The sequence below is a fragment of the Aulostomus chinensis genome, chromosome 10 (genome assembly GCF_037954235.1).
Source record: "Aulostomus chinensis isolate RoL2024-O1b breed Wild chromosome 10, RoL_Achi_v1.0, whole genome shotgun sequence".
In the NCBI taxonomy this organism is placed as follows: domain Eukaryota; kingdom Metazoa; phylum Chordata; class Actinopteri; order Syngnathiformes; family Aulostomidae; genus Aulostomus; species Aulostomus chinensis.
The window spans coordinates 8021604-8093692 of record NC_141329.1 but is presented as its reverse complement, the minus strand read 5'-3'; the positions used below and the strand labels follow the sequence as shown (position 1 = coordinate 8093692).

General features: G+C 39.7%; 2 long non-coding RNA genes and 13 other non-coding genes across 15 annotated transcripts; 14 read left to right on the top strand and 1 right to left on the bottom strand.

The window, feature by feature from the left end:
- The first annotated feature begins 12857 nt into the window (after positions 1-12857).
- trnam-cau (transfer RNA methionine (anticodon CAU)) lies at positions 12858-12930 on the top strand. The gene has a single exon. It is a non-coding gene; the product is annotated as a tRNA-Met (tRNA).
- Positions 12931-19425: 6495 nt separating this feature from the next.
- Positions 19426-19498, top strand: trnam-cau (transfer RNA methionine (anticodon CAU)). Its single transcript has one exon. It is a non-coding gene; the product is annotated as a tRNA-Met (tRNA).
- Positions 19499-19867: 369 nt separating this feature from the next.
- On the top strand, positions 19868-19940 carry trnam-cau (transfer RNA methionine (anticodon CAU)). Its single transcript has one exon. It is a non-coding gene; the product is annotated as a tRNA-Met (tRNA).
- Positions 19941-20485: 545 nt separating this feature from the next.
- Positions 20486-20558, top strand: trnam-cau (transfer RNA methionine (anticodon CAU)). The gene has a single exon. It is a non-coding gene; the product is annotated as a tRNA-Met (tRNA).
- A 369-nt stretch (positions 20559-20927) lies between these two features.
- On the top strand, positions 20928-21000 carry trnam-cau (transfer RNA methionine (anticodon CAU)). Its single transcript has one exon. It is a non-coding gene; the product is annotated as a tRNA-Met (tRNA).
- Positions 21001-21371: 371 nt separating this feature from the next.
- trnam-cau (transfer RNA methionine (anticodon CAU)) lies at positions 21372-21444 on the top strand. Its single transcript has one exon. It is a non-coding gene; the product is annotated as a tRNA-Met (tRNA).
- A 370-nt stretch (positions 21445-21814) lies between these two features.
- trnam-cau (transfer RNA methionine (anticodon CAU)) lies at positions 21815-21887 on the top strand. Its single transcript has one exon. It is a non-coding gene; the product is annotated as a tRNA-Met (tRNA).
- Positions 21888-22258: 371 nt separating this feature from the next.
- On the top strand, positions 22259-22331 carry trnam-cau (transfer RNA methionine (anticodon CAU)). Its single transcript has one exon. It is a non-coding gene; the product is annotated as a tRNA-Met (tRNA).
- Positions 22332-22698: 367 nt separating this feature from the next.
- trnam-cau (transfer RNA methionine (anticodon CAU)) lies at positions 22699-22771 on the top strand. Its single transcript has one exon. It is a non-coding gene; the product is annotated as a tRNA-Met (tRNA).
- A 369-nt stretch (positions 22772-23140) lies between these two features.
- On the top strand, positions 23141-23213 carry trnam-cau (transfer RNA methionine (anticodon CAU)). Its single transcript has one exon. It is a non-coding gene; the product is annotated as a tRNA-Met (tRNA).
- Positions 23214-23589: 376 nt separating this feature from the next.
- Positions 23590-23662, top strand: trnam-cau (transfer RNA methionine (anticodon CAU)). Its single transcript has one exon. It is a non-coding gene; the product is annotated as a tRNA-Met (tRNA).
- Positions 23663-24040: 378 nt separating this feature from the next.
- On the top strand, positions 24041-24113 carry trnam-cau (transfer RNA methionine (anticodon CAU)). Its single transcript has one exon. It is a non-coding gene; the product is annotated as a tRNA-Met (tRNA).
- A 10925-nt stretch (positions 24114-35038) lies between these two features.
- On the top strand, positions 35039-37594 carry LOC147254268 (uncharacterized). The gene is made up of 3 exons (XR_015118033.1): positions 35039-35523; positions 36247-36721; positions 37467-37594. It is a non-coding gene; the product is annotated as an uncharacterized LOC147254268 (long non-coding RNA).
- A 23031-nt stretch (positions 37595-60625) lies between these two features.
- LOC147254266 (uncharacterized) lies at positions 60626-67713 on the top strand. The gene is made up of 3 exons (XR_015118032.1): positions 60626-60693; positions 61111-61156; positions 66218-67713. It is a non-coding gene; the product is annotated as an uncharacterized LOC147254266 (long non-coding RNA).
- trnam-cau (transfer RNA methionine (anticodon CAU)) lies at positions 66523-66595 on the bottom strand. The gene has a single exon. It is a non-coding gene; the product is annotated as a tRNA-Met (tRNA).
- Positions 67714-72089: the final 4376 nt, after the last annotated feature.

The following is a 72089-nucleotide window of genomic DNA, read 5'->3' as shown; positions in this document are numbered from 1 at the left end:
GCAGCCAAGTTGCATCACAGGTGATTTTGGGGACTGGGTCACACCTAACACACCAGAACCACCTTAGTTTACTACACCCACTCTCCCACTACAGCACCCATTCTTCTTTAAAACCATGTGTTTCTCTTTATTGCACTCATCCTTTAGCAGCCAGTCCTCCGGCGTAGTCCTGTGGGAGTCCTCCCAGACTGATTTATTCTTGATTGCTGCCTGCAAAATGTGCTTTGTCCTCAATAGAATCTTCAAATGACCAGTTGTGGGTGTAACTTTACTGACCAACATTTCTCTTGTTGCGTATCTGTACAATAGGATGGGATGAATAGCCTCATCAAGCAAACGCAAGTGATATAAAATAAGTGTAATTTGATACTGAGTCGATGCTGGACACTGAAAACATTCAGCTGGCTGACATGAATCTTCCCTCTCGTCATACGTTTTACGTCAGTTCATTGGAACCGTAAAGCCAGCCAACCTCAAAGGATGAATGGAGCCAATGTTTGATACAGTCAGTTATGTTTATATCAGTCCACAATGCATCTTTCTACTTAGTTTTTCATTCTGATGCTGTTGTGCCCTGAAGCAAGTCATTATCTACAATAAATAACAACTTTGTTGAAATTGCACAGCCTCGAGTTATGGCATACAGCAACAAAAAATATCAGGACATCTATATTGACAGTTCGGCAACAGTTCTAGATGTGTATAAACAAATTGTCTGCTAGCAAATTAAAGCCTTGCTGCCAGTAACAGAGGTTAAAAAGAGGTAAAAAAAAAAAAGAGGTAAAACCAGTCAATCAACTACTCTGATTTTGTGATGAACTGAAAGAAAGAGTTCTTAATTGAAGGGGAAATTTATTTTGCGGTTTCATGTTTCAGCCCCTGCGGTCATCACCAGGGAAATAAACTAGCCGTCTGATCACAGTGCAGCATCTCTCATCTTTGGTGTAAATATCAGTCTCTTTTTGATCTCCAGAGCAAAGATCCTTCTGGGATTAAGAGTTTGTGTTTGACTGCAGGTAACAAGAAACACCTTTCAGCAGACACTCGGATGTTGTTGCTTTTCTTTGCAGTTATGTGGAGAGGTTTTTCCACCCCAGACGGTTGACATTCAAAACTAAAAGTCACTGATAACATCAGGCACAAAGGTGGGTGCATATTTTATCCTTATGGCGGTGGAATATAGAGTGATCCTGTACTGGGAACATTATTTGATAGATTGAGAATTGAATTGGTCTGTCCAGATACGTTACACCAGAAATGTTAAATAAAATATATTTGAGTTTTAAAACATGTTCAATGTTCTTACAGTATAACAGGAGGCGGTAGTAAACCTTTTCCCTCTTTTCCTCACCCACTGGTTTTCACTGTTTGGCTGTTGCTGTCTGAAGTTGACTATTAAATAAAGTCCAACTCAGTGCAGTTTGATATCCTGCTGAACTCACAGCGGGAGCCGCAACTACAGAACCAATGTAACAGTGAAAAAAAACAACAACAACAGTTTAATCATTATGGAGATCAGTTCATTACCAAAGCAGGCAAACAGAGACAACATGAAACATGTTTTGAGACACAAACAAATGTGGTTTTAAACTTCAAATTTATGAATCCGTTTCATCTGTGCCTTCCCTTTTACGCCTTTTCTTTTTTTAATAACTAGCAGGGATAAAGTAGCTTTTGATGCTTGCTTTTACTCAAATAATTGCATGACAAAAAAAAAAAAAAGATTCTTGGCTCAGTTTATTCCCACATATGATAAGAATATGTTTGTTTTTTTTCCAACATAAAAAAATGAAGGGTCCAAACAAGCCAAGACTCCAGTCTGGGAACAACTGTGTGTTTAGAGTGTGTTTAGAGTGTGTCTCTAAATCAGCAGCAGACAAGGACTTGAACTCGTGCTCTCAGAGGACTGCACCTGTGCTCACCTGGAGGTTTGCGACTGCTACAGTAACAGTTGCGTACGTCTTCTAACAGCTCAGTAGAACGGACTATTCTTCCAATGCTTCAGACTGCTCTTCCGTCAGTACGTCCACAATAACATGAAATGAAAGCAGTTTCATTAGTGCCGTAATCACCATTGTGTTAGTCCCTCGGCGTTAGAGGGCAATTTTAAGAGACGATTATTTAAATGAAAAGATTCAGGATTAGAATTTAAAGAAGAGCTCTTCTTAATTTTCCCTAAAGACATTCTAAATGCTGTTCTGGATTTCGTATCTCTAAGATGTTCAGAAACTCAGCTCCCTGAAAGAAAAGGATGTGGGGATGCAAGCATCATGCTTCACATGGCTCATCCAGTGATGCAGCTCCATGTGTTCTCATCCCAGAGCCTTACATGTTGCTTCTCTGGAAGAAATATTGAACCATCACTGGTCAATGTCATCCTCATGACAACACATATTTAGTGAGCGTGGTTTGTTCAGTTATATTTTGAATATACATATATATATATATATATACACACACGTGTGTGTTCTGTTAGTACTCAGCATTTCCGACCATTTTCATTTTCCTTCCCTCGATTTTCATCCTGCAGTGGCAGATGGAATTAAAACCAAATGAAGCAAAGTTACATTGAGGAATGATCCACTTTAACCAGGGCCTCTTTAACAGCCTCTTAGTCCTATGCACACATTTATTACAAGAATCAGTGAAGCAGCACAAATCGCCTCTCCTCTTCATAACATGCCAGTCAAGACAGCTAGCAAGAGCAAAAGCAGTAAACCCAAACTTCACCACCAAACAATTAAAAGCAAGTGACCTCTGGATTTATACTCGGCGGGTTCCCCTGAGATGCTGCTCATCAGGAGGAGACACTGGTGTGTCTACTGAGAGGAACGGTGGGGGATTGTAAATACCGGCAGAGGGAAATTCACCGAGGGTTTGTGGGTTGTATGGTCCACTGAAGAAAATGGGAACTTTACAGTTTAATACACAGAAGACAAGTGCTGCTGCTCCCCTGCCAATGTACTTGTTACACCTAATGCAGTAATACAAGAGGCGTACAAATCGTCCCTTCAGGGGGATTATAATGTTCTATTTGCATTTATTATTACTGAGTACTTGTGCCATTGAACTGTACTGGGAGGTGTTCCTACTTTTGTATTTCTTTTAAACTCCAATTCATGTAACTGTAATGAACAGAACTGCATGATTACTGACATTTTCGCATAGTGCTGGCCTGTAACGCCGGGTTTTCAACTAGCTCTGTGTACAAACGCAAGTCCACCTGAGCTTCATTCCTATGAGAACCTCTGAGATATCCAAAAACTGCAAAACTCCTCTCACTATGACATTCAGATCCCCTTTCAGAGCCATAATCCAAGCATATGTGGAATTAGAGACGGATTTATGAACGTGGGAACAAGGTGCTCCTGATCCAGCTGACCAACAACACCGATATCGGTTTTTACTTTATTTTACAGGTCATTTGATTTAAAAGTTACTGTAAAAATACCTTTTATGTATTTCCTTACTGAAAACTATGTGGACTATTTGTAAATCAAATACAAGTAAATTCACGACTGTCACATTTGGTCAACAATCCTGATTATGATAAGTGACATATCACTCCAATCGTATGTGGCCTGCCTGCTGCTCAAAATGATGATGAATGAAAGTTTGCATGCTAGACTGATCTCACTGGCTGGTCTGCCTCTAGAAAGTCTTTCTGTGTGTGTGTACACACACGCACACGCACACACATGTTTTATTCATTAAATCCTGAATGGTTCTCATTTGGAACATTACTTATTTAATCACAAAGACAATAACTGGAACACATCTGTGAATTCAGGAAAAAAAAAAAAAACATTTTAGAGGAAGCAAATCTACCAGTCAAACAGAACTCCTCGTAACCCAGTATTATCACTGTGGGGTATAACAAGTCCTCCTCCTCCTCATTACGTTCCCTCATTAGAGAGACGAGTTCGCATTCATTTGAAAATTCAGTCCACTCGTGTCCTCCACTGAACGCTAAGTTGAAAGCTTCTGACCTCCAGGTGTCTAGATTTATAATTAATGTCCACATCTTTGTTTCTGTCCTCCAGCAAAACTTTGGATGTCAAGAGTGAAAACTTGCTTTTACGTTTCGCTGGAAAACTCTGGAACGACTTCACATTTCTACGTTTGGACTATGAGAGGTTCACGTTTGATGCCGTTGAAGTTTAAGGTTGAAACGTGTTTGATGATCGTGCAGGTTGGTGAGAGTGAGGGATGTTCGTTGGCCATTCTCCTTGTCCTATCCTGTTAAATATTGATTCTTTTCAATTACTGGTGAACCTCCTTTGTAGAACTGTACGTTTTTATGCCCAATAATTTTTAATGATATCATTTTTATTGAATCTTAAATTAGTATTTTGCTCGGTGTTATATTGTTTATTTTGCCTTCAAAATCTTTACATTCCACAGCCTCTCTTGGGACATCCTTCAGTCTTGTCACTATTATTTATCCAGGATCGCTGCCTCAGGGCGTGGCGCGCGGGGTAATCAGAACATTGATTCAGACGCTTCAGCAACTGAGTTCTGAGGCTTTGAAGGTGCTGGCTCAAGGTGGAGTGGCATCGGATCCACCGCAGAGATCATCCACCTCATAGGCTCTCTCAAACAGGGTCAGCGGGGCTGCGACGGCTAACAATCAGAAATTAGAGCGAACTGGCAAGTATATTTGCATAAATCAAACAGTATTTGAAATAAAGTCTTCCTGTTCAACTCGATGAAAAAAATAACTTAGGACTTCACATGGGTTGAAAGGAGGATATTTGCCTTGAGTGGAACAAGCTGAGTGCTCTTAACTCTTGTTTTTAGAGGAAACTAATGTTCGATTAATTCATACAGATTTCTGCAAATGTTCTGCTAACTTCAATGCTAAGCTTGAAGCCAGATGATGGGCTGTACATCCACATTCGATCTAGATAAAACACTTTTCTTCCTCTTAAGACTGTTGCTTCTATCTTCAGCTTCGCACGCTGAGCCCCCCCCCTCACACACACACACACACTTTAAGCCTCCAACTTTTGATGCCTCCAGGGAATTGTCACCATTTACCTTGATGAAAAACTAAGAGCAGGACACGAGGTGGGAAAACAACACTAGCTGGAGACTGAAGATCAAAAGATTTCATAAAGTTGAATCTCATGGGTCTTGTATTAGTGCAGACTTCAAAAGTGAAGATTAAGAAAAAAACCAAAAATTCAGGACAGTGTGTACAGCCTCAAATCAAACAAACAATCCTCCAGAACGGAGTAGCCTGTGTGAGTTGGAATACTGAATAGGAAGAATAACCTCTAATTGCTCATGAGAGTGGTACTGACAGTTTAACAGATATTTCTCTACAGAAGCACAAAGTGCTACGAATGGTATGATGAAAATCATTTACTGCTGTGATAAAACAAGCTCACGTCCCACCTGCGGGAGAAACTGGTCAGAGTCAGAATGATCTTGTGAATTTCTCGCTCAATCGCCAACATCAAATGTTCCTTCATCTAACGTTTGTCTTAACAGTGAGAGTCAGAAAGGCACTGCGCTTGATCTGTGTCCGTTTTTCACTGAAGTACTGTTTCTGGCATTCATGCTGATCCTTTTTTTTTATCCCTGTTTTTAATGATGTTGTACAGTTTGCTTGATTCTCGGTATAAGAAACGGCAACCTTCATTCCACTGTTGAGGTCAAGAACTCAAACTAAAATTTGAATTAAAAATAATTAAAAGATAATAGCTGCTGTGACTACAGTTTACCGTTTGAAAGAATAACTTTATTTATACAGACAGGAATGACATCTAATGTCTATTCATGGCCCAGACAAGGGCCCAAACTAGCATGTACTGTATGTACTGGTTTATAGACATGACCACCTGAATTATGGTGACAGACATGGAGATACTGTCCTCTCACATATTCACCTCCATGTCAACATAATGAATGTGAGGCTCTGGAATGGCGATGCACGATTGAGTGCAATAAATCATACGACTTTATGTGTGAGGAAAATCCTTTTATAGACATCCAACACGTCATTTTCAACCTTTTACACTCTCACAACATGCAGATAGAGCCTTTCTATAACTGCTTATAAAGGACAGCTGGGAATCACAATAAACAAGCAACTTAAAGAAACTTCGAAAAAAAAATTCAGCTCCAGTAACAATAGGGAAGAAAGAAGGACAAGGTGTGAAAGCCTCTGCCCAGGAGACTGGAAAAACAGAATTTTTTTTTTTTAATTATGAAAATCTGCTTATTTTTTGGCTGCACGGTGGTGCAGTGTCTGCACTGTCTGTGTCAGTGCACTTAGCACTGCCGCCTCACAGCAAGAAGGTTCCGGGTTCAAGTCCCGGCTCGGGCACGGGATCTTTCTGTGTGAGTCTCCATGTTCTCCCTGTTCCTGTGTGGGTTCTCTCTGGTACTCCAGCTTCCTCCCACAGTCCAAAGACATCAAGAGGGGACGAGGCTGATTGATACTCTAAATTGACCGTAGGTGTGAATGTGAGTGTGAATGGTTGTCTGTCTCTATGTGTTGGGCCTGTGATAGACTGGTGACCTGTCCAGGGTGAACTCTGCCTCTCGCCCAAAAGCCGCTGGGATAGACTCCAGCCCCCCGCGGCCCTTAATAGGAATAAGCAGAAGACAATGGATGGATGCTTATATTTTCCCTGACTGCCAATATTCTCTCTAATCAATGTAGATCACTACAACCAACTATGATCACAATTTTTCGAAAGGTATCTCTATATTTAAAAAAAAAACATTGTCTTGAGGATTACAGATCCAGATGTTCTCTTTTAACCGTTTCAAGTTGACTTTGATTTTTAGAAAAAATTAAATTGTCCACACTAAAAAGAAAAATCCTGACAAAATCCATGAAACATTCAGAAATGACAGTTTGATCCAGATGGCCTGCAAGCTCATCTTTTGCTTCTTTACCTATAAATAAGATTACCTGTACCTCCATCAAAAACATCCACCACTCACGTAGTTTTTGAGATGTGCAAACAGACACATGCCCCTGATCATATTTCCTGCTGAGATACAGACAAAAGAACTCTGTTGTGATACCAGTAAAACTGCACATGCAAAGATTTCCATAATACTGTCGTATGGGCAGTTAGTGATCCGAGTGTCAAGGTCAGGTGACCCACAGAATGATAAATGAGGCGGAGTAACATCGCGGTCAGCCGTCTCTCGCATGTCAGGAGAACAGATGAATGCTTCCATTTGAATCAATAGGACCATATTGACAGATGCAGGCCGTATTTGTAAATCTTGCATTTTGTTTCTGGATTATATCCGAAACGTGAGAATCAGAGTCTAAATTGTGTCCATTTTTCTTCCCATGTTTGTGCGAGCATGTAACCTGCAGAACTCCGTTGCGCTTCAATGAACTTTTTGTGGATGAGTGAGGCTGCTGCACTGCTTCTGTGTTATTCTTCCAATGTGGCACGTCTAGACACTGTGTAAAGGTACAAGCTGCGGCTGGATATTGTTTAAAGACAGATCACTGCTTAGGGGAAAATAATGTGCTCAGTCTAATGACTGGCTCTTAATTAGTTTGGGTTCACCACACAATGCTTAGACTGTATTTCTGTCTGGATCCGAACACGTGGCTTCTCTTTAAGTGCTCTAGGGTTTGCTGATAGTACAGACCTTGATGAGACTGAAGTCAATAGTGTCTGCAGTAATTTCATTTGGAGAGCATAGAGAGGCTGTAATGATTTCTCCTGCTAGTTCTTAATAAGATTGAAATAAAATGGATGAAAGTCATTTTTATTTACAAGCAGGTTGAACATTCCTTGACTCTATGAGGACATGCTGCTGATCCTGGAGATCTGTAACACACACACACACACACTTACCAAGCACTGTTTTAGAGGGACATGATGCGAGTGTCCGCCGAGTGTCTGCTGGTTTATCGTTGCATTGAGTCACTCAAGGTCAAAGTTAGAAAGAGAAACAGGGTGGGTGAGGGAGATGATGCCACTGGAGTGTTTCTGGTTGCGGACATGTTTAAAATTTGATATACATTTTGTGCGCATTTCCCACAAGTTTACTGACCACACAGAGCAGAGCCTCCACAAATCCTGGGTGAAGAGTCGAGGTAAGTTATTACTATTGGGATTAAGTGATTTGTTTTATCCCCATGTTGTGATGCATTTCGTTACACTGGTACATGATCAATATCTCCTCCCCGTGTTTGCTGTCATCAGAAACTTTGCACTCTGAACTGCCTTCTGATAGATATGTTGTGTGCCATCAATTTCTGAACGCTTTCAGTTATAAAGCGAAGTTAAATGGTTGAAAAGGAGTCTTGTATGTCGAGGGGGTATGATTGAGCCTTCAGCGGTGATCATCTCACGATGAGAATAACCAAGTCAAATATTTGCAAATTCAAAAGACAGCATGCAGATGGACACTGGGAATGAGCTTCGTAGCTTCGGTATACTTCGGCAGGTCGATTACAAGGGACACAGTCATACATTTTCTAGAGATGCTTCAAACGGCTCTCCAGCTTGCATTTGAGTGTGAAAGCATGCGTGGAAGTTGTCATGGCTTCTCCCTGTGGGTGGAGGTTTGCTGAGGGGACAGTCTTGGCCTTTAGCACGTTGGGATCAAGTTCTACTCAGTCAGGAAGAAACACTTTGCTGACTCCGGGAACTTTGAACTGTTTTTTCTGTCCATGTTTACCAGCTCATGAAAAATCACAGCATGAAGTTGCCTCTATGTGACCAGTCGTACAAGAAAGTGTTAGAAACCAAAGCTCAGAAGAGTTTACAGTCGAAAGGAGTGATAACTGCGGCGAAACGTACGAACCAACTTAACAAAGTTTTCTTACTTGAGGGTATTTGCTCAGCTTACAGTACTAAAACTATCACGTCACATTGTTATCATGCACATTTTCATCCTTTGTAGCATCATTCAAGCGCAGTATAACATAAGAATGGACTACGAGGACGCCAGCACGTGCCCTCCAAACTCAACTGAAACGCCCAGCAGTTACAACGCTACTAAGATGAACCTGGCTCAAATATGCTGCTTATCCAGGAGCACACTTAACAAGCAAATGGATAACAAAGAGAAACATACAGGAGCGCAGGGGCAAAGTTGCATTTTATGAAAGAGCAAAACACACATAGCATGACCCAATGTAACACCTCGCTGTAATGAAAAGAAGAAAACCCATGTTTTACCTGCATTTTAGGACCAAGAGATGAGAATTCACAACGATGGAGATCCAGAGACAGCAGGAGGGAGAAAAACATAAGAACACTGTGAAAAAGGTCAGACTCAAACAAACAGTATAATTATGAAAATGGACTGATGGAAAACGTTGTTCCTCAATTTTAAAATAAAGGTTGCAAAACCTTGATGTGTGGTTTAACCTAATAATTTTACAAAATGTGGTAATACGAATAACCACGTCCCTAAAATAGCAGTTAACGGCTAAGTCGTGTTACAGAGTATTTGCTGAAATCTAAATAACATCTTTCGAAAATGCAGGATTTATGTGATTGGTTTCAAAAACCAAGGAAGCAGGCAGGAGTTGAGGAACTGAGATGATACTTTTTACTAAATGGAAAAAAAGAACTAAAGAAATTAACAAAACTGACGGAGGGAAACCAAAGCTAATTCAACAAGGACAGAAACGGAAAACCAAACTAAAAAAGAAATACTAGAAACTAAGATGAACTGAATTAATCACATAAGAAACTAGTGGGAGATCAGGAGAGCAGGATGGAGCTGATTGGTTAACCACAACTGAGCGCAGGGCTGTGACTGAGGAGGATGATTAATAAACAGGGCGAAGGTGTATCACTCCAAGCAGATGGCGAACAGACGGACAGGAAGTAACATAAAATTACATGTACACTCAAAATAAAAAAATACAGTGTGTAGCATAAATAAATGATGTTGTGATGTAGTCACTTCTGAGCAATGTGGCTAATGTGGATCCTTTTTTTAGATAAATGTCAATTTCTCCACAGCAGTAAAAATATTCTCATTTCTTCTCGTATTGTAAATCTACTTTCAGAATATTGTGATATGTCAGGTTTTCCTTGCCACCATCTTTTAATATTATTCACACTCTTAAGTTGTGCGTCTGTGGCGTCATATTTGAATTTTCCGTGGTGCAACATGGCTCTGAACGCGTCATAGACAACACAGCGCGGGGAGTCAGAGAGGCGGTGCTCATCAGGGATGACAATCTTGTATTTTTCATTAAATGATCAGAACAGGTTGTGCTTATGGTACAGATAGGAGATGACACGGAGGTGATTGGAGATAGATACTGAGACGGCTGAAGAAAAAAATAAACCTCAACATGAAGCGACTACCTCGCTGGGGAGAGTTATCTGTAACATTTGAATTGAGCTCCAAATTAGACATCTGCAACATTTGCATTTTAAGTGTCTGTCTGCTTCAGTTCAGACAGTTAAGCTACTGGGAATTCTCTTACTGCACTGGACAAACCACGGGCCAAAACCAAATGGCGATGAAAGCACTTCTTTCTTTTTCTGCAGACTAGACAGACATTTTAGATTTTGCTTTGTTCAGAGATAACACACTTTATAGGTGTTTTAGGCCGTCAGTGTACGTGCATATGTTTGTGTGTATGTGTTAGTGTTCTACGACTTTTAATAATTCGCTGCTTTGTCAAATCCAAATCCAGTTTAAAATAAATGGTTATCTTCACAATTTTCACGAGGGTTATGTGCCTCACAGTGTCCTTCGTTCTCGCCGAATTAGTGGATTCCTCCTGTATGATCTGGCCCGTGCCAAGCTGACATAGTGAGAGTGTGTGTGTCTGTGTGTGATTGACATCTCTGCTGGCCTGTGGTCAGGTCAAGATGAGGCGAAGAGAGCTGGATCATATTAACGGGATGAAGAACGCAATACACAGATGAGGCCATTGAAGCAACGTAAATGGTTTTTGACCCAAACGATTGACGAATTTATTCAGTGGTGATTCATTTATATGAAGAATTATCTTTTTTATTGCAAAAAAGAAAACCTGTATTATTGTATGTTTACATGAGGAGAAAACCTCACTGAATAATAGCAATAGAAAGAAACGCCTGCAGAAAGTAAAAGAGAGAAGGAAGCTCTCCTCCACCCGATGACACCAGTGACACCAGTTCAATGGAGTGTGAAAGACTGTTGATGTTAAAAACCCACACATCACTCCTCACTTCATATGCTCATACACCCCAAGAAGTCAGGGATGTGCATTACTTCGGCAACATCACTCACTCACCAAAAATAGCAATATGAAAGAATGACAAGAATAACTTTGCTGCAAATACTCATTATCGTAACTTCCGTATATTATCGGGATTTGCTCATTTGGTAGTTGGAACACATGGATCAGAAGGACAAGAAGCCGGCCGCTGTAAAAGGCTGATGATTAACAACTGAGCAGAGGGACAAAGTTCCCTCAAAGCAAATATTCTTTAACATACTTGAGGGTCAAATAAACAGCAACTCACATTGAATCAATATGGTTTTGAAGATATGGTAAGATATATGAGGGCCACAGCATTGACAACATCTGACACGCCTTCAACATTGTACCCTAGGGTCAGATTTGCTTCATCATTCATCTCCACATGCGAGCCGCATCATCGTTGTTTATTCAGTCTAAGAGCAAATAGAAGAGTGCTACAGGCTGTTGATTGACTGCCGATTCTCTGAGGTATGCTGTAATTTTGCTGAGTTGGCTCTACAAACAAACTCACACACTCACGTTTTTTTGTTTCGTTTTGTTTTGTTTGTTTTTTTGGCAGTGACATAAAGGCGTCCTGCTGGATATCAACTCTGCTGAGCTGAGTCAGGGAAAGGAGTACAGCTGAATTTCACCAGAACTCTGAAGAAGAATGGCAAAACAATTTACGTACAAGAAAACCAGAACAAAACAAAAAAAATGTGAGTAAATCTTAAAGCCAAATTAGTGAGGGTAAATCCTTTGGAGCAATATTGGAGGATGGATCTTTCTTTTTCCTGTGGCTCTTTCTAAATATTCTCCTTGTTCGTGCAGAACAACATGCCCTCAGTCATGATGAGTAATAGGGGGAAGTATAACGGATTATATCCTTGAAAATGTAAGCGCACCTTTGGCGTGATTGCTAGTCTGCACCTTTTTTTTATTTTTCAGTCAGCTGTCTTGAGATAACATCTTCTACTGGATCATTAAACCGATTATGCAGTCTTGACAGCATCTTTCTCAGTTCAAATCACTTTTTTCTCAAAGTGCCTGTCTGGCTCTCAAACACCCTGTCAGTCATGTGTTCATGGAAAATCTTAAAGGGTACATACACACATCAGTTTTATACATTTATTTAGCACTGGAGTCACTCTGCATTAGTACAAGTTCAAAGACATCCATATTTATCTATGGCTCATTTGTGAAACAAGCCATTATAGTTTCTTTCTCCAGTTTGAGTTACCCAGGAGTCGAACAAACATCAGTCTTTGCAGTGAGCTACAGCTGTTCAATCCTGTTTGTCATGCTGGGATTTGAAATTTGAACTCATTCAACGATGTTTTCCAATCCATAACCAGCATAACTAGACATCACCAGTAACAATGCATCGAGACACATCACTTCCCCTTTAGGAATATCATTGTAAATTCCTATCTGTTGAGGACTCGTGTGATTTGGTCACCCAGTCTAATTCAGAAATTATCTCCTGACCTCTGCGGGTAATTAGGGTGCACTCACCCGGGATAATCCAAAGTGTGTATTTTTAATTTACTGACAGGTTTTCCCCCAGGTTTTACAGGGTTCTGAGTTACATCCATATTAGCTGGTGTTGTTCAAAGAAATGTTTTTTTTTGTTTTAGTTTTTTCAGTATTTTTAACAGCAATATTCAGAGCCTCGTTGGCGCAGTAGGCAGCACATCAGGCTCATAATCTGAAGGTCGTGAGTTCGAACCTCACATGAGGTTGGCGTTTTAATACCAGATGGCAAGAAAATGAAGTCAGGGAGAAAAAAATGTATGTGCTAATTGCTTTCAAATCATCCGTCAAAATTCAAATGTCGACTCCTTCTGAAGGAGTGTTCTTCTGAGATATGTGATTAAAGCAATACTACTCCCACACAAATTTCAGTTTTGTCTTGACCATTAAGGGAAAAAAATTACAAAATGCTGTCCAATCTGGGCCATCCTCTAGCCATCAAGACTCTTCCAACATTTTTAACATGCTAGCCCCAACAACCCACGTGAATACCCCTCCAGTTAGTTCGAACTAAGGAAGAATTATGCATACGAGTTGTCTTCAAATGACCAAAAAATAAATCCCAATGCCCAAGAAAAAGCACAGAAGAGTTACCACATCCTGGGTGATTTAAGAGAAACCTAAAAGGGAGCTGAAGAGTGTGGAACTCCCTCCGTTTAAGTGGTATTTCTCCTATTTTAGGTGTTTCTTCTTATTCTTTACATATTTCATATGGTGTATCGCTGTCCAAAGTCACATCCGCTACTGACCTGTGTAGACGTCCAAGCTGCTGTTTGATACTCTTATGATTTAGAAAACCTAATTTGAGTCCATTTCACTAAAAATGATTGTCCATCTTTGGTTATCAGGTGTTCAGGATAAGGGTAATCTTGATTGAACCATCACGCTTAAAAATTGTCGAGGCCTTGTCTCTTTGGTGGAGGACAATGATGAATCTCAGCAGTCGATACCAAACCAGATCAAAGTCGGCACCGTAGCCTGGCCCTGACTGACGGAAATGAACGGTTCTTCTTCTTCAAGAAGTGGTATTAAACAGCTGCCAAACTGTAGCTTCTAAAATAATTATGATACGCTCATAGAGGCACACAGCTTGAATCACTTCTATGGCAATAACAATAGTCTCCAGGGTCCTATATCCTGTGGGCTGTGTTGGGATTTATTTGAGAATGAGAAGTATTCAGGTTACTACCTGAGTTTACAGTAGCTACTCTGCAGAGTGTTGTAGTCTGTCACTGCTAACCCTTAAACTGCTAAACTGGACTCCTCATAACGTCACAATGCACAGTTTTCTTCATCTTTATTCCCCACAAATAAAATACACAGCTACACTTTATCACATATGTTTCGCTAAATGATTTTATATATATAGTTTTTCACTTAACAGCCTGCCATTTACAATTGGATCACTGAAGCTGGCATCAAACCATTAAACATTCCAAGCACCCACCTAGTATTTTAAAAGCAATATCCAGTTGGCTTGTAAATAGGAAGGGAGAAGAAAAACACATTTGAAGACTGTTTCCATTTTTATTCTTGTTTCACTGTGTGAACTACACATAAAGAAGAGAAAGAAGAATATACGTTATATACGAGAGAGCTCTGTCCAGCAGCAACAACTGTACAAAAGAAAATATTAGGTTTATATTTTTTCCTGAATGTGTGCATGTTCATTTTTAAAGCCTAGAGATTTCCCAGCAGTTACAGAGCAGCTGCCAGAGTGTTTTAGTGGTTCTTATCAGTCTTTTACCCTGCAGCAGGAACCACAACACATCTCTCAGATCTGATGGTGCTTGTCCACAGAAACTCAAGAAAGGAACATAATCTGACTTTCCTTCAAAGATTAATATCTGCCCGTCTGATATCTGGCTAGATGAGTTGACATCCAGTCCTTCAAATGACCGTAGTGTGTGGGACACATCAATGAGACATTATCTCATCTGGTGGGAGATTTGGTGGTGCTGACATTATGATAGAGCGTGAATGTGGGGCTGAAGGCTTCAGAAGACTAGGAACAGCAAGCAGTGCATGTACATCAGGGTGACATAGTTGGAAAAAGAACATCCTTCATGGAGATGATATTAAAGTCCATCCATCCATCCAACCATTTTCTATACCGCTTATCCGTTAAGGGTCACGGGGGGGTACACCCTTCGGTTACTAGATGGCCACTCTACTTCAGAGTCATGCCACCCCTACAATATTAAAGTAACACTTCATATTCTTATATGACAAGAATATTATTCCTCATAGGGAGGCCTGAAGTTCATTTCACGTAAACAGCGAAGTTTAAAGAGCAGCGGACACAACTCAGTCCTGTGTTCCGCTAAGATGAACCATCACAACGATAGTTCTCCCTCAAAATAATGACTTCGGATCAAATTAGGTAAAATTCTGTAACCAAGAGTCTCCAGTGTGATGAGGCTGAACTGTAGGTAATTCCCAATGATGAGTGCAATGACAACTTTCTGTCCCATAAAGCCAAATAATTACTACCGGATAACCTCTCTATGATTAGGTTGTTAGATAATCCAAGCAATCAAAGACACACGGACAACTGGAAATGAAGCCTCTTTCTCATCCTGACATGGCTGCCGGACCACCTTCAAGACTGCTCACAGCACTGGGAAGTAAATTTCTCTAAAATTATATTGGAAAGAGCAAATAAGAGATGAGAATCTGTGCGTCTTACTTTCTCTTAACCTTCATGATCAAATCAGAGGCATTTTGCACAAACGATCATTAAAGACAAAGAAAGTCCTGAGCTGTGTCACAGTGATGTTGACCTTTGACCTTTTGGATATAAAACGCATCTGCATCTCTGAGTCAGTTCTTACGTGGATGAAGTCTACAAGAAACAGAATTTAATTACGTTCTGTAACCCCACATTAGCAGTTGTCGTCGACTCAGGACGCCTTCTCTGCTGGCATGAGTGGAAGAAAAAAATGCTGTTCTGGGAGCAGAACTGAAGCCTTACAGAGGTGAGATACGGGCCTGAGGAGGAGCCTGCACAGCGGAAACAAGTGCGTCATAAGACACAATGCATAACAGTCTCAGCATTTCCGAAAGATTTTTCACTCTTCCAAAGATTTGTTAAGAGTTTAACAGAATTGATATAGATTCCATTATTTATTTATTTCTTTTTCCCCCCAACAGCTCTTTGGGGGTGATGTATGGTCTTGAGGAGGGTGGGTGAAGAGTGAGTGTCTCTCAGTTCAATGCAAGGTCATGAAGTGTTCAGCTGGAGCTGGAGAGATAACCCTGCGAGGATGATACCCCGCGGAAGAGGCGCAGCTTTACTCTCCTCCAGTTTTAAGGGATTACCAATTCAGCTTTGAATAGGATATCAAATCATCGGCGTTGAGAACACTCTTGACAGAAGCTGTGTTAAGATATTCCAACAAAAGTGAGGGGGTGAGAGTCAGACTACTCAGATTGAAGGAAATCTAAAACATAAACAACAGTGATGGATGCTTAACTGAAATGACATCTGCAAAACATTGTATTCATTTTTTTTTCTGTTGCTGCTTTGCCCTGCATTCTCTTTGTGTACATTATCATTTTTGTTAAAGTTCTGCCTCATGGGACTGGTTTGATTTTCTTGGTGTGTGAAACAGAGTCCTTTGCATGGATAAAAAATGCATTTGAAAAGCTAAACTGAGACGCTACAAGAGGGATTCGGTGGCTCCGAACACAACTAAGTCTGCTTGGGGAACCTGGGTGGGTTTCTATATTTTAAGAGACAAAGCTTTTAGGGAATGACAGAGGTTTGAAAGATGATGTCTGACAGTTGGCCTTAATAGCTCTGGCCGCTTTCCCAGATGTCATTTATGATCCAGACTCATCAGACTACTACACCGATTGAAGAAAAACATCCGCGCTATTTTGAATCGTCTTGGATGAGGGATGCAGCAGGACATGCATGATGTCACTCTCCTTTGGGATGTTTCTTTGTATTTTAGTACTTAAAATTATTGTTGTTGCACACCAGGGTAGGATTGTTCATGATAGACAGCAAAATGACCAACACTGTCAACCTTTTGACTCGGTCCAGGCCACCAACCCCCCCTTCTCCCTCCCCCAGGACAGATCCTGCCTTCGTCAGCAGTTTATTTATTCACCAGGTGTCTGCGGCTTTCATTCTCCTGCCCCAGTGTACAACCACACACAGAAGGGCACTCGCCACTGCTGACTGATAGAAAACAAGTTTTGTACACACACCCAAGGACCGCAGCTCCAGTTGGCTCTGACCCTTCTTGTAGTTCAGGTTAGCCTAGCAACACTGACACATACAGTATATGTTCCATTGAGATCAAACAGATTTTCAGCATTGGATTTTTTGCTAAAGGACTTTTGAGTGAACATTCATTTGAGAATGTCTTTTGGTACCTTCTGTAACCCCTGTTTCATAAGTTTTGATACTTTGTACGCCTTGCTTTTGCTTAGCAACTCTAGGTACAGCAATGTATGTTGCCCATATGCTTGTTGGAACATGTATTGTACTAGCTCCTGTTATATTTTAAAATCTCTCCCTGTATTTTTTACTGTTCATGCTAATTATGTCTGTTTTCCCTCTTTTTTCCAAAATCACCTGTCTTCTTTCTTATCCTTCTCTGTCCTTATGTCCTACCATCTGTTTCTTGTGTCACTACTGAAGCTTGTCTTAGAATTTGATGTCCTGTCTGCCCTTGTCGTATCCTGTGCTGTCTTCCCTCCCGATCCCTCCTTCCTGTTGTTAACCCACCTGTGTCTCATGCTCCAGTACTTTTTGGTAAATTTCATTTGGACATTTGTTCTCTGCTTTCTTTCTTGATGAAGTAATTAAAACCTTCAATCCCTTTATTTCATCTCCACAGTGTTGTAGTTCTTTTTCGCGGGACTTCTCTCTGAAACAATGACTAAAAAATTATTTTCTACGGGATTTACAATTCATATTTTATGTCATCAGTCTAAGATTTGAGAACTATTACTGATGCACCCACACTGACTTATCAGATTATGCAGATAAAACAGAACTCTGTTTCTGAAAGATGCAATACTGTGCAATAATTTTCCTCAATATCATGTGTAAGTAATTTGCTGTGGTTGATACACTCTTCTACATCAAATTAAATCACTTGCAATGTCATAAAACAGCCTTGGAACAAATTAGTAAGTGAGTCTATTTATGGAAGAAATGTGCTGCTGATTATTGATTCTACAATTTACAAGAGCTTCTAAGACTGTTCAGAATTCTCCATTATATAATAATACAAACGAACAATATTCAAAGCCCTGTTTTCATTTCAGGACTGAGGCACCCTACGTTTCATGATTCTATTTTAAGCTCCAAAAAAGTTCAGTCATGCTGCATCCTAAACTTACACTACTGTACTGACAAACACAAAACTTACATGAGGTTAAATAGTAAATAAACATGATCCAAAAAGATAACAATATCACATCAGACTGGACATCTAGAATTCCTAGTTCAGTCATTTCTTCCTCAAACAAATGCTGCTCCACGCTCTCTCTCACCACACAGATCTGAAGTGGCAAATAACCGATGACTGTTTGACCCTCAGAGATTCTCCCTCCGGTGAACCAGATCACAGCTACAGAAATGCCACAGTGACCCAGACTGAACCTGGATCCCCCTAGAATACAAATTCACAGTGAAAACTGCACAACAGTTGGATCTAAAAAAAAAAAATTAAAAAAAAACTCAGGATGAGAAGCGAAAGAATATATTAAATAAGATTCATTATACATGACAACATGTGAATCCTCCATTCAGCCTTAAGTCGTTTTGCTAAACGGTGGACAGCTTTTTAGCGTCTGATAATGGATTTGAATTGTACTCTTCAGGGCCCTGTTGGCGTAGTAGGCAGCGCGTCAAAATTGGTTGACATCATTTGGAAAAAAAAAAAAAATGCTGTCCAATCTGGATTCTCCCTCTCTGACATCAAGACTAACATATATACAAAATGCCAAGTTCCAATGAACAGGAGTGTTTTCCCCCAGTGATTTCATGTTGTTACAGTGAACAGATTTACTGTTTAGATTTTTTTTTTTCTTGGTTCCTAAGGGAGGGAATCTGGGCCTCGTTGACGCAGTAGGCAGCGCGTCAGTCTCTGACATCAAGACTAACCAATATACAAACCGCCAAGTTCCAATGAACCGGAGTGTTTTTCCCCCAGTGATTTCATGTTGTTACATTGAACAGTTTTACTGTTTAGGATTTTTTTTCTTCTCTTGGTTGCTGGGTCACAGAATCATGGCCTCGTTGGCGCAGTAGGCAGCACGTCAGTCTCATAATTTGAAGGTCGTGAGTTTGAGACTCACATGGGGCAGGTGTTTTAATCTGACATGGCAAAAACATGCGTCTGTCACAGTCGTATCTACGCTGTAAGTTTCACTACCTCCACTACCATGTCGCTGTGACATCAAGACTGAGGCTACATGGATCTTGTGTGAGTTTGATGTGTTCCACAACGGAATGCTGCAAATTCAGCAATCAAAATTGTTTTTCACCATTTTGAAAAAAAATATAAAATGCTGTCCAAGCTGGATTCTCCCTCTCTGACATCAAGACTAACCAATATACAAAATGCCAAGTTCCAATGAACAGGAGTGTTTTTCCCCCAGTGATTTCATGTTGTTCCATTGAATAGATTCACTGTTTAGGTTTTTTTTTTTTTTCATGGTTCCTAAGAGAGGGAGTCAGGGCCTCGTTGGCGCAGTAGGCAGCGCGTCAGTCTCATAATCTGAAGGTCGTGAGTTCGAGCCTCACACGGGGCAGGTGTTTTAATCTGACCTGGCAAAAACATGCGTCTGTCACAGTCGTATCTACGCCGTCAGTTTCACTATGTCCACTACCATGTAGCTACTTACGTGACTGTGAGTTTGATGTGTTCCACATTGGAATGCTTTATATTTTGCAAACAAAGGTCATAATTGATTTACACCTTTTGGAAAAAAAACAAAATTTATAAAATTCTGGCCAATCTGGATTCTCCCTCTCTGACATCAAGACTAACCATTATAAAACCACCAAGTTTAAAGGAAGAATACTGCTTTCCCCCCAGGTTATTGTATGTTTGTTAGATTGAACAGAGTTACTGTTTAGGATTTTTTTTCTTCTCTTGGTTGCTGGGTCACAGAATCATGGCCTCGTTGGCGCAGTAGGCAGCGCGTCAGTCTCATAATCTGAAGGTCGTGAGTTCGAGCCTCACACGGGGCAGGTGTTTTAATCTGACCTGGCAAAAACATGCATCTCTCACAGTCTTATCTACGCCGTCAGTTTCACTACCTCCACTACCATGTCGCTGTGACATCAAGACTGAGGCTACATGGATCTTGTGTGAGTTTGATGTGTTCCACAAAGGAATGCTGCAAATTCAGCAAACAAAATTAAACCATTTTGAAAAAAAAATATAAAATGCTGTCCAATCTGATTCTCCCTCTCTGACATCAAGACTAACATATATACAAAATGCCAAGTTCCAATGAACAGGAGTGTTTTCCCCCAGTGATTGCATGTTGTTACAGTGAACAGATTTACTGTTTAGATTTTTTTTTTTCTTGGTTCCTAAGGGAGGGAATCTGGGCCTCGTTGACGCAGTAGGCAGCGCGTCAGTCTCTGACATCAAGACTAACCAATATACAAACCGCCAAGTTCCAATGAACCGGAGTGTTTTTCCCCCAGTAATTGCATGTTGTTAGATTGAACAGATTTACAGTTTCGGATTTTTTTTCTTCTCTTGGTTGTTGGGTCACAGAATCATGGCCTTGTTGGCGCAGTGGGAAGCACGTCAGTCTCATAATTTGAAGGTCGTGAGTTCGAGCCTCACATGGGGCAGGTGTTTTAATCTGACATGGCAAAAACATGCATCTCTCACAGTCGTATCTACGCCGTCAGTTTCACTACCTCCACTACCATGTCGCTGTGACATCAAGACTGAGGCGACATGGATCTTGTGTGAGTTTGATGTGTTCCACAAAGGAATGCTGCAAATTCAGCAAACAAAATTAAACCATTTTGAAAAAAAAATATAAAATGCTGTCCAAGCTGGATTCTCCCTCTCTGACATCAAGACTAACCAATATACAAAATGCCAAGTTCCAATGAACAGGAGTGTTTTTCCCCCAGTGATTTCATGTTGTTACATTGAACAGATTCACTGTTTAGGTTTTTTTTTTTTCATGGTTCCTAAGGGAGGGAGTCAGGGCCTCGTTGGCGCAGTAGGCAGCGCGTCAGTCTCATAATCTGAAGGTCGTGAGTTCGAACCTCACATGGGGCAAGTGTTTTAATCTGACATGGCAAAAACATGCATCTGTCACAGTCGTATCTTCGCCGTCAGTTTCACTATGTCAACTACCATGTAACTACTTACGCGACTGTGAGTTTGATGTGTTCCACATTGGAATGCTTTATATTTTGTAAACAAAGGTCATAATTGATTTACACCATTTGGAAAAAAAAAAAAAAAATTATAAAATTCTGGCCAATCTGGATTCTCCCTCTCTGACATCAAGACTAACCATTATAAAACCACCAAGTTTAAAGGAAGAATACTGCTTTTCCACGAGGTTATTGTATGTTTGTTAGATTGAACAGATTTACTGTTTAGGATTTTTTTTCTTCTCTTGGTTGCTGGGTCACAGAATCATGGCCTCGTTGGCGCAGTAGGCAGCGCGTCAGTCTCATAATCTGAAGGTCGTGAGTTCGAGCCTCACACGGGGCAGGTGTTTTAATCTGACATGGCAAAAACATGCGTCTGTCACAGTCGTATCTACGCTGTCAGTTTCACTACGTCCACTACCATGTAGCTGTGACATCAAGACTGAGGCTACATGGATCTTGTGTGAGTTTGATGTGTTCCACAAAGGAATGCTGCAAATTCAGCAAACAAAATTAAACCATTTTGAAAAAAAAATATAAAATGCTGTCCAATCTGATTCTCCCTCCCTGACATCAAGACTAACCAATATACAAAATGCCAAGTTCCAATGAACAGGAGTGTTTTTCCCCCAGTGATTTCATGTTGTTACATTGAACAGATTCACTGTTTAGGTTTTTTTTTTTTTTCATGGTTCCTAAGGGAGGGCGTCATGGCCTCGTTGGCGCAGTAGGCAGCGCGTCAGTCTCATGATCTGAAGGTCGTGAGTTCGAGCCTCACATGAGGCAGGTGTTTTAATCTGACCTGGCAAAAACATGCATCTGTCACAGTCGTATCTATGGCGTCAGTTTCACTTTGTCCACTACCATGTAACTACTTACGCGACTGTGAGTTTGATGTGTTCCACATTGGAATGCTTTATATTTTGCAAACAAAGGTCATAATTGATTTACACCATTTGGAAAAAAAAAAAAAAAAAATTATAAAATTCTGGCCAATCTGGATTCTCCCTCTCTGGCGGTTTTATATTGGTTAGTCTTGATGTCAAGTTTAAAGGAAGAATACTGCTTTTCCACGAGGTTATTGCATGTTGTTAGATTGAACAGATTTACTGTTTAGGATTTTTTTCTTCTCTTGGTTGCTGGGTGACAGAATCATGGCCTCGTTGGCGCAGTAGGCAGCGCGTCAGTCTCATAATCTGAAGGTCGTGAGTTCGAGCCTCACACGGGGCAGGTGTTTTAATCTGACCTGGCAAAAATATGCATCCGTCACAGTCGTATCTACGCCGTCAGTTTCACTATGTCAACTACTATGTAGGTACTTACACGACTGTGAGTTTGATGTTTTCCACATTGGAATGCTTTATATTTTGCAAACAAAGGTCATAATTGATTTACACCATTTGGAAAAAAAAAAAAAATTATAAAATTCTGGCCAATCTGGATTCTCCCTCTCTGACATCAAGACTAACCATTATAAAACCACCAAGTTTAAAGGAAGAATACTGCTTTTCCCCCAGGTTATTGCATGCTGTTAGATTGAACAGATTTACTGTTTAGGATTTTTTTCTTCTCTTGGTTGCTGGGTGACAGAATCATGGCCTCGTTGGCGCAGTAGGCAGCGCGTCAGTCTCATAATCTGAAGGTCGTGAGTTCGAGCCTCACACGGGGCAGGTGTTTTAATCTGACCTGGCAAAAACATGCATCTCTCACAGTCTTATCTACGCTGTCAGTTTCACTATGTCAACTACCATGTAACTACTTACGCGACTGTGAGTTTGATGTGTTCCACATTGGAATGCTTTATATTTTGCAAACAAAGGTCATAATTGATTTACACCATTTGGAAAAAAAAAAAAAAATTATAAAATTCTTGCCAATCTGGATTCTCCCTCTCTGGCGGTTTTATATTGGTTAGTCTTGATGTCAAGTTTAAAGGAAGAATACTGCTTTTCCCCCAGGTTATTGCATGTTGTTAGTTTGAACAGTTTTACTGTTTAGGATTTTTTTTCTTCTCTTGGTTGCTGGGTGATAGAACCATGGCCTCGTTGGCGCAGTAGGCAGCGCGTCAGTCTCATAATCTGAAGGTCGTGAGTTCAAGCCTCACACGGGGCAGGTGTTTTAATCTGAAATGGCAAAAACATGTGTCTGTCACAGTCGTATCTACGCTGTCAGTTTCACTTCGTCCACTACCATGTAGCTGTGACATCAAGACTCAGGCCACATGGATATTGCGTGAGTTTGATGTGTTCCACAAAGGAATGCTGCGAATTCAGCAAACAAAGTCCAAAATCGGTTATTACCATTTGGAAAAAATATATAATGCTGTCCAATCTGATTCTCCCTCTCTGACATCAAGACTAACCAATATACAAAATGCCAAGTTCCAATGAACAGGAGTGTTTTTCCCCCAGTGATTTCATGTTGTTCCATTGAACAGATTCACTGTTTAGGATTTTTTTTTTCATGGTTCCTAAGGGAGGGAGTCAGGGCCTCATTGGCGCAGTAGGCAGCGCGTCAGTCTCATAATCTGAAGGTCGTGAGTTCAAGCCTCACATGGGGCAGGTGTTTTAATCTGACGTAGCAAAAACATGTGTTTGTCACAGTCGTATCTACACTGTCAGTTTCACTACCTCCACTACCATGTCGCTGTAACATCAAGACTGAGGCTACATGGATCTTGCGTGAGTTTGATGTGTTCCACAAAGGAATGCTGCAAATTCAGCAAACAAAATTCAAAATTGGTTTTCACCATTTGGAAAAAATATGAAATGCTGTCCAATCTGGATTTTCCCTCTCTGACATCAAGACTAACCAATATACAAAATGCCAAGTTCCAATGAACAGGAGTGTTTTTCCCCCAGTGATTTCATGTTGTTCCATTGAACAGATTCACTGTTTAGGATTTTTTTTTTTCATGGTTCCTAAGGGAGGGAGTCAGGGCCTCGTTGGCGCAGTAGGCAGCGCGTCAGTCTCATAATCTGAAGGTTGTGCGTTCGAACCTCACATGGGGCAAGTGCTTTAATCTTAGATGGCTGTGTTATATCTACACATTCTGTTACACAACGTTTTGCATCAATTCGACCCACTTTGACTACATGGATTTACTCATGTTTGTGAGTCCTAATCCAGGCACAAGTGCCCATTTTCTTGCAGTTTTCTAAATCAGAGGCTGATGTTTTGTTTTGTTTTTTGTTTTATTATCCTGAAATCAAAGTACATTGGAAGGCTGCATAGTCCCAAACAGAAGTCAAATTCACTGACATCATTTGAAAGAAAAAATTACAAAATGTTGTCCAGTCTAGGCTCTCCCTCTTTGAATCTGCTGATATACAGTACATAAAAAGACAAGTCCCTCCAACAATGAGTGTGTTGATCCCAGTTCTTTGCGGATTATTATATTGAACAGATATACCCATTAGGCTCTATCTTTTTTTCCCCTGATTTTGAGAGCAGTTTGTCAGTGCTTTGTTGGCGCAGCAGGCAGCTTATCAGTCTCATAATATACAGGTTGTGAGTTCAAGCCTCACACAAGGCAGGCACTGCTAATATACAATATTATCAAATTCCACATTTCTCATCTTATTGATTAACAAGCTCGAACTGACACATCAATTTTAGATCATCCCTTTTATCATAAATTAGGTCACCAGAAATATAATATTTTCATTTTGAAATATACTGCTAATCGCTTGCATATATGAAGACATTTATGAAAACTACACAATGAAGAAAAAAACATTTTGAGGAAATAAGTGAAACTGATTTACTGAAAAAAAGACAGAGGTGAACTGAAACACTCTATTTGTGATTTCTATCATCTCAAATATCCATTCAGCTGCTAGAATATATGAATCTCTTATCCAAGTGTTTCTCTTCTTTCATGTGCAATTCAACAAGATGTGATTGCATTACTTTTGATTTCTTCCATATCCCACTGTCGTTCAGAATCCTTATCACACAGCTGCAATGGAAAATATGACATTTTCTCTCTTGAAGTGATAGAAAGATGTCAAATCAAAGACCATTCATGACAAGCCTCAGGCGCCTGTGAATCCATCTATCCATTTTCTATACAACTTATCCATACAGGGTTGTGTGTGTGTGTGTGTGTGTGGGGGGGGGGGGGGGGGGGGCTGGAGCCCACCCTAGCTGACATTTGGCGAGAGGCGGGGTTCACCCTGAAAGGGTTGCCAGTCCATCACAGGGCCATCAGGAGCAATTAGGGGCTCAGGATCTTGCTCAAGGATACTTTAACGTGGTTACTGGAGGAAGTGGGGATCGAACCAGCGACCCTTCGGTTGCTAGATGGCTGCTCCTGTGTATATGTGTGTAAAGCCTCCCTTCTTCCCAAGTCATAGATTACAGAGGCCTGCATCATCCTTCTGATGACAGAACACACGTGTGCCACACACACACACACACACACACACACACACATATATATATATATATATATATATATATATATATTCATACACATAGGAAAGAAACTGATCCAGAGTCGTCATTGCACACACTATCCGTCCACACACCATCCACTCAAAACCTTTGATTTCCTTGTCAATAATTAATTGACAAAATCCCACACACACCCACACACCACTAAATCCATTTAAAGTTACATTAAATTTTCAATCATTATATCACTGATGCTTGAAAGCTAAAATAGCATCTTTAAAAAAAGAGTTTGGTAAATTCTGCTCCATCTGTATCGACAGCAGGCACGCAAAACCATTATTTCCCAAATGTAGAAAATAAAAAGGGTTTATATCTTTGCCTGTTTTTTTATGACAAACAAAACTGTCACCTCAAACTGAAAAATGTATTTATCTATTTTGAAATCAAATATCAGTCCAGACTGCTGCATCTCTTGCCTTTGTATGTAACCTGTGTGTGACATGTAAATCACAGTGTGCCATCTCCAGGAGCTGATTGGACAATGAGTGGTCCAATCACAACTTGACTCCACCCCAGCTTTATCAAGTTGTGCCATTGCAGGCATTTTTTTTAAGGGACGTAGAATAACTCATTCATGGTGCAATAAAGAACAACCCTCTCTAAAACTAATCCAAACAAACTTAAAGCAAAATTCATCTCAAAAAATATTGACAATAACAAAAAGACAACAAACTAGGTGAGTATGGTATTTGGGAGATCTAAATGGCACACTGACTGTGTGGCTGAGCAGTACTCCAATTTAAAAAAAAAAAGTTAAGCTGTACTACATCAAAACACAAGACACATACAGTAACTGAAATACAGCAGTATATCACAAGGTGAGGTGAGTGTCTCCATGTCCTATTAAAGATGCAGCTTGAGTGAAGCAGATGCCCCTTAACATGATGATGAGGAGCAGACATAGAAATGGGGGGGTGTCAAACTGTGGTTGGGCAGGGTGGCCCAATCGGCTCCTGGAGATGCTCTGATTTACATACCAAGCTAGGGCAAGTGTTGTTGATCTAGGGCTGTAACACCCCTCCCCTTATAAAGAAAATTAAGATTGTTCACCCAAGTCACATTTCAAACACAGTATTCCAGAAAAAGTAGATTGAATATCTGAAACAAGCAGGTGAAAAAGAAACAGGGTGAGTATTAAGTCTTTGGGGACTAAAACTGCCAACAGGAGAGACAGGAATGCTAGCTGATGCTGGCCGAAGGCTACATGAAAGCGGAACAAAGGTAGGGAAGCTAAAACTCAGTGGGCATCAAGTTCAAAATACTTGGATGAAGTGGAACAGTGAGTGGAGGTGGGAGGCGGGTCTGTTTCCTGGTCACTTTAGGACGCTCAGGCCCGTAGCTCAAACTCCATGTGACTGGTCTAAGCCTTTTCCTGGCATTAGTCTGAAACAGGCCTACAGCTCCACAACACTCACTCTAAGACATCAGACTCACCAATATCAAACAAATATTAATTTCATTCACAATATTTAATTATCCCGGACAAGCCCTTACTTGTTAAGACCACTACCTCAACCAAGCTGGGGTCATAACATGGTGTCGTGAAGGATTGCCATTTCTGTAAACAGACAGAATATTTCGGCATATTTGGGAACAAGAATGAAAACTTAATTGTTCCAACTTGAGCGGGAGTCACATTTAAGCAACAGTGGAGCCACGCTAAGTTTGAAACATTAATGAACTCGATGGATGATTTCAGTACAATATTTGAATCAGTGTGGGAACAAAATAAAACTCAATACATTGTTTTGTTTTGTTTTGTTTTTTTGTGTGTGTTGTTGGCCTGTTTCAGCCCTACAGCCCATTCCACATACTATGATCATTTATGAGTTAAAAAAAAAAAAACACTTTCATTTTAAAGTTGCTCTGTGATGAATGACAGTTGGGATGATTGGAGACGGGCTAAATGCTGCAGACCAATGAAAGCGTGATGAATGGGAAATAATCCTGACCAATGATTGTGATTTATTTAACCTGGCTCCCGGTGATCACTGCTCTGACATTTCTGCCCTGTGTTCATAAGCGAGACCCTCCAAGCAATCAGACATTAATGAGCACATTAGCGGATCTCATTTTGACCGTGGAACCATTCTCAGCTAACATTTAGCGTCAGAATAAGACAGCATACCTGGAAAAACAATGACCTGTGAGAAAACACAATTTGCTGAGAGGGAAAAAAAAAAAAAAAGTTAATTACACCATTATGAGTGAAGGACAAAATTAGTTCAATTAGTTGAAAAAGGAAAAAAAAAAAAAAAAGATTCAACAAATATTTTTACCAACTTTATGGACATAAACCCAAATAATTTCACAAAAACAGAAAAGATTTGTTGGTTACTTAGTGTGTTATAGTAAACTGTGCTTTGGCATTGCTCAGTATGGATTCATGAGGCTACAATGTAAAGTACTTTGAGTACAACTGAGGTAATAGTACTTTGGTAACACAGCTCATTTACCATCCTTTACTGTTGGGATGCATGTTGTGGCTCAACTGTGTAAAAACCTGTTGTGTATGTGTGTGTAATGTACTGCATCTCTGGCTCAGCGGCAGCCTGACGCCTCTTCCCAGGATGTTATGACACACTCTGTCAGCAGGGTAATTATGAGGTAATTAATGTCAGATTAAAGTGCGAATGTTCAGTGATCGCATTAAAGTTGCTGGGAGAAGAAATTCAAGCTGTTCCACAGATGGAAGTCTGGGTTCATTGGTTTTGAGTAAAGATTTGGGTTAAAAAAAAAAAAAAAAAAAAAACTCTTGGAAACAAGTTTAACAAGTTAAAATGAAACTAAAATGTCAAGATGTCTTTCTTGAGCTATGGAAACTAAAATTGTCAGTAGAAGTTATAAATATGTTGGCCAACATGGTCCATGATATCAGTAGCACTCTATGACTACCTGAGAGACATTAAAGACTCAGAGTTCAAATACAGACAAATACCTATCCACTTTAATGCTCTCTGTAATTCTGTGTTTGATGTATTTTAGTCTTTTTTTAAATTTCTAAATTGTCATTTTATTTTATTTTCCATCTTTTGAAATGTATTCGGCTTTTATTCTCTCCTCAACATTCTCCTGTGACATAATTTGAAGTTCTTCTCTCTCGGTTGTTAAACACTTTGAGCTCCACTTTCTGTAATGACAGGTACTATAAAAATTTAGTTGTGTTGGTATTATCAACTTGTGATATGTCAGAATAATTGATATATTTTGAACCTTTTTAACTGAACTCTTCCTCTCGATCATGTAATTAAATCAACGCTGATTAAACCAGAGCAAAGTGCATTCTCATAACAATGGTTATTTTTCATAACAATGGTTTCATTACCATATAACTGAGTCAACATGCAAACAACAAAAGCGGAATTATCATTAAAAAGAGAATTATTGCAGCTCTATTTGCACGGATCCTTGTCCAGGTTTATTTTTAGTTTTAGTATCACATAAGTTGAGCTCTAATGTGTTTGGTACTTTGATTCCATGGCAGAAAAAAACTCAACAACAACCAAATTCTACACTATGCACAGCTTTCATTTCATTTTATGAGTTAAGAGACACAAGCTCTGTCACTGGAAATTACAGTAAAATGGACCTGCTAGGAAGCCACAGTGTGTTTGACAAAAATCCTCCTGAGTATCACAGAGCTGTTGTTGTCACATTGTATCAAAGAGACATAATGCCTTCAGCCTCTCTCTGAAAACCATTATGAAATTATCTAATAATATAAATTCTGCGCGTGTCGGAATTGAGTTGACAGGACTCAAAGCGCACACGCACACACACACACACACACACACACACACACACACACAAAAGTAAGGAAACTGAGACATCTTTGCTGTTGTGTGGCTGTCAGCTCACATTGGAGAATTGTGTGCTCAACCTTGGAAAAAAAACAAAAAACAAAAGATTGTTTGTTGCTCATCAATGAATTAAGGCCAACGTTAGCGTATCCAGTGGGATTGATGAGTTGAGGTGAGTTGAAGTCCTATAATCACAATGCAGTGTATATAAATACTACATCCGGCTCACAGGATGTCTGTACTGTATTTTTCACACACAGAAATGCAAATTAGGTGCGTCTCCATCAAGAGGTTGACGCAGATAAACTATGCTAGTTTTGTTGGAAGATGGCGGCACAGGGAAAGTACCCTGACATGGCTGTGATAAAAGACAATGAGGTTTCAACCCAGAAACAAAATCGGTAGTTGCCTTGGCAACATATACATTATTGGGATTTACAGACATGTGGCGAGCGTTATGGGGAAACTGGAAAAACCACGATCAGCGCAAACAACCTTCACGTGAGATCAGTGTTCGCCACGTCAGACCTTATCTGGTCTTTTTTTTTTCATTTTCCAGGTTTGTTTGTTTGTTTGTTTTTTTCATGAATAAAAAAAAACACCCCAAGTGGATGTAAAAAAAAAAAGTGAAATAGTTCTTTTGTTCTTTTTGTTTTTATTTAGGCATTTCCATCCCTCTTTTCCAATACCATACTTCAAAGTATGCATAAAAAAACAGGGTGATGCAAACCCATGAATTGCAGTTATGTTACATGCTGCAAACAGAAAAAGGTTGTGTTTTTTTCCTTTTCTTTTTTTTTTCCCCCAGGTAAGGTGATCGTGTGCTAACTCACTAACCACATGGCCAGAACACAACACAGCACTTTAGCACCCAAGCATCCACTCTGAATGAGTGTTGGTTCCTCCGTGAACCTCAACAACTAACTATCCTGTGATTAAAGTGCAGAGTCATTTAGCCGATGTTGAAAAGTTGCTCTGTTCATGATGTGACACAGTAAATCAATTAAGGTGAAACATCACTGGGGTTGGCAGCCATACTTCATGTTAGCAAATAGCTGCTATGACCGCAGCTGACATTGCTCCATATGTATGATGATTTCCATAACACATGAGATAAACTGTGAAGAATGTGACAAAGCAAACAACAATTACCAGTGTCAAACTTTGTTAGCGGGGCTGTGCTGTGTTACCAGAGCGCAGACGTGTGAGGAAGGAATGGCACGAGTGTCTTGTGATAACAACGATCGTACATGAATAAGAAAACCCATCGTTTAGTCTAATGACAGAAACATCATTTATATCCTGAGGTGTAAAATTAAAAAAAAAATCCTATGTAACCTTCAAGGGAAATGTCACGGAGTCATTTTCTTGTCGTCAAAATATCCAGTCCACCTCATTTCCTCGAGGAAATAGTTACAAAAGATTAAGTCCACTTTGTCTTATCAGATCTAATCTAAAATGCACTTTCATTTGTAGCTTCTCTCCTTGTCTCCCTCAACAGGGATATCAGTGGGTTCTCTCATACATTAAACATTACACAGTGCTTGAGGTCAGATTCCTGAAGGCTGGAAAAAGAAAAAAAAAATATTTGCACACACTTCAGGTGGACAGAGAGCTGAAATATTCATAATTAATATTTTTCCTCTTAACGCTGTGCTCATACAGAGAGGAAACGCATACGTGCGATCACCCATCCATCCGTTTTCTATACCGCTTATCCATGAAGGGTCATGGGGGGGACTGGAACCCAGCTGACGTTGGGCGAGAGGTGGGTTGCACCCTGGATGGGTCACCAGCCCGTTGCAGGGCCATCAGGAGCAATTAGGGGTTCAGTAACTTGCTCAAGGATACTGCGGGGGGAAGTGAGGATCAAACCAGCTACCCTTCGGTTGCTAGACAGCCACTCTACCTCTGAGCCATGCGTGCGATCAGTGGTGCCATTAAAAACAAAAAAAAAAACTACTCTCCAAAGACTTTTTTTCAATACCACAGAGAATTATTGTGTTGTGTACAGTTTATTACATAAATGCAAATGCAGCCCTGAGGCGAATGCATGGAGCGCAACAGTTTGGTTGCTTGTTAATGCATCTGCTGCCGTGGTCTCCGGAGGAACTGCTGGAAGAAGGGATGCATGGCAAACAACCGGCCATGGCATTTACTCAACAATAAATACCAACTTGTATAAACATCCCCTCATTTTTATTCAACCAGCAACCCCCCCCCCCCGACAATCCCACTTCACTTCCTGTTTAAAGATGAGTGCTCCACAAGAATATATGGGAGCAAGTTGTCTAAATTGGGAGGTTTGAAAACTTTTCAGCCTCTGACCCCCCTAACATAAAGCTACCAGAGACTTGAGACCCCACCCCCCGACAATCCCACCTCACTTCCTGTTTAAAGATGAGTGCTCCACAAGAATATATGGAAGCAAGTTGTCTAAATTGGGAGGTTTGAAAACTTTTCAGCCTCTGACCCCCCAAACATAAAGCTACCAGAGACTTGAGACCCCCCCCCCCCATTAGGCTCAGAAGTAATATAAGTAATGTAATAACTATTTCCAGGTTTCAGCTCCTTTTCACTCTACAGCCACTAACTGCGACGTGCAATCAGGGTGTGCAGGCTTGCTCATCGCTGTTTTCGGGCCCAACAATGAAAGATTCACCTTGGGCGGAGGCCTCTGACCTCTTTGTTTTGGAACAATGACAGCTATATTGACCTTTTTGAATTCATTTTCTTTTTTTATTATTTCTGGCAATGATTTCACATTTATGCTGGCGGGGGAACCTCTGTTTAAATCATCTGGAACCAACCAACGGTCTGGTTTCATCCTAAATTGATGGATTCTATCATATTGGGAATATCGTCCCTTACATGATATTGTTTTCAGGCAATTTATAAATAAAAACATAACCCTGAACAATAAATATCACTTAGAGAGGAGTAGATCACGTGGAAATCCAAATGTTGTATTCATTGCAAATTTACAAATAAAGACATGTATACACAATGATGTCTGATTTGGAGAGCCGTTTTATTCTGGTAATGCAAACAAAATATACTCCAAACTAGTAAATACAAAAATAAATCATTAATAAAATCTCCATGTGTTTCTCTGTTTAATTATTGAATTCATGCAGGTGACAAGGGATGAGTAGGGATGATTTGGGAATTTGAAGAACAAAAAGGCCTCTTTGCATTCACAACGCACCAACAATGACCTAAAAAATGTATTTCAGTTAATACTACAGTAACAAAACACTTCCCCGAGATTGAAATGCAATATAAAACCACTGGGGGTTCTTCGAATGCAGTGAGACCTATTTTTATCTGTGTCAGCTATGGGATGACAGTGAGGAGATGACTGTATTATAGCAGGAGGTCAGAGGTCATGACCTGCTGCCCAGGAAGTTTTACACTCCACACTTTAACTCAACAACTTTGCACAATTAATGATTTATTGATAAGTGACAATATAAAAGAATGACAGCTTGGAACATTTTGATACAGCCAAAGGTGCACGCATGGCCCATTAGTACACGATGCATGCAAGAGTGATATATAAATGCTCGCTGAGGTGAATGCAAAAAAATGAAGAAAAAGAACCCCCTGAGACATTTATTGCTGCTTTTGGTTTTCTTAACCACAGTTGGCACTGATGGCAAAAAAAAGTTTGCATTTGGAATCACAGAAAACATACGAAAAGGAGGTCAGTCCTATGATGTAAAACTGAGCAGTGACAGGATTGGACAAAATTACCAAATCTCTCTCTCTCTCTCTCTCTCTCTCTCTCACACACACACACACACACACACACACATACAGAGGGAGGTTGAGGTCAAGTCATCAGATTATGGTGTAAGTGGAGCTGAGTCATGTTGTTGTTAAACTGACTACAAGATGTGCTGAAGCGAGAACACCCACACACGCAAACACACAAACACACACACACACACACACACACACACAGGTGGTTTCATTGTGAGCTGTATGTCAGATGGCATTTTCGATTCTAGCAGGAAATGGGCTGTGACAGACGTTACTGCAGCACACACACTGCATAAGAAAATAGCCCCTACTTCTGGAAAAACACTCAAGGTTACACTAAACTTTGGTTGAAAGAAAGAAAGACAGAAATAATCACTTTGGATGACCTCAAGCGAGTGCATTTCTAATCAAATGTATTCATGATGCAGGCAATGTAAAGCAATCTACATGTGTGTGTGTGTGTGTGTGTGTGTGTGTGTGTGTGTGTGTGTGTGTGTGTGTGTGTGCGCGCACACACACAAAGTACTCAATACTCTTCACAGGAAGGTGGCTGGTTATTGCCAAGGGTTATGGCGTTCCGTTTGCTCAGCTGGGATGAGACATCCGCCAGCAACCCGCCTCTCTAAAGGGTCTGAGCAAAGGCATCTGGCCGGGGGCTTCTAGTTGCTTGTTCACCCCTGTGAGCAGATGCAGGCTCCTCTGCGTGCAGTGTGATTCCTCTCAAATGTGCCACCGTATTGATGATGCACAGCAGGACGAGGAATAGCTTTATAGAAGTGGGTGTGCAGGTGCTATGTGGCCCCTGGATGCAGTGGGGACAGAAAAATACAAAAATGGCACTTTGATTGCCTGCAAGGTAATCACAGGGCATCACAAACGGGAGGCAGGAGAACTGAGCCGAGCAGCTGATTCACCTGATTCAAGGCCAGCATTGGTGTCGTCCTCTAGGATGTCCAGAAACTCACGGGTAGCGAGGGATTCCCAAAGTCACTCCTTTCCCCCCAAAGTGCCTTTTTTTTTTTCATCTTTTCACTGCTGCAGTTCCTGCCCAGGCGAGTGAGCACAGAGGTTGCAAGCAGCCCGGTGAGTGCTGTGATCACGTTTCAACAAACTAGAGCAGCTTTTTCACTGGTCTCTTGGGCAGGTTGGTTATCACAATAGGGATCATTTAAAACGTCAGTTCTGGAGGAATTCACTACCAGATTTTAGTGTTGACCGCAGTAAAAAATAGAAAATAAAAAAAAGAGCTTTCTCCTGTCCTTTGTGCTTCCTATAGGTTTTATAAAATTTGATTTAAATGTAAGTTGACAGGTTGTTTTGTCTGAGGTCAAAACAATTTCACAGAGCAAAGCAAAAGTGACGTAAGGAGTTCTATGCTGTCTTACATGCAGCTTTAAGTCCTACAAATGTATATTGCAGTATAACACTGCCAGTAATTGCTAGCACAGATGAGATCCTTGCGTGTTTCTCATTTTCTAAGCGATGTCACAGCAAACAGCAGAATACCTCCTCAGCAACACTGTAGCCTGTGATGAAAAAAAAAACCACTTATAGAATCATACAGTTTGACTGAGAGCTAAAATGACAACAGCCTGATTGTGAAGTGAATGGAGGTCTAAGAAAAAACATATTTCAACTTTGAGATGGCGAGATATCCTAAAATCAAGAGAAGAGAAAACACAACAGTCCTAAACACACTCTAAGTATGACCAGCATTTTTACTGCATCGCTTGACTTTCTCTGCACCCACACATCAGAATGCATCAAAGAACGGATCTACCGGGTGTAATTTTAACTTTCAAGAATGACAGCGTAATGCATCACTCTATGACTCTGACCTCCAGGAGTGTGTAACAGACAGTAGTGTTACTTCTGTTCTGCTGTATTGTATGCTAATGCCTTCTGGAGCTCCACTTTCTCTTGTTGGTACCTGTCCTGGATAAAAGCTCTTTGTCTATTTCTAGTGATTCCATCCCAATGGCTCCACCACACTCGCCCTTCAGCTACATACATGCGTGCAAGTGTTTGATTCATGACTGTTTTGCTGTTTTATAACACAAAATGAGAAATCTACCACAAAAAGATGATGCAAACCTCAGAAAGACAAGTTTCCAGTTTGGAGCATTTGGCTAAAATGATGCAGAGGAGAATAGCTGAGACCCGTAGGAGCAGAACTGGCCACTGATTCTCTGTGCGTGTTCCATTGGACTCGATACAGTCTTTAACCCACGAACAGTCAAAGAGGATATCAGTTGGAATTTTTAGTCCGCTGTTCAACATAGATATTCCTGCATAAATGCACTGCTGCATAAATCATTTCGTATGTGAGAGAAATGGTCAACCGGAAGAAAATCTGATTGCAGCCAACTGTAAAGGGGCATACTATCGGACATACTGTGGTAAATAAATCATTCTTCCCAATCCAGGACAGTGACAGTTGTCAATGAAATGCAGCTCACTTGCAAACAGAGGAGAACCACGTTTTCTTTTTCTTTTTTTTTTCAAACTATTCAGCTGCAGTGCAGAGGAGCAGCACGATCTGTGTGTTCAGTCATAAGCCTGGAGTGGTTAAATGAGTCATTGATGTCAGGTCGCCAATCCAGCTCTGGAGTGGCTAGTAGAGTGGTAGAGTGTAAATATGTGTATACATATATGTGGATATGTGTGTATGTGTGTTTATGTTCATCCAAACTACATCAGGGTTCACCTAACTGAACAGATCTTTCCATTTATTTCTATGTATATAAAGTGCAATGACCAAATTCTATTTGTGTTATCAAAAAGATAAGTTTGATAAGAGAAAACGATAGAAAGGCCAACAGTGAGATGTGTAGGGCAGCGTGTGGGTGGGTGAGCGATTGAGGCGGGGTCAGAAGGTCCTCCAAAAGATGATTGGTATTTTTTGAAAAACAAGACATCATCATTATATGTAATCTCTGAGTCAACCTCAGAGTCGCAGCGTAGCCTCGAGTTCAGTCTTATTTTCTCAAGACCGCGTTGATCTGACCAAGGACAGTGGCTCTCCGCACAGATGACTGAAACATACAAAGATTGAAATGTGAGGATCAACTGGCAGAATTCCAGAATTATAACTCATTCATTTCTTGCATTTCATGCTGCAGCAGTCATCTGACCACAGTTCACCCCCGACCCACTAATACAACTGAAGCGAGGCACGTTATCGTCTGACAGCGTTCCTCAGACTGTCCGTATTAATCAAGCGAGCGCTGAGGAAATGACATGAGGTCATTGCTGAATGTTTGGATGGACCAGATCTGACCAGACTCCAGAGCTGCTGGACTACCTCCAGATCAGATCCGTATACAAATCAGAGGCAGCTGTAGCCTCCCTCATCCTTATGTCTCTGTCAGACTCCATCAGAGGTGTTTAATTGATCTACCTGTCTTGATTTTAGGTAAGCATTTCATTCAGGTGTCAAATGTGCGCCTCATCTCTGTATCGTTTACTGTAAATCTTCACTTCTTTCTCTTCCCAGTGGCAGTATCTACAGTTCTATATGATAGAGATGACCTAGACTTGACCTTCTCCCATCAAGGCCTTGCAGCGATTCATCGCACTGCTGCATAGCACTGAAAAGTATGAAAAATATAACAACAACAACACAGAAGATCTGCAACCCTTATGCACGTTCATGGGTCTACTGTATATATGGTTGAAATATGCATCTACTGTAGGTTGTTGTTGTTTTTTTCTGAAATCATTTCAACAATGAAAAGACGGAAACAAATGTTTAGCAACCACTCTTTTCCAGATGTTTTGGACAAAAAAAAATTTCTAATTTACAAAAATGTGACTAAATCGGATGTAAATCTTAAGACTGTAACTACATCAAATCGGCAAACCCAAAAACCTGGTGAGACAAGGATGTAAATCAAGACTAAAGTAACATAATTCCCATTTCCCTGATAAGATGAAGATAAGATGAAACTGCTTGGACTTTTCATCAATTAGAACTTGAAGGGAAAAAAAATGTGACGATGAATAGAAAAAGGACATTTGAAATAGAACTAAAATTAAATTTTCAAAAATTAAAACTGCAAAATATACTCCAAATTAAATTGAAAGATGTGCTACGGAAACTTCTCAGTAAATCACAATAAAAGAATATGTTTGGAAAAATTAAAATTTCTAAAAACAGGCATATTTATCATAAGGTAATGGAAGCTTGAGTCACACTTGTCTCGTGACAAGTAGGTGATTGGAATAAATTAGTTGTACCTGTGTGTTCAGCTGCTGGATGGCTCAGGAAAAGACTGAAGTCGAGCTCACGCTGCAGTTAAAGCGTCTGATTAATAAAACGGTGGAACCTCCTCCTCATTAGGTATCTACTGCTTTATGCACCTCCAGTAACACCGCTGTTGAACTGAGGGAGGTTTAGTGAGGAGGAGGTGATGGCACACTGAGAAACATATGAACAGGACACTGCAGGTGCTGCGTGGAGGTCAGGGTAAGTTGGTGCATCTGACTGGGCAAGACACACACACACACACACACACACACACACACACACACACACACACACACATGCGCACGCGCGACAAGAGAGCCATTCCTCCCTGTGTGATATTGCCACGAGCTCTGAATAAACACACATTGCGCTCTCCAAAGTCCAACTCTCTCCGGTGTTTTCCAGCATTTCAGCCGGAGGGTTTCTCTATAAAATATGACCATTAGTGTGTGCTGCTGCCAGATAACACAAAGCCTCAGCTAGCAGCCATAACACAAGGCCGGCTCTGGCGGCAAACACAGGTGCTGTGAAGGAAGGACGGCTTTTAACAAACACACCTGACTGATCTCCCTGTAACTAACACTCTAAAATATGGTAGGATGCTTTTTTTTTTCCCTCTTAATGTCAGGTGTTTCCACAAGAACAAACAACAATCTGCAGTCGGTTGTTTCTCATCTCAGGATTAAAAGCAGCAGCTCCTTGGATACATTTATCTCTTCTTCATAAAGACAAAGGACAACAAACCCACTGAGACACGCTGAGCAGAACATAGTGAAAGACCTCGGCCATATCCTTCCTCTTTTTTTGTGTTCTCTTTTGCTCTGATGGCATAAATTAAATGTTGTAAGACAAGAGAGAAAATATTTGAACTTAATGCATTTTTTAAAAAATTCACAATTTATATCAAAGATCATTGACTTAAGCAAAATGGTAAAACACAAGAGAAAGTCATCATCTCTTGCACGTCTTCAAAAGGAATCTGAAAACATTTAATCACAGATGACCTTAACAGCAAATCTCTTGGTTGAGATACAAAGTATTACTGAGGTATTTGTGCTTAAGACGATAAACCTTCCCAGGCAACAGCTAATGATGGTGTAGCCATGCAGATGTTTGTTATTCAGGCTGAGCTTTAAGGCTAATGGCATTGATTTTAAAGGAAAAAAAAAAAAGGAAAGGAAGATAGAAAGATATTTCAGGCTCATTTTAGATCCTGGTCTTTATTTTTAAGCCTGTAAAATGTAATGGATGAAGAGATAATTTTCCCTCAATGTTTATACAATGACTATCGGAACTGGGAATAAAAAGTAATCATTTCAGGGAACTGAACTGAGGCCGCAGTTGAGTTATTTCATCCTATTTTAGCTCGATGCACAGAGAAAATGACAGATGATGTGTTCATTTCACAATTCAGACTCACATCAGACAACCGTGATAGAACTTTTGTCACAAAAAAAGCAAAGCCATAAAACTTTTTTCTTTCCCCTGCTCTGAATGCTGGTTACAGCAAAAGTCTGTTTTAAAAAGAGTTGCTAATCACATTAAGCGGAAAGAAAGTGACAATAGCAATTTTCTACTCTCTAAGCAGACGCTGAACAAATAACCTATCAAGTAAAAGTGGCACATTCACATTTTAAAAACAGCGGAATAAACTGTTTTAATAACGCAGCAGCAGAATGTAACAGCGGAAACAATAAATCATAAATGAAGACTCCAGTAATTTAGAGTCATGAGTTATTTGTTTAAATAATCTCAAAATGCAATGAAATGGTAGAAGCCATTATATATATATATATATATATATATATATATATATATATATATATATATATATATAATATAGAATATATGTGTGTGTGTGTATATATATATATATATATATATATATATATATGTGTGTGTGTGTGTGTGTGTATATATATATATATATATATATATATATATATATATATATATATATATATATATATATAAAGCATATAAATTAAAAAAAAAAAACACAAAACTGGCCAAAAAATATTTCTGGTGTTATTGGCTCACTAGTTTCTCACAAACATCATGAGAAGTTCAATATCTAGTTCAGTCTAGATGGAATCTTCCTTGGGCTTCTACCATTTCATTGCATTTTAAGATAAGATATATTTCAAATATATATATTTTTAAACGTGTTTTGGTTCTGAACCATTATGCACTTCAAATATGGTGTATTTTGTTTGATAGGTGTATGCAAAAATAGTTGCATTCATCATTAATCGTGTTTTGATATTTACAAACAATTCTGTGTTGGTTAATTGTAAGGAATTTGTAGAATATTAATAGTTATTTGACAGGAAATGACTCCATATCTCCATATCAACCCTGCCACAAACAGTGTATGAGGCAGGGATTTTGCCTCGACAACAATTGTATCCATACTGTCCATATAAACAGTTCATTCAATCAATTTTTACAGTTCCGATGATGACAAATGACTGAACTTTCCTCCAAAGCAGAAGAGACAAACAACAGCACTGAACACAAGAGCCCATATGAAAGAAAGCTGAAGTCAACAATATCTGTAGTCTTATGTCCCCTCTCCTTTTTGTAAAGCATGAAAATGTTTCCCATCAAACATATTTTGTATCATTCTGCTCAATTAGTATTATTATTTTTTGGGCTCTCAATGATTTAAAATTCAATCAAAATTCCAGGAAAGCAAAGTTAGCAAGTAGAGACATTTCCGTCACCATTGCCTTATTCACGTCACTCAGTCTAAAAAAGTTGGTAACAAAATACTGGTTGGCCATTTATTGCCAGTGTTAGTGACAAACATGGGTGCCTGCCCATTGGTGGAATTCAACTTTTTTTTTTTTTTTTGTAAATGGGTAGCGGAGAAACATTTTTGAAGCTTTTTCAAGGGACGTAAGTCATTGGAAACCTTTTACAGTCAAATGGAGAGGCTCATGATTGTAAAAAAAAAAAAAAGGAGGGGGAGCAGAGCTTCCCAAGGAATATCAAAGTACATCCCTGGGGGGGTCTTCTAGTTGTTGCAACTGTTTAAGAGGATAGTCTCAGTCATGGTGCCTAAACTGTACTAATTAGCTCCTCTCATTATGGAGCTGCATTCACCGAACACCGAAATCCTTCAGATTCGTTCTGTTCTTGAGAGGAAAAAAACAAAACAAAAAAAACATCAGTTGGGCAATAATTGTAGCTCGTTGTTTCTGTGTTTGGGTTTCCCGCAATCGGTGCTCAAAATAAATAGAATTGGAACAAGGATAAGTCGGGAATTTGAAGAGCTTTTCTTTTTGTTTTCACCCACACAGTTCAATGCCTGACCCCCAATTCCCTGCATGTCCTTGATATTTGTTTTATTTCCTCTCCTCTTCATCTCTATCATTCTCCGCAGTCCCCGTTTTTTTTTTTTGTCTGATGCTATTTTGTTTTCCAGCTTTATTTCCTTGACTGGAAAGAAAATTTCTTTCTTGATTGTTTTTGTTTATTTTTCTGACAAACTTCGGCTCTAGCTTTTACACTCAAGGTGTGTATTCTTTCCTTTTGTTATCCCCCAGAAGGACTGGAAGCACTAATTAAAAGGCAGCCTAATTTATATCACGGACAGAAAACTCGTGTGTCTGTGTTTTCTCTCATCATCCATAATAACTTGTTCAAAAGAACTACCCCAGATCAAGAAATGTAAACGCCCTTTGTTGCATTCATTGACATTTAGCAAAGCTCGACAAGCAAACAAAAAAAATGCTACTCACTAGTAATATAAATGTATCTTGTGCCCTTTGTCATGACATGTTGATGGACGTGACAAGTAGCCAGTAGTGAGGGTTGTCTTTCCATTTCCACTAAACCAGTGCTTCATTCGAAGTGTTTTCTTTCCCTAAACCCAACCACACTGTGCTAATGTGACTTGGTTGGCCCTGGTCAAAGATATTCTGAAAGCCTTTGCTGTTGAACCTGCCATCAGTGAGAGAGCAGCACCAGTGAAGCACTTAGCGGGTGATCTAAATGAAGTCAAGGATGGGAGGAGAGCTTCAAGAATAATATTTTATTAGAGGAACCACGAGCTCCTTGCTGTGTATTTAGCAATAGGTGAAATATTAACCGGTCATCGTCATCTTTTTCAGAAAGTCTCTTTTTGTTTTTTGGGGGGTTTTTACAGTATTTATTTTTGGAGAAGAGAAAATGTCTCTGGTAGATCTGGTAGTACCTCTGAGAAATGTGAGATTGTTAAGGTAAAAGCACTCGTAGGTGACAACCCCGGGCTTATTCACTTGGAGGCTTAACGCGGAATATAAAGAGCATCATTTCTAGATTATAACCGAAGACAGATTAGCAAACGAGTCTCCAATGCTAAAAATCCAGCAAGGAAAATATAATCCAGATTACTTGTTTTCGGGGATTTCCACACCAGTCAACCAGGACTGGAGGCAGGTCTTGGTCATGCTATCTACGAGGGGTTTGTATCTGCGGATCTTTAACTGTACCTAAAAACATTTTTTTGTCCACCCAATGCCTGCAATGGCTTGTCTCTATCCTTGTTGTGCATGTCAAGAATCCACACATTCAGCCAGGTCGCCAATCTGAAGTTACATCTGGAGGCAAATTTGCAGTCGAGAGCCACAGTTTTTCAATGCAACAATTAAAGTCAAACACCGCTTCCTCCCCCTTCAGTCCTCATTACACTCAGGGAGCTTGTTCCGTTTTACAAGCAGGCCAAACCAATCAATTTGGTGATAAATTGTACAATCCTGCCTTTAAGAAAGATGTTACCTTCAACTACGATGAAAGAAATTTCACTGACTGACAAGTTTCCTGTTTGCCTCCAAGAAAGCCAAGGTCTTGCTTCATCCCCAGGTAGTAACAGAGTCATCTGCTGCTATGGTGACCTGACCTCATGCCTGTGAGTCGGCGATGAAAGATGGTAAATTCGAGCAGGGGTCTGCTGAGAAGACGTCAGGCAACGTTCCACAAAATCTATCAGAAAAGCTTTGCTCCTTGAATTTATTCTCATTAGGAGTTCATAAAGTTGTCTTCATTCATAATTCATTCATTTGCTCCTTGATTCAACTTCCCCCTCCCCTTTTTGCATATCTTATTGTCTGTGCTATTTATAGCATTTATTAGACATACTGTAATATTTGATCACTGATGTGTTTCTGTGTTCCTCATTGTAGAATTATGTCAACCCTGATAGGGAGCGTGTATAATTTCTCTTAATGAGACCGATTAATATGGTTTTCTCAATTAATAATTAATGATCAATTAATGAATAACCCATGAGGCACTGTACAACTGGGTCAAAGGAGAAGCAGACCATGACAGTGTGGAATTATTATCGTGTCTTAAAGATTAGATTTCCTCTGCCTGGAACCTGAGCTGCATCTCCCTGTGGAGGAAAGCGAGACCCCGTCTCCTGACACAACCAGAGAGCACACTCAGTCCTGGACAGAGAGCAGATTGCACACTTACTCTCACTTCCCGCACTCTGAGCCTCATTTCGTCTCCATCTTATTCATGACGTCGCTCCCTGAGAGTTGAAACTCTCCTCTTACCACCACTATCACCAGCTCTCATCCTCTCTCCTCTTTTCTATTGCTGTGTTTTTTTTCTGCCACCGTAACCGTTTTTTTTTTTTTTTTCTCAACCTGCTTACTGTGTCTGTGGGGGGAAAAAAACAAACAAACAACTTTGTTTGCAAAAGGGATGAATTACATTTTTATGGAATAAAATGATACGGTATAAAGTTAAAAAGGGAGTACTGCTCAACACCTCTTAAGACATGTCAGTGCAAATAAAACAACCTGAAATAGCAGAAGTTGCCCAAAAACCCCCTGACATCGTTGCACATAGCAAGTGCTGGTTTACACTAAGCAAAATGCACTGTATTTGCACTGCAAAAATGTTTTAGAATAGAAAAAAATGACTGTCGATACAACTGGCATATGACATGATTCATAATACTAAGGAATTATCATCCCTGCATGCTGGGATATCTCTGCAGCACCACTGTACTTAGTTTAGAATTCTGACAGACATTTAATCTTTAGAAAATATTGCAGCTCTTGCAATTTGGATATTGCCTTATGCCATATTGCTCTTTGATAAAATATGGATTAAATGTGAAGCCTTATGCTTTCACCATGAGTGTATCTAAGGAGCAGCAGATTGCATCATTTCACATCTAAATAGTTTGAATTATGACATAAAACATCTTGGTCGACATGCTGGTTTTTAAACACTGAGCCCACAGATGAAGGCTGTGTATGCGTCTTTGTTATCGCACTGCTGATTCTGTCTCTTTCTGGCTTTTTCTTATGGTGAAATGCTTCACCGGGATCGGGCTGCGCTTACTAAGTGTGAGATATTACTAAAGTTTAACTGTGTGATGTCAACAGCCAGGAAAATCCTTCCAAGAATGAAATAGTTCACATTTTCTTATCAACCCAATAAACTGTCCGATATATTTGATTGACAGGGAGTTCACAATTGCATCCTTGCGCCATGAGTCACCACGAAAACAATAAAATGTCAAAATCCATCAAAGCATGTGAGAAATATTGGTGTAGAAAATCAATAATCCAATATGGCTGCCACAGGAAGTGAATTTAAATGAATCTCCCTGTCTTGTTGAACAAGTGACTGAAATATAAGGCAAATTCATTGGGACATATAAGAGATATTAAAAATACTGAAACTATAAAAAAAAGGAAGAGAAAGAGGATTGGATGAAACAGTGTGGACCTGAACTACACTTACCTGGGAATGAAATAAATGAATGTGGTATTTTGTTTCTGTCTCGTCGTCTCCTGAACACTTTGCCACATCCACTCCTGGAACCTTTCCTGACACCGTCATGGTTTGTGACATCAAAACAACAGATCCTGATTATACAGCCTGCAGGGGGGGGACTGTGAAGGTAGCGTTGAGAGACAACACGCTCAATGACAAGGCAGATAGTGTTCAAGGAGCCAAACGACCCGGAGACAAATTAGGCCTCAAACGGGGCCGTTTCGGTATTTTTCATCATAAATACATCACACTTTTTTGAGTGAGGTGGAGCTGCAGCACATCAGATATACGTGACGTTAACAACAGAAGTCGCGTCCTTGATAGTGTCTCTTCATATCAACAACAAATTGACAGATAATCAATAATACATCAAACAACAGGGATGAAATAGGAAAAGGCGCAAAACAAATTAATCAAACAAGCAGTCACGGTGAAGTATTCATTCTGGCCCGAATTAAAAAAGACAAGTTGTGCCTCTCATCTGGCCTCCCCCTGCTGTGTCACTGTTAGCCTCCTAGTATGCTTTATCCTTTGCTGATGCCTCTCCAAACATCATGGCCTAATACACCAGTGTGGCCTTTGCTCAAAGTGCTTACATTGTCAGTAAGAGACAGCAGGTTCCATCCCAGTGGTACCTTTTTTTTTGCCTGGCTTTTTTCTGAGCCAAACTCTTCAAATATTGCAGCCATTTATGTTTTGTTTTGTTTTTTTTTCCCCAAAATCTTTACTTCTCACTGCACTGCCATTTTTTCCTCAAAAAAAATACGCTGGGTGCAGTGCTCAAAAATGAACAGGAAACAGGCAGAGTTGAAGAGCTCCCATGTCAAATACAGCAATATATTTCTGCTTAAAAACCTTTTATGTAGTGTAAGTATTTAAAGATGGCAGCACGGTGGTGCAGTGGTCAGCACTGTCGCCTCACAGCAAGAAGGTTCCGGGTTTGAGTCCCGGCTCGGGGACAGGATCTTTCTGTGTGGAGTCTCCATGTTCTCCCTGTTCCTGTGTGGGTTCTCTCTGGTACTCCAGCTTCCTCCCACAGTCCAAAGACATCAAGAGGGGACGAGGCTGATTGATACACTAAATTGACCGTAGGTGTGACTGTGAGTGTGAATGGTTGTCTGTCTCTATGTGTTGGGCCTGCCATGGACTGGAGACCTGTCCAGGGAGAACCACATTTCATGGGTTTTTTTTTCCCACCAGCACATCTCTCCACTAAGAAATAATCAGAATCAGAAATAATGACATCGTGAAAACTTGAAAGTTTCTTACTCAGGCCAGAAACTTTTATGAATGTGGTAAAACAGCAAAAGGGTAATTAAATGTTTCTCTTTCTCTCTCCCTCTGAATAACTCCATTTTCTGTAAAACCCAGAATATCCATTCTCTTCCCCTTTAGAGGAAAAATATAAATTAATTTGTCTCAGTAAAACTATACAGTTTCATGCGGAACAGCATACTGTGAAAAAGATATAATTTACATTTAAATGGGGCAGTTATGGTACTGTAGAAAATCACAAAGATAAAAGACAGTTTACGAACATCTTTCTTCGTAATTATTCCTTTTATCTAACCCAATTGCAAACTTTAACCTCAAGAGTGATTGACCAACCTCTACATCACTGCCATTAGAATAGGTTTCCACCCAAACTGTCAGCATCATGAAGAAATATTTCTGATCTGGATTTTCACTCAACGTCTTCTAATTCACAGCCTCGACTCCACTGGTAAGTGTTGTGTGGACCAGGCTCGGCCCAAATACAGTGAGCCAGAAGCATCAGCAGACAAATCAGTGACAAAGTGGAGAAAGTAGTGGTGTCTGAAATCATTCAAAACCCATTTGTTTAGTCTCCTATAAGAAATCTTGATCTTGTTGTAGGTCCAAACACCACCGCTGCTGTCAGATAAATGCTTGAAAGGTTGATTGTTTTCTCACAATCTTGTATTTTCCCTGTGAAATTGAATGAGGACTTTGTGGTTCAGCCAAGATAATGAGTACAGCCAAAAGTGATATTGCACAAGCTGAGCGTTCAAGGAACAGAATCCATCAGTTAACAAGTTGATTTTTAGTCCAGAGTTGTTCAACACAAATACAATGCCAAACTTAAAAACTTGTTTGCGCACATCCATCTTCAGAGTTTTTCAAACACCCAAAACACATCACTGAGTGATCACATAAATTGATGCAAAATCAGCCCAACTCTGAAAATAAATATGAAGGGGTTTGTATATTCACAAGATTTTTGCTCTTTTAGGAGTTTTGCTGCAAAAACGTTAAAAAATGCTGCATTATTCGTTCACGCAGGAGCCGCCATTTTCTAGAGATTTCTAAACAACGAATGCAGCTGCAAAAAGTTCATGTAACCTGGTTTTCCAATGTCTCAGATCAAAATGGGGGGAAACTACATACATCTATGCCCTTATTTATTTAGAATTCCCACAATTCAAGCACTTTTAACAGCAACAACAACCCCCCCTCCAAAAAAATAAATTAAATTAAATCAAAAAATAAAAAAGCTCTGTAGAATCCTGGAGGGACTGATTATTTATCCTAACATGGAAATCCAACTGTTCATGTTGTTAATGGCTCCCCCCGATGCATTGAGTGGTTTTTGTCTTTTATATTGCAGTTTTCATATTAATGTTGTCGTATTAGTGTCAGTAATACATCTACATCCAGCCCGCCCTGCCATTCTTGATTCACTTTGTACTAGTGGTACCTTCTGTATGCTGTCTTCTGAAAGCCACCAGTCGAGAATGTTCTGCTTTACATTTTACCACCATTACAATTGCATTACTGTTTTCATTCAACTATATCTAACTGAACGTCTTTGCACAGTTGCGCCTTTGTGATTCGCAGCAGGCAACCGGCTGATCTTTTTTTAATTCATGATGTAAAACTCTCTGTACTTTCTCGAATGCTGTCTCTCTCTCTGTTGAAATATGCAGGATCCCGAACCAAAACGAGCATGCAGAATTGCAGGTGGGGCGGGGGGGCACGAGTTCTGGGGTGTTGAAGTGGATGCGGTATGGAATTACAGGGTCTGGTCTGGATTTTCAAGTTGAATTCAAACTGGGAATCAGGGTGTAATTTAGGTTGAACCATCACCAGACAAATTATGATCATTAATTTTTTTTGTAAGAAGAGTGATAGCTATCATGATATGAACTATAAACATAAAACAAATCCACACGTTAACTAATATGCTGACGACGGAAAGCTTACTTTTTTGCACTTTGTCCCCTGAGGTTGTGTTGTGGATTTTTGTTCATTCTTCCAAACACATCTGGATTTCATTCTGCTGGTTCTTGGAGGAAATGGTGAATTAAGGGGTGAAATGAGGCAGTGACAAATAGCTGAAGGCTCGTCCAGAGCATTTACACAGTGTGTGTGTGTGTGTGTGTGTGTGCGTGTGTGTGTGTGTGTGTGTGTGTGTGTATCAGGTATTTATCCTCTTGTGAAAGAATGTAAAAACAATGGTATTTTTATATTTTTGTACATTAAATGTCTGTCTTATTTTGCCATCCTGCTTTTCCAACACTCATCAACCATCGTCATTCACATCACTAAAAATTATAAGATTTATAGATCGCTGCCTGATGAATGTTAAAAAAAATGGCCAACTTCATTAGAATACTTGAATTACCCATACCCAAGTCCATCTGTCCTTCTGAGACGAGACAGATGAAAGTGAGAGAGAAGATGAGATGCATTAATTCCTGAATTCTACTGATGATTTCCTCTCGTGACAACTTCTGTTGAGCCCTCCAGCAAGGCGCTAAACCTGATAGCTTCAGTAAACATCCAGCTGAGGAGATCAATAACTTCATTATAAATGAAGCTTTGCTGAGCAGCCTCAGGTAAGAGCATCTGTGTTGGAAACACAAGGGACATGGAAGGTGTGCAGAGAAAGGAAAAAGTGCTTTAAATGACCATAGAAATATTGTGGGTATTGATTAAAACAAACAAAAACATAAATAAGAAATGAACATAACGAGGAAAACTGCTGTCGCTTATTCGTGCGCTTGTGTTTGGTTTAAACAATAAAACTGGTGCAGGGCTACATAGACACAGGAGGATATTGTGAAACTCAATTGTTGCATGCATTTATTCATAAAAGGTGATTACATTGTGGCGTGTGCATGTTCTCCCCCCGTGTCGGGGTGCTCCACCTTGAATGGCGGCACTGACTTGGGATGAGGTAGGTTGCCCACCGATAAACACATATATCATATATAGTTTGTATCTTTGTATACTGACATCAAAAGACTTCTTCCTCTTCAACGTTTGTCATTTGACCCGCCCCCCACTCCTCTCTCACTCTCTTTCTCACTCTCTCTTTGTCTCTCCTTGCCATCTCGACAGCGTGGTGATGCGCGGGAGGAATAAACTCCTCCAGGTTCTAGGGTCACTCAGGAGCTGTAGAGAAGTGTGATGGTGAGTCAACACATTTTATAATTTAACCCCTTGATTTTCTTTTTTTTTTGCTTTCATTCATCCGTACAGTTCAGGTTGGGACGCAGATGCGGGGACAGCTCTGCTAGGCCTGGAGTGACGTGAATTTTCGACGGCCTTCGTCAGAGACGCAGTGGCTTGGTTCAAAACTGGTGACGAAGACAGAATGTAGGTAGACGGCGGGCACGGGCCAGTCGAAGGTCCCTCCTGTCACTTTCAGTCATGTAGTAAAATGTGGATTTCTTTTCCTTCGTTAGTTTTATCGCGAGGAAGGAGAGAGTCTTCACAGTATGTTTCAACAATTATGTTTCAGTGTATTCAAGCGAGCAATTATTGAACATCTGTCAAAAGAATATAGAGGTGAGACACTCAAGGACCACATGAGCTCGCAGAAACCATAGAATAAACCACTGAAATTCAAAATAAAGAAGCACCTGTGCTGTGGTTGTCAAGATAAAAATGACAAAATGTCGTACTTTTTGAAGAGATTAATTTCTACAGTTGTTTTAACACATTATGGGTTAAATTTGCAGCGGAAAGAATAACCTCCTGGTAAATTAGGTCCTTTGTGTACTGTTAATGATCTTTTTTTCCTCTCTGGTTTAATTTATGATTTTTGAGAGCGAGGCGTTTACGAGACAAACTTAACATACACTCACATCTGGAGAGCACTCCATCATATTGTTTGAATCAACCACTTCATGAGAAAATCACTCCCACGTTCACTCCCACTCCGAGCATGTTATTTTAATGTAACACTGCTGAACAACAATAAGGCAGCTTGATAAGTTTCGGTAACTGGATGGCTGCTGGACTCACCTGCTGTGTGAGTGGTATCATTTGTGAAATATTATATGATCCGTACACACAGATGTTCACCGACAAGGATCATCTGTCCCTTCGTTTTTTTGTTTTTCTCCTGTCCTACTGGTTTTAGGTTCCATATTTCAGACCCTTCCGCAGAAGTGTACTTTCCCGATCAAAGAATAAAACATAATGTTAGCAGAGATTAAACCGTATTTTCTTGCTGTTCCCACAGTGAAAATTGGTCTCTCTCTGTTTCATTTTATATATATATATATATATATATATATATATATATATATATATATATATATATATATATATATATATATATATATGTATATAAAAGGTTATAACTGCAGGGAAGAGTAAATAACTACATTTTGTTTCTGTTTGATATTTATGTCGGAGCGTGTGGATTCCTGGCTTGTTTCTTCTCAGTATTTTAACCTCGTACTTCCGTCAAAGTATCAGATAAAGATGTCAGGTTCACAAACATCATTAAAGCTCCTTTAAGCCATAAACAAGAAGAACTGCAGTATCTTCTGGTAAACATAAATATAGAGTTGCTGTTGCCAAAGTGAACTGAAAAAATGCAGTTTTTTTTTTTCCTCTGCCCTTGGTAACAAAATAGAGATAAATACCCTCCTACTGTGATGAAGTCTCTTTGTTAATTAAAGTGATATTCCAGATTCGCTTTTGCTGCCAGATAAAAGCACAGCATGGTTTCATTAATTAGTCATGTCTCTAATGTGAATAAGAAAGTTAAGATATATTTCTTTTAATTGCAATGGATTCCAAATGTAAATGCACCTCTTACGTTATTAGAAGTTTCACAACTTCACACATATAGTTTCAGCTTTTTAAGTATACAAGCTCTTATTCAATGATACGTGGGCCACAATTAAATGACGAGTTGAGGAAATGTGCTTGTTGTGGTCTTGCAGACCACAGACCTCTGTCATCAGAGTAGATGGGAAAAACAATAAATAAACAGCATCAAAAAAGTATGATTTGTCAGTCACTGTCAGCATACCTGGAAATCAACCTACTTTTGGTTGGAATGGATAAGAAGATGAATGCATGTGAACAGACACAGATTCACATCTTACAGTAGGATTATTGAGTACTGAGATAGGGAGAAACAATGTAACAGATTAATGTACAGCTTACGTGTGTGTGTGTGTGTGTGTGTGTGTATAGATATAGATAGATAGATATACTGTATCTGATTATATATATTTGGATCTGCCTCCCTTCATTTGAATGAATATTATTATAATATTTTTTCTGCAATTATTCTGTGATTTCTACTTTAGAATTTTTTATTGTAATAAGAGTCAACAGCAGAACAAACATCACCAGAGTCACATGAGATGAGATCACCATTTCTCAGGAACAAGTCATGTCTTGTTCCATATTGGAGTCAAAATTGCAAAGGCCATCGGTCAGTCGGATGAAATGTAAATTAAACTCGCCTTGACATTCCCACTGCACACTTTCTTCCATTATTTATGACACGACCGGATATCAGCTGTGTATGGACGTATGCTGAGCTCTTGCAGGGTAGAATAAAAACCATTTCTGAATCAATATTAACGTGCAATGAGACATGTCCAAATAAATATTGGTTCTTTGCAAATGGCAGTTTGGAATACAAAAACCGTCCACATTTTAACCCTTTCATAAAACATTCTACAGTGATAAATCCAAATAAATGGTATAATTAGCTAAAAGAAAATACTTTGTTTTTGACAGTGATAATATTGAGCTCACCTCTCGAGTATATTCCCTCATTTGAATTTTAGAGCAGCTTTGAGACTCCATTATAAGATTTTTGTTTTAATTTGTAGAATTATTTAAAAATAATTGTTGAATTTGTCAAGAGTCAGCAGCAGGGACAGTGCAGTAGCAGCAGTAATAGCAGCAGGACTCACTGCTGTTGGGACCCGATTTCTTTATTCACTGCAGTACATCATGTTGCTGTTTATTCTGCCAGTTTTTAATTTAATTCATTAAGTTCCACCTTATAAACTGATTTAGTCACTTCTCTTTTTACTCTCGTTCCCTCTGCTGCTCTGTGCACTTTAGCTCAGCGGCAGCGCTGTAGGCCCAGGACACTTTTTCATTCCCATTCATCATGCTGACCACAATTAACAAGCAGGCAAGTGTCTGATCTCACAGATAAAAAAATGCACCGTGTTAATTTAGTCACGAGTAAGAAGTGTTGCAAAGATTCAGTTCTAATCGTAACACCTATGTTTTGGGCTGTGGTAAGGTATGATAATCTCATTAGAGCACCAGAAAAAAAGACACATTAGATGTTGCATGTAGTGCTGCCTGCTTGATGACAGACCTTTTCTGAATTGACTGTCTTGTGTTTTCATAAATAGACATTGCTAGATGGGATATTAGCTAACGGTAGAGATGCATGGATCCACTGGTGGGTACATACCTCATCCGCATATAGTCCCTCTTTTTTATTAGGTACAATAAGTTGAACATTGATAAAGCTAACATATCTATTAACAACAACAACAACAACAACAACAACAAAATACCCAGAAAATATTACACCCTGAAATAAGTTTCAAAAGGTAGTAATCTGAGAAGAAGAAAAAACTGGAAGACCAAATGGAATCCACCACTGTGAAATGTGCCCAATTTGAAGAAGCTTACAAAGTGGCTAGCCAGCAGTGCAGAACTTCAGGTCATAATGTGAACTTGATGAGTGGCACAACTATTTCCTCGTATGAAAGCTGAGTATGCAGCATATTATGTGCATTTAGATTTTATGTGATGACCTTTAAGCTCTGCTTGGTAGCCGGGAACTTTTGTTGTTGTTGTTGTTGTTGTTGCTTTGAGATTAGTTTTGGTGATTGGTGCTATAGATCATTTACAAAAAAAAAAGGAAAAAAAATCATGTTTGTTTCGTTTGCAGAGAGAGAAAATGTGACCCAGCCATAATGGCAATATGTAGGTGTGACTTTAAAAATACAGACAGAAAACACAGAAAGAAAACAAAGAGGAAATTGCTGTTGGTTTGGTTCATCTTTAGTGGTTAGTGGGTAAATAGACAAAGAGCAGGAAGCTCTGATATTCATGCCCAGTACGACAGCAGTAGTTAGACCCTGGTGTGTCTCTACACCTCTTAATAATATAACAGCGAATGATTTATTAATGGTTCATATGTGTTTTATCTCAGTGGGACCAATTATTTCATACACTTGGTTACCTGTACACACTTGCATGTCCACACCCTGGAGTCTTATACACATTCGCATTAACACTAAACTTTTAATAGGCGGAAAGAGTAACACAACGCTAGGAACCTTGTCATTTCTAGGTCAGGGGTTGGAAAACTGTTTACTCTGACATTAAGCAACAACAACAACAAATCTACAACATCTATTAACGGGAAGAGAGAACCAAAGTGTGTTACATCGCTGCACAGTACGACTGTTTAGCTATTTTTTTTCTTAAAGAGAAGGTTACACTGAGAATAGTGGAGGAGAGTATCGAAGAAAACTGAATTCATCCTGCTGCTCTTGGGAACATCAAAGTGCACTATGTTTATTTCTCCTCCTTTTTCGCCAGAGGCATCATATAGTGCAAGTATTAGATGGAACTTATCTGCATACCACTGTTGGATACTGAGAACACCAGAGCAACAATGTTTAAAGTCACATTTGACCTTCTATAAAACCAGGCAGGGTTTGAAATAACTGAAAGTAGTCATTGCTGACAATGCTGTAAAGTCGGAACAATTCTCTCTGATGTAGAAAAGGCATTTTCATTGAAGCCGCAGCCTGCGGTTGGTGGGCGTGGTCAGACTATCTGTTTGCTCACAACAAGCTGAGGAAAACAGGAATACAGCCTGTCCTCCCCCAGAGATGGGTGCCAAAAAGAGACTACATTTATGTTATTATTGATGCTATCTAGGGGCTATTGTAATTATGGCATTAAGGGGAAAAAAATCATTTATATACTGTAGCTGTACGGGTCAGAGGACTTGCAATACAATGCATATCTAATGATAACCTAACTACTTTCCTTTGTACGTTTTGGAAATGATGTAGAATTAAAGTCCCTCACACATACATTTATACACACACACACACACACACACGCATAGATGTATGCACTGGTTTGTTGCCCTTAATTTTCCCAATCAGGACCAAGTTAATGAGTTCACAACCTCCTTCTCATGTGGCTATAAAGGCAGGCTCACATCCTATCATGCAGAACTTACACTTATTGCATGCTGAATATGGAGCCAGCTGGCTTATTATTGCTATTTATATATTTATTTGTTTGAAGACAGAGAAAAAAAAAAAGTAGGTACTATTTATTGTCACAGTACAGATTATAACCATCTTCTGGATTTAACCTTTACAGAGCAGTGAACAGGGAACAACACCTGACGGTTCTACCATCGCCCTTGTTTGTCAGAAGCAATGGCATGAGTTTATTTTTTTTTTCTTTTCAATAATTCCATGAGGTTGTCTGAAATTTCAATATGTGAGTATTCCACTATTGCTTCATATTTTAGCATGTTTAAGATGTTTTCATAGGCATCTTGCTGTGTTTAATTGGGAAATATATTAGGACAAAATAATCATAATTCAGAGAAACAGAACTTGAAAGGTTAGAAATACTGTACTTTGTAAATATTGTTCATAAATGTGTGTATTCTCCAGACCCCAGTATGTGTATGGTTGGAGCTTAATCCTCCTTTTCAGTGTCCAGAACCAGAGTTGGTTCCTGGGCTCTGTATACAGCTGCTCACTGCTCGGAGGAAGATGAATGCAGAGGATTTCTTTCACTGTGGGAAGGACTTCCTTCTCCTTCTTACAGCGCCACCACTTTCCACAGCGCTCTCTAGTTTCGTGACCTCCAACACTGGATCATTTACAGTAAAGCTACAGATTCTCAGATGGATAGCACACTCAGTCAGACGCTAATGACTGTTGGAGCTCTGGTTTCCTCTGCTGCTGGCTTCTATTCACGGGGAGAGCTCATGTGTCCCTTACGCAGCAAAAATATATTTCTCAGTAATGAACTGACAATATATTATGTATGTATTGATATGTTATAAAATAAAGATTTTATATATATAGTTGAAGTGATGTATTGCAATACATCGAAAAATAATGCAATTATTGCCGTTTTACATAAATAAATATAGTGTTGAACATATACTGTAAAATATATGACCATATGTTGAAATATATGCCATACTATACATGGGATTATATATGAGAAGATTGATTATAGATGAGAACAATTGATATCATATACATTTATGTACAGGGGCTTCAATATGTTGAAAAAAATATGCTGATTGATCTAAAACCTAATATCCAATTATATATTAAAACACAGTATACACAAAATTATATGGGAAGATGCATGGTTAATATATAATTTATTGTATCATAATGTAGTAGTTAATATGTCCTTATTTATACGTACAATTGTCTCTCATATATTTTAGAATATAAATGATATATTGAATAATAAATACATCACTTATATTAACACAACAGGGTTTATTTCATAAGTAGCAGCTGAAGGGACGTTGACCTGAGAACTAACAGAATCAAACGCCTGTCACCTTGGTTCAAGTTGAAGCTGAACATCTTCCCTGGGTAAAGCATCATGTACATCCTGGTGTTCAGCAAATGGCTAACAGGTGGCTCGTAGGGATGTGCCAGAATAGCTGAATAATCAATCCCAGTCTATGTTAAATCTTTTTTCATTTATTCGATTTTTTTTTTTATGTGATGCATAACTTGACAAAAAAAATAAAATTAGATAAATAACTGTCCAACAAGATAACAAAAATAAATCAGCGTTCAGCGCAATAAAAACAGAACAATCTCTGCGTTCAGTGTAAGAAATCCAAAAAAAAAAAAAATCCTTGCAAAAAAACAGGACAAAGGTCTTTTCGTGGTGCTCTCTTCTTCTCTTCTCCTGGGGTCCGTTTCACAAAGGAGGTTTAGTGAAAACTCAACACAAAGGGAGGTCACTCAAACCAGAGAAAGAGGGTTAACTCTAGCCTGTTTCACAGACAGCGGTAACTTAAGCTCTCGGTCAGTTACCGCAGTGACAGACGCTATGAAACTAAAAAACTAAACTAAATGTTAGCTTTTGTCAATGAACCTCGAGTTTCTCGCTGTCTCCGCCCTCTTTCAGAGCCACATTCTCCATTTGATTTCCGCATTCATTCATCAGCAGGCAAGTTTTGGCGAGTTTCTCAACTAACATGGCATGCCCTTTTCTTGATGATCCCGTGGATGAAGGTGCAGCATTGCTGCGCAGGGAATTAAATATTCGTCGGGAGATGGTGATCAGACGTTCATAGACGTTCTTGCATTTACAGACAGTGTCGGATATCAAGCCATTATACATTTTATGAAGGCACTGGTGTCTTGAGGGTTGGGTTCTCAGGATGAACTCCCTCAGCCACTGGCCTTCCTAAACTCTGGCTTAGGTCCAGCTCCTCTGCCTCTGTTAGAGGTGGTGGTGCTGGGCCACCACCCGTTTTACGGGCATCTGCCTTCTTTCTGTTGGCTGAGTAGAAGTCTGTGTTAGTTTAAATAGGCTTAATTATTTAACAGAACATGATATCGATGAAGACATTTGTGTATGAATCCAGCATTATGTTGGGGATAAAACAACTATTGTACACAGTCAAACAGCCACTTAATATTTAATTTACAATGCAGAACACGGGGTACCCCATGAGATGGTCTGACCTGTTTGAATCATGTTTTTATGCTTCATTTTAAGTTGCTGCCAAATGCGTTTCTCCACCACGGTATTGCATCTAAACGATTTAAATTAATGCGCTACCATGTAAGCAGCTTTCTCCGTAATAATCATGATTGCAAAGGACTACATTTAAACTTACGCATTGACCCGAGCAGCAATGTTCTTCCACGCCATCTCTCTCTCTCTTTTGCAGCTGCAGCGGTGTTGCACTTCTTTTTTAACGCGTGTTGGAACTCTTCATATGATCGCATCAATATTTCCAACTCCACTGACGTGAAAAACGAAGCTCTCCGCTTCTCCGTCGCCATGGTGACTCGGTGAATCGGGGCTCCACATATGCTGGCTTTTTAGAGTTGTCCTGATCGCGCTTTACCCCAGGTGAACCTACTCCGAGTTGATCAAACTGATTCAAATCCGCTGTTCTGAAACCGAAAATTCAGAGTTTTCTATCTTAGGGTAGATCCACTCGGAGATCAGGATTAAACTCAGGGTTTGATGAACTTGCTTTGTGAAACGGACCCCTGGTGTCTTAACTCTGATTCTTTTGTTTACAGCCTTTCGTATGTCCGGAATTTTCGCTCCCGGGTGTCGCTCAACAACTGCATCTGTAAAACATAAGAAAATAAGCAAGACATACACAATGCAAGCCTATGATTAGTGCTGAAATAAACATGAAGTGGATCCAAATACAGTACTGGTAATATTTTTCTTGTATGCCACGTCCTTGCTCCTCAGTGGTTTACCTTTAAATAATTCACTCTTAAATCAAAGTTGGCTTCTCAAGGAGCTGGGGAAGGAGTTAGGAAGGTTTTTTCACAGTACTCACAACAAGGAGGTTCCACCGCTGTATTCACGGCAAGATTTCCACAAAATATTGTGGTCAAAGAGAGCAACTGTATTTGTCAGTTGCCAAGCATCTGCCTACGGGAAGTGAAATGTGATGTGTGGGTGCTGTGATTTAAAAGCTCCTACTGGGGATCCATTTTAATGCGCATAATATGTTTGATGTAACTAGATAGAGTTCATTATTAGCAGTATACATTTCAGACCTAAAATGTTTGTTCTATTTTAAACACTGTCTAATGGACGGAAATGAATAAAAATATAAACGACTGTATCATAATTCTCTCTCTGTGTGTTGACTGTCCTCACATCTCATCCTTACCTCCCTCCTTAGGGGAGAGACTAGGATAAAGGCAAAGACGCAAGGAGTGAAAAGCAGTGGAACCCATGTATGGTGGAGCCTATCCCAGCACTGACACTGAGTGAGAGGCCGGGTTCACCCTGGACGGGTCGCCATCAGGAGCAATTAGGGGTTCAGTATCTTGCTCAAGGACACTTAAACATGGTCACCAGGGAAAGTGAGGATCGAACCAGCGACCCTTATGTTACTAGACGGCCACTCTACCTCTGAGCCATGCCGCCCCTTGTATTGCAATAATATATGAAGAATAAAACACAGTCTGCTGCAAACTTTGCATGGTATCTGGAAGGGCTAGTCCAGTAGCAGAATGAAGAGAATGATGAGACAGATTATTTAACATAAAATAATTTTATCCAAATTTACGTACCTATTTTGATCTTAAAGAGATACTTACCTTTAACTGCCATGTTGCGCAGCCAGGTGTTTCTTCTTCTGTAAAACCTTGACTTGGTTGTCAAGATCTTTACCAGCTGCAGAAGATCCTGGACTCTGCGTGTCACGTAGTCTCTTATTCTCTTCCTTGAGAGCAGGGATCAGTCTTTTAATGTCACTGTTAACAGGCCACATTTTGGATTCAAATTACTTTTCTATTCTGGACCGACCCAAAATGGTTATAAATCACAAAGTTTAGTATGTTTAGTGGTTAGAATTATTTTAAATTGATAGCTGTAGTGTGACTAATCCATTTTTTGGATTTTAAATTACCAGGTTTATAGCAACTTTCTCATTGAGGGTCATTAATTTCAAGGGAATCCTTGAACCAAGTCATGTCCAGTTTGGGCATTTCTGGTTTCTTGAAGCTACCTAATGCATGCTCAGCCATCACTCCTCTTTATAGCACGACTAACAAAATGTTGCATCCCATGTTAAATGCCTCTACTCACTTGTCACTATATATACTGTATAATGTATAAAAGTTATTAAGGTATTTGAAAGAACTAATGAAGGTTAAAAAATGCAGAGTAATCTCAGTCCTATATCGAATTTGATGTCATGTACAAAGTCTTCCTCTCTTTATATCAAAGAAAAACGGAAAAAGGAACTGAAAGAATAAATAACCGAGGAGGAGTGGTTCAATATCTGTAAAACACAGTGCGTGTTCAGTAGCTCCAGGATCTGGAGAGAATTCAACTGGAAGAATATGATCAGGTTTTGTTTTTGTTTTTTTATAACGACAAAGATTATTAAAGGAGAAGTGTCTATTCAGCAACCATGCTGGAGAGCATGTGGTCACATGGATGCTGCCCATAAACACATATTCTGGTCCTGCCAAAAGTAAAATGGATACTGGGACAAGATATGGAGGGGTTTACAAAAAATAATAGGATACGAGACACCAAAAACATGTAAGATCCTCTACTTGGGGAATTTAGCACCAGGTATAATACAAAAAGAGGATGAATATCTTGCTAAATTGCCACTATCAGCCAGTAAAAAAGCAATTACAAGATTGTGGTAGGAAGTAGACCCAGCAACTGAGGAGCAGAGGATGTGCACCGTGGAAGAGATTTTTGTGATGGAGAAAATAACATATAAACTGAGACTACTAACCTGAGAATACAAGAGACATTATTCAACAATAAATGTAAAAAATGGACTGATTATAGAAGAGGAGAAGAAAACACCATTGCCACTGGATGAAAAGGACATTGATATAAGGATGAGCGCTAAACTATTTATTATGATGAGCCCTGACACTGTAAATATTGAAGGAAAAATGAATAAAAAATAAGTTGAAAAAAGAGCCCCGTTACCTTTTTTGCAATTGGTTCTGCAGTTTCCTCCTGTGTGTCAAGGAAACGTTTGTTGGGTACCCTATTCGTCTTCTTGCTTTTTGATAGGTCCTCTTCCAAGAGTCTCTGCTCAGCAAGCCAAAGTGTAGACTTCTTTTCTATGAGTAAAAAAGTAGCAAGACAGAATTTAATGGCTAGAAACAAAACTATGTGGCTAACTTTACAGCATATATGATATTTTAATATATACTTTTGTACTTTTTATACACTGCTTTTCATACCGTTTTAAACAGTTTTTTAATAGTGTGTTTATCTGTGTATGGTAAATTTTGCTGCCATGTACAGCTTTTAACAGATTTCCACTGTATACTGTCAGCTGACAATGTAGACAGTGACAATAAAGTATTGTTATCCAAGCTAACCCAAATATAAGCCAACATCCTTAAATTTATGACTTTTTAAAACGTGCTTGATTCGCAGTTCACTGCTAATTACTCTCAGATGAAGCTGGACCCGTAACTAACAACTGTACACATGGGAGCTAGCGAGCTAGTTAGCAAACCTTAGCTAACTTTGGCTACCCAGTTACTGTCCCAGAGCGAGTAGCCTAGAGCAAATGTTTCTTGGTCAGTAATGCAAGAAATTCTGAAAGGCTATGAATTGCTATGATGTCATAATTAATATTACACGACTAACAAAGTAAAAAATGAAGTACTGTACTTACCAGCCGGCTGCACGATATGTTCGACCAGCCATCCATTTGTCTGCCTTTTGCCACCCGTCCACAGATACTCCTTTTGAGTGTTTTTTGGATCAAAGTCAAAAATCCAGTGTACTGGGACTATGCATAAGACATCTTTGTCTTTTCCTCTTGACCAGCTGACTTGTGCAAACTTCATGCTATGTGGCTTCTCTTTGCACCTCTCCTGCATATTCATATTCTCAGTATGATTGAAAAGTGTCACCGCCAAGTTTCACGTCCTTCCTGTTGAGGCCGTATGGAGATGTGTGACGGTTCCCTTGAAAACATCTTCCCTCTAACCATCTTCCATGTCGCTTAAGCCATGGCTTTATAGGACCAGTTGACTATTATTAAAAGATGGCAAAAATAACGGAAAAGGCTAGGGTAACTTACAAGACTGAGTACATAATCGTTCCAAGCAGGAACTGAATTACGAATCCCATAAATCATTGCGACTGAGTTAAACATGTAACAGCAAGCTCCACCAATCAGAGATGCTGCTTTTACAGTGTAGGACTTTGAGTCGTGTTGTGAACAACCTGTTTTTATTTTTTAAAAGCTTGATTTAATACACAGTTTTAGTTTCTACTGTACTACATACCATTTTTCTACAACCTGCTCCCTTTACAAAAAGTCTGGGGAGAAAATTGATGGGCAATTTACTTCTAGCGACCAAGTGGGAGGTCCAGCCTAGCTCACCATAGAAGAAGAGTGGGCGTTTACTGTTGCACTGCAAACCTTCGAAAGTCAAGGCCATGGACCGAAGGAAAAGAAAGTACATGAATATGAGATTCCATCAAGCACAAAGAAATATTGGAAAAGGAGGTTTGTGTTTTACTTTAGCCTAGCCTGTTATGTTAGATGATTTAACAGTGGTTCTGTATTTATTTAGTAGTTTTGTGATTCATGTGGGTCTTCACAAGCTTGCTGCCTAGCTAAACATAGCTAGCTAAACATAGCTAGCATAACATTAGCGTTACTGTGGTGAACTGGCTCTGAAACAATTTTCATTTAAACAGGGCTCCATCTTTAAAATTATTATTAAATTATACATTTCAGTTGTTCAAGTGCTATTGCCCACTGTCACCTACCTGCAACACCACTTGGGGAATTAATAACTTACTGTAGCAATAATGTAACGTTATGCTAGTTCTTAGAAATGTGAGATGAAGCAAGCATTGGGTGTTTCCAACAACAAGTATTCATGAAAATAAAGACTTTTTTTTTCCCATTCCTACCCAGGAAATGGATTGAGGCCATGAACTTTCATCAGTCAAAACAGGATCTGGTGAGTCATGAACATAAAATTTTTTGCGTATTTTGTGGACATTAGATGGTACTTTTTACAAAATGGAGGAAAGTTTAGGATAGATGCATGCCTAGGGGTCATATTTCAACCAGGAATATGAAATGCAGTCCTTCTTGATTAGTATCTGTGAAGAAAGTTAAACAAATGAGTTGTTCTTGGGCCAAAATCTTATCTTAGACTTTGCCATTCCCTTTGCAGGCATTTGACACTGAGCACTTCTGTCCTCCCTTTTTTTCTTCCTTGGAGAACAATTTTTTCTATGATTTCTTAAACAGTGATATATTAAGTATAGCCTAATTACAATGCATATCAAACATAAAACAACATAATCAAAATAATCAGCTGTGTAAACCATACATATGCTTTGTATGAAACTCTTTTTTTTTTTTTTTATTATTCATACACAACAGAACCTGAATAATGATTCCTCTGGCCATAACTCTTACAATGGATCTGAAGATTCACGTGTTGATGATGACGTTCCTGTAAATAATCTTAACAGGGCAATGATCTCACATCTAGTTTCCGTGTCTTCAAACTTCAACTGTTTTATCTTTTGTTTTCTTACATAGCAGACAACTGATTGATTTCATACCTTGACATGTTTCAACGGTGCGCTTCCATATTCTTCAGAATGTCAACCGATGTTGGTGCGATGTGTCTTATTGGCTGATGTTATGCGGGTGTGATCGCCCCGGGGCATGGAAGCACACCGTTGAAACATATGACATCTATCAGTTGTTTGCAATATCAGAAAACCAAAGATAATCATAGGCATAATGAACACTATTGAGCATTTTTATATTAATACTGTTTTGCTGTCCTGGCTTTTTTAGTAACCTTAGCTTTACCTGTAATTTGCATATAAAACATTATTTTCCCATTACAGAGCCTGCATGCAGACCCTGGTGAATATACCCTCAAATTTCCATCATCCTCACTGTTATTTGAGGATTGAGCGTTGATTTTGGTGTGTTTGAACCACTATTGCAGTCTGTTACTGACTCTGAATCCATTGGAAGTGGAAAACAATTTCCCATGGAAGACAGTACTGATAAGTCAGTAAATGAGGAATCACATTTGGGAGAAGGCAGTAATGAAAGGTTTCCTCTAGTCAATGACGAGCCACTTTACCCAGGCTCACAACCATAGCTGAGAGATTTTACTTAAATACTTTCATATGCTTTGAGACACTCTCTCTCTGGTGTGACCCTGTCTGATCTTTTAGATTTGATTAATATTCATTGTCTGGAAAATGTAATAACTTCAAAGCATCTGTTCTTAAAAGAGCATAAACCAATACAAGGTCACCTAGAATGTCACATATACTGTCCAAACTTTGAATATTACATCTGCGACCAAATCAGTGAAGGGCAGTGTCTGTGTGTAAACTCCGCTTGAGATAGAAACAGCTCACTGAAGAATGGAAACTTTTTCATATACTGATCAATCCAAACGCAGCTGGAACATCTTCAACGAGAAGATATTGCATGCTGTCTGATGTCAGGAAATGGCAAATGTAATTCAGAAGATTATGATGATATATTTTGCGGCAAGATGAATCATAATCTGAACAAACACGCATACTCCTCCATCCATCCATCCATTGTCTTCCACTTGTTCCTATTAAGGGTCACAGGGGGGCTGCAGCCTATCCCAGCAGCTATGGGCGAGAGGCGGGGTTCACCCTGGACAGGTCACCAGTTCATCTCAGGGCCAACACATACAGACAGACAGACAACCATTCACACTCACAGTCACACCTGCGGTCAATTTAGAGTATCAATCAGCCTCGTCCCCAATTGCATGTCTTTGGACTGTGGGAAGAAGCCGGAGTACCAGAGAGAACCCATGCAGGGAGAACATGCAGACTCCACACAGGAAGATCCTGCGCCCGAGCCGAGACTCGAACCCGGAACTTTCTTGCTGTGAGGCGACAGTGCTGACCACTGCACCACCGTGCCGCCTCACATACTTCTTCGCAGTAAATTTGGATGGAGTTCCTTCTTCGTCCTGGTGATCAAGTCCCAAAGGGAAGTGGAACTGTTAGGGTTCGTCCTTACAAAGTCGTTCCAAAAAGGGATCATTCTTTCAGCCCTAAGTGATGCAAGGGAGGCTATACATACCACACAAGTTGAGAGGGGCATTAAGGACCCACATGTCTTGTTAACATCCCACACTTTGACATCATATCTGGAATGCCTCCTGAGCTATGCGTGATGTACATCTTGGTGTTGTTTGGCAAATGGCATGAATAGTGAAAACCATGAGAAGCCATATTATATTACGATGTGGAGGAATATAAAGTTAAATCAAAAGAGAAAATGTTGTAATCCACCCATCCTTATGTTGCTCTGTTTTTGTAAAATATAACGAATGTGCTATGCAAATTGAGATTTGGACTATTGTTGTTGATGCTCTATGTAAACCTATGCATGAACTTGCTTAACTCATAAAAATACATTGTTTCGATAAACATAAAGCAATAATGTAATGCAGTTTTTGTTTCCACTGCAGTGTATTGTACAATATATGAATCAATACATAAAAATAGATGGTCCACCCATATAATGCTACATATTGTAAAATACAAGGGGAATTTTACCATAAAATGAAATATATTACGTGATATACTGCAATATAAATTCCAGTATATTGCAATATATTTTTATTTCATAAGGGCATCCAGCTCTATTTCTATCCCAGATACCCATCACGACTGACCTCCTGCTGTTTATGTGTGTCTCTTTCTCCCTACAGATGCTCTTAGCTAGAGAGACAAAAAAAAAACCTTTACTGTGATTGTATCAAAATGTCCTGTAGTTCTACAAAAGTAAGCTGAATTGCAAGAGATGTAATTTAGAGGCGAAGTTGCTCCAACAGCTGCAGCAGCTGCCTCAGTTCATATTCTGCTTCGAAATAGTTCAATTGCTGACAAAATCTCTTTTCTCATCTTTTTTTAAAAATTTTAAAACTGTATTTCTTCATGGAAATGACAAATATTCAACTACTCATACACCAAGAATGCATAAATGTACAACAAAACACAATCTTTTTCCTTTTTTTGCATGTAAAACTAGAGGCACAGTTCTGTATTTTAATACATTCGTCTTTGCAAGGATTCTCATATTCGGTGAGAGTTGGGAGATCAGTTTTGACAAAAATGCTGGCACTGGCAGCAAAAAATATCTTTTTTTGGGAAGGACTATAGTGAAATCATTCTGAGTGGTTTTTACATTGAAATGTTTTGTTTTTTTAAAAAGCCTGTTTGTTTTTAATAAAACAGACTTATTCAGGATTGCAAAGATAATTTGTGTGTGTACAGTGTGTAGGTTTTCTTATTGTTGATTAATTCGAAAAATTGCTACTTCTGGAAAATACATTGTGTTTTTATTGTACAGCCAACTTCCCCATGGTCCTTCTTGAAATCAGGAAATTTAAAAAAAATGTGCATCAACAGCTGTGTTTATCTGCACTGAACTTTATCGCACGACAGTTAATTAACGTGATCTAGACAGTGACGAAATTTGGAAGTGTGATGCATGTCTATGTATTTGACCATAAAACACCTAACCTATCTGCAAAAGGAAAAGAGTAAAGGGTCTGGCTAACATCATGGATTTCAAGACTAAGACCAGGCAAAACAAGAAAAAAAGATCCCGATATGGCATTGTCATATGGAGACCCATTATTTTGTTCTTGATGAGACAGTCAACAAGCAGCGCATATAGTAGCCTGTCCTAAATGTCAAAATCATACAAGAATAGCGAGGGAGACGCACACAACGGAGGGAAGCATCAGTCATGGAGCTCAGGAGGTGATTCTAGCATGCATGTTCACACACACACACACACACACACACACACAAATACACTCCGAACCAATGAAACATGACCTTTGAGTTTGTTGTCAAAAGGGAGGCACTGATTTAATTGGTTTGGAGTAGGTCACACATGGAGTCAAGAGATGATATCAGAAATTACACACTTGTAGGGACTGTTATTTCTGTATTTAACCACCCAGTTAGAATCAGTGTTAATGCATCACTCCCTAATTCAGCGACAACAGATGGCTCTTTTTGTTCTAAAGACAGATGACACATACAGTAGTTTCATCTCACAGACAACGAATTCAAACCAATCTGGTTTTAGTATCATAACAGCATGATTACTCCATTGGCCAGTACTATCCACTCACAGGAAGAGTAAGCACACATTTACAGACACATTTGACAATGTGGCAGTGTATGTGTGTGTGTGTGTGTGTGTGTGTGTGTGTGTGTGTGTGTGTGTGAATTTGTGAAAATTTCTGTCTTCTCTAGATGACAATTTAATATAAAAATAAACCTTTGTGGTCAAGAACTTCTGAGACTGACATGTTGCCTACTGCGCCAACAAGACTGTAAAATTCAGTAAAGCAGTAGGAGGACGTAGGAGACCTTACAGTAGGCAAAAGTCTGTTTTTGGTGTAAAAGTGAAAATAACATGTTCATGGCTTCAACAACGTTCGATTTCTTTCAACAGCACTGATGAACAGATGGTGAATATTCTGTTATCCAGGTCATGGCTGAGCAAAAGCCTTCTTCAGTTCAAACTAACTGGCAGGCAGTTGCACTGTAGACTTCAGACCCTGTAAGAGGGTGTACCCTTATGGAGTTGTTGAGGTCGAATGTGAGGTCGGAGTCATTTGGGTCACGTAAGAGTTGTTGACACGCCTGGTGTTCGTGTGAGTGATCCGGGTGGATCAGGGTGTGAAGTTGCTGTTCAGCTAAAACAACTGCCTCATGTGAGACTTGAACACACATCACCTTCAGTTCCAAGAGTGAAACGCTGCCTCCTGCGCCAATGAGGCTCAAGGGACTAGCTTAACCTCTAGCACATTAAGAGTAAGCCAATGTTCAGCGTTAAAAAAAAAAAAAAAATGAAAACAAGATCTCCATGGTTACGAGAACTTTCCATTTCTTTGAATAACACTGGTTAACGCTGATTGATTGTGAAGATTCTCAGTCACCCTGAACAACTCTGATGTGCTTTTTTACAGGCATCATGACTTGTTGGCCTTCAAGACATTTCACCTCACGTGCGAAAGCCTTCTTCAGTTCAAACCAACTGGCGGGGAGATATACACTTCACACCCTGCGTGGGGGTCGACCTGAAGGGTCGTTAAAGTTGCATTTGAGACATGAGTGTCACATGAGAGTCGTTAGACGGATCCAGGTGTGAAGTTTTCCAAGACGGACACTCCGGGTGGCATTGTCGGTGGGTGACGTGTTGTATCATATCTATGACTTGTATTCAGCAAGTGTTTCCCTGAGTCAGTTTCTTTGGTCCTAACATTAAAATCCCTGCCTCGTGTGAGGTTTGAACTCACGACTTTCAGATTATGAGACTGACGCGCTGCCTACTGCGCCAACGGGGCTCGGGAGTTATGAATAAACTATGGGGAAAAGAAATGGACTGAAAGAACACTTATGATTCAGCACAGTAGGAGACCTTACAGAAGGCAAGACCCTATTTAATGAAAAAAAAAAAAAAAAAGTGAAAATAAGATGTCTATGGTTTCCAGAGTGTTCTATTTTTTGGAACAAACTGGCTAACATTGATTGATAGTGAATATCCTCAGTTCTCCAGGTCATGTGCTATTTTTGTAGGCATCATGATTGTTTCAGGTTTCTTAAAGATATTTCACCTCATAAGCAGAAGCTGTCTTTAGTTCAGACTATTTGGTGAAGCCGTACAGTTAAGGTTGCACGCGGGTCATTAGGGCCAGATGGATCCAGGTGTGATGCTGGATCCACCTTACAGAAAACGAAGGTCTGTTCAATGTAAAAAAAAAAAAAAGTGAAAAACCTCCATCTCCATGGTAACAGGGCTCCATTTCTTTGAACAACACTGGCCGATACTGATTGATGGTGACGATTCTTATTGAGTTAAGATTGCAAGTCTGCCCTGACTCACGAGAGTCGTCTACCAAACCTGGATTCATGCGGGTCGTTGGAGCCAGTTGGAGGTGGATTTTTTTTTTTTTTTTTTTTGCCAATGTTAAAAAAAAACTGCCTAGCGTGAAGCTTGAACTCACGACCCTCAGATTAAGAGACTGACACACTGCCTAATGCACCAACGAGGCTCTAAAAATGACATGCTATTGATTGTAATGGTCACAACAGTAAAGTGCTGCTTTGCTTCTTTTATATTTGAATTTTGATATCAGTGACTCAAGTTTGACAAGCGTTCCCTGACTGTGGGTCGAGTTTAAAGAGGTTTGAGCTTCTGATACACTGTCATGGTTTGACATCCTTCAGAGCTTTGCCAGACAGAGGAGCAGAAAGAATAACATTTTTTGTTCAGATTGGCGTACAAGTTTGATGTTTTCTATTAATGTGGCGGATAAACATTTCTTTGATTTAACGTATCAGACTCTTAAGAAACTAGGTCAATCAACCCATTTTTCTGCAGAGTATCCCAACACAGAAACCAGTAATAATGACAAAGAACACTATGCGGAAAACTTTCATTAAACTTCCAACGACGGATAATTAGGTCAGAACAATTGCTTTTGTGGATGTGGATGTTTTGGATGTGATCATTTAAAAACCAAATATGTTTATCCAGACAGAAATAAGGAGGGAAGTGTTGGGGGGGAAAAAATGCAGTTGATGTTGGCAACTTCATCTGTACAAAGGTGGAATGGAAAAGTGATATCATCGGTGCTGCGGGTGAATGCTTATCTCCCTGACTGGAGCTGTGATGTGACTCGGGTTTCAAAGGGGCATCAATGATGTTGACACTGCTTTATTCCATGAATCTGTAATATAATCATTAAAAAAACATTGAATAAATATGGGGGGGGGGCTGTTAGATTTATTGGCAATTTGAGATAGAACCTAGCTTGGAGAGATGAGTAATTGACTGACTCGATGTGTTTTCAATGTCACAGTTGCAGTTTATCAATCCAAGTTGGACAAGACTATTACTTACTTATTTTAACTAAACTTGAACGCTGATACCACAAGATACAGATTAAGAAAAGGGAAAAAGGGCGCACTAAACGGCTTCTGCAAAATAAAGATCTTTTTAATAGAAAATTGCGTATGTCATTACACTTTTTTTTTTTTTTTGGGGGGCTGCTGTGTATATTTGTCATGACAACAGTGGAATCCATCGTAGCCAACATTTTGTTCTTTGACCACTGTATAAGGGGAACAAAAATACGCAATAAAAAAACCCTAATACTTTCAAAAGCCAGGACTGCAATCTTAAAGAAAAAAAAGGCATTATCTTCATAAACATGATGCGTATTTGTATCCAGCAGTTTTCGATCCCAACATAAAGTCACCAGTGAGAGGATTTTTGAGTGTGCCTGATGAAATGGAAGCTCTGGTGATTTTGGTGGCACAGATGGGTTTTATTCCATTGACTTTGCATAGTAATGACTTTCTATTACAAGTCTGCACAGTTTCAAAGGCAAGGTTTCCACATAGTTGGATGGTTTATTGCATCCAACAAGGTTATGGTTCAGTGCAGTTTGTCTTGTCAGTCTGTTAGCAGGACTTTGCAAAAACAACAACAAAAACTACTGGGATGGTTTTCATTAACTTTAGAGAAGTGGATCATGAGCCAAGAAAAAAGCCATTAAGATTATTTTGGCTGTCTGTGGCTGTGAAGATCCTGCTTTGGAGACTCAGTAGAAAGGCCACACAATAATTGTTAAATCAGTGTCACTGAGGCAGAAAAATATCAACACACCGCTGCTGAATCTGTCAAGCAAGTGGGGATGATCTGTCGTTTGCAACCTCTCTCTCTCTCAGGAAAACACACCGTGTGTCAAGATCACTCGAATGCCACCATGCAGAACAGGAGATAATTCAGGTTTTTCACTGAGAATATCCTCGAAACAACAAAACAAATCTTCACTCAAGCGACAATGATTTCGACTCTTAATACTTCTTTGCATCCTTGTCCCCTCTATGTATTCTCTGAGACTTTATTAAAATTAAACTAGTTCCTACACTTGTGACTGGATACCCATCCTCCTCATTTATCCTGCACCCAACAAATGTTAATCTGCCTTGTAATCTCCCACATCTCCCCGCAGGAAGTTAATATGTTGCCTGCTGTGCCCTGATCACAGACACAACCGCAGCTAGCAACTAAACACACCATTTAACGTAGGAACAATTCATTTCAAAGAATTCCCTGAACAGGCATGCACAAAGATATCGAGAAGCTCAGCATGACCGCCAGTTGAAGCTAAACAGTACTGCTGGACCTGATGTTAGGGATGGGAAGAGCGATAGACGGGCAGATTGTCCTTTTATTGTCCAAATTGATTCACTAAACCGGGAAAGTGTTGGTTCATGTAGAATGACACAGCGGGGAGGGGGGGGGGCTGTATGCTAAAATACTGTGAGAGAAAGGAGACCAATATACCTCTTTAATGCCTCGCTTCAGATGTACTCTTCGCCCAGGAGACTTATTATACTGTTATTTACAAAACACAAGAATTCAGTGTGATATTGCCACTGGCAATGAATAAGCAAACATAGTATTTCCCCCTGTCCCACCTGCTCTTTTGTTCAGCCTTGTAGTTCAAGCATAAATGCTGACTATCTCTAAGAGCTAACAGTAACCTAAAATACAACGCACTTTTTCTTTGGGTTTAGAAACGATGCGTTCCATTTATGTTTCACCGATTCGCCCACAGGCGACCAACTGACACTGAAACCACACTGATATTAAACAGAGATGACACTTCCGTGACATCATTGCCTGTAGATATACAGCAGTCCCCTGGATACAATTATTTTCTCTGACATACACAATAAACCCACAGACCTAGTTACAGCATACGAGTGATGCTGAGGACAGTAGCACAATGATATCGTAAAAAAAAATTATTTACAATTTCTGAATATTATTTACTTAGCATTGATAATGAATTAAAGCCATTGTTGTCTGTGTCGTCTTTGCAACGTCAATATGCAGCAGTGACGTGTTGTTGCACACAACATCTCCTAGAGTTGTGTTACTGTACATAGTTGTAAAGGAAAGACTTGGACACATTAAAATTTTTTTAAAAAGGACAGAAGGGAAAAAGGGGCTGCACGGTGGTGCAGTGGTCAGCACTGTGGCCTCACAGCAAGAAGGTTCCAGGTTCGAGTCCCAGCTCGGGCGCGGGATCTTTCTGTGTGGAGTCTCCATGTTCTCCCTGTTCCTGCGTGGGTTCTCTCTGGTACTCCAGCTTCCTCCCACAGTCCAAAGACATCAAGAGGGGACGAGGCTGATTGATACTCTAAATTGACCGTAGGTATGAATGTGAGTGTGAATGGTTGTTCGTCTCTGTATGTTGGCCCTGTGATGGACTGGCGACCTGTCCAGGGTGAACCCGGCCTCTCGCCCGTAGATGCTGGGATGGGCTCCAGCCCCCCCGCGACCCTTACTAGTAAGGAATAAGCGGAAGATGACGATGGAAGGGAAAAAGTGAAATTGTCAACCTTGCGTAAAAATGTGGCCTGATTTAATCCTAATTTGTTGTTAAAATGATGATGAGTGTCACATTTACATTTACAGTGACATGCCATTAGTCAAGTTCTGCAGGACTCAGCATTTGCAAGTTTAAAGCATATGTTCAGGGGGGGAAAAAAAAAAAAAGAGATAAGAGAAGCAGTTTTAAAGCAAAAGCTGGTTCAATGCCCGGACAGATTGTTCAACTCCATTAAAGACAGAAAACAACGCTTCAAGCAAAATATTCTCTCTCTCCAAGGGTTTTTGAACAATTTACCAGGTAGGTTATAAAATATAACTGAAAATATAAATGGAACTAGAATCACTACCTTTCGGCTGTTTGCCTCAGGCAGCCAATCAAGCTGCAGTTTAAATCCACGTCAGTGCAGAGCTCTTTAGGAGAAGACTTTGACGGTATGTAATCAAAAAATTGTTTTTACAGTATGTAGTTTTTGTTTGGCTAGGAAGGACCAGCCCAAATCAGTTTATGATGTCAAGAACACCGGGAAAGTAGCATTTCCCTGATATTTAGGTCATCGTTTTTAAAAAAAAAAAGGCACTGGGCTGTCTTTCTCATCAGTACACTCATAGCAGAGGCAGTAATTAACTCCCATCGATGCAGTCCAAATGTACGTGAACTGACTGACGATGAAACACACAGTACACACAATAGTGCCTACACGGGGAAATACCAAAGCAAGACTACTCAGACCTGCGTTCTAACTGTGAAAAACATAGCTGAGACGCTCAAAGCTCTGATTCCAACCCCAGTGCCCATCTATGTTAAGAAAAAACATGCTTAATGCATTAATTTCCTCCACTTTTGAGTTTGTATTTAATTATATGACAATATGAACTCAACTGATGCTTTGAAAGCACAACAATGTGATTAACATCTGATTCAAAAACACAGTGTTCGCCTGATTTTAATTTTTATTTGCTAATTTGGCTGCATTTGCTCATTGGAAGAAAAAAAAAAAACGCTATCGCAAACATGTCTACTTTTGCTGTTCTACCTAAATACAGATGGAGATGACATCCTCACACACCCCTAACAGCCATATACTACGTCAAGAACTCTGAAAGTACACCTGATGTCTCTCTGGAGAAAGAAGACATCGACGTTTGGTTGTACAGTGATTTATGATGATGATGACGCACCCTCACACAGACAGCCTCCTCATTTTCTGTCCCCCACACTCACAACTGGCCTGTGCCTCAGTGCTTATCATCATGCAGCTCACAACCCAGCTCATATCTGAAGGAGCTGCTGATTATGAAGCACCATCAAACCTGAAGAGACGGAGCCAAGCGTAACAGCATTTCACACAGCGGTGGTTCCACAGGAGTGTGCTGCTGCATCTGCTTTCCAGCAACAGGCGTTATGAAGCTGCCTGGCTGGCCATTTT